Source organism: Lontra canadensis, unplaced genomic scaffold, assembly GCF_010015895.1.
Source record: "Lontra canadensis isolate GAN:19392208 unplaced genomic scaffold, GSC_riverotter_1.0 scaffold75, whole genome shotgun sequence".
NCBI classification, from domain to species: domain Eukaryota; kingdom Metazoa; phylum Chordata; class Mammalia; order Carnivora; family Mustelidae; genus Lontra; species Lontra canadensis.
Window position 1 is genome coordinate 9,748,375 of NW_022631069.1, and position 62,201 is coordinate 9,810,575.

The 62,201-nt window shown below is 47.0% G+C and overlaps 3 protein-coding genes across 9 annotated transcripts; all 3 read right to left on the minus strand.

Moving 5' to 3' along the window:
- Nucleotides 1-664: 664 nt before the first annotated feature.
- LOC116881627 (cytochrome b561 domain-containing protein 1) lies at nt 665-3,647 on the minus strand. 4 transcript variants are annotated; one of them, XM_032881538.1, is made up of 3 exons: nt 3,420-3,647; nt 2,813-2,850; nt 665-2,251 (listed from the first exon to the last, which is right to left on the minus strand). In XM_032881538.1, the coding sequence occupies exons 1-3, from the start codon at nt 3,565-3,567 to the stop codon at nt 1,700-1,702; spliced, it is 738 nt and encodes a 245-aa protein (XP_032737429.1). In that variant the 5' UTR covers nt 3,568-3,647; the 3' UTR covers nt 665-1,699. The 4 variants fall into 4 exon arrangements, with proteins under 4 accessions (XP_032737429.1, XP_032737430.1, XP_032737433.1 ...); XM_032881539.1 differs by having other exon boundaries at nt 665-2,203; nt 3,420-3,646; XM_032881542.1 differs by lacking the exon at nt 3,420-3,647 and adding an exon at nt 3,036-3,079 and having other exon boundaries at nt 665-2,203.
- A 1,085-nt stretch (nt 3,648-4,732) lies between these two features.
- Nucleotides 4,733-13,767, minus strand: ATXN7L2 (ataxin 7 like 2). 4 transcript variants are annotated; one of them, XM_032881537.1, is made up of 11 exons: nt 13,606-13,767; nt 11,654-11,719; nt 11,172-11,276; nt 10,548-10,758; nt 9,959-10,149; nt 9,298-9,380; nt 8,687-8,937; nt 7,708-7,906; nt 7,443-7,564; nt 5,995-6,957; nt 4,733-5,172 (listed from the first exon to the last, which is right to left on the minus strand). In XM_032881537.1, the coding sequence occupies exons 1-10, from the start codon at nt 13,730-13,732 to the stop codon at nt 6,066-6,068; spliced, it is 2,247 nt and encodes a 748-aa protein (XP_032737428.1). In that variant the 5' UTR covers nt 13,733-13,767; the 3' UTR covers nt 4,733-5,172; nt 5,995-6,065. The 4 variants fall into 4 exon arrangements, with proteins under 4 accessions (XP_032737428.1, XP_032737425.1, XP_032737426.1 ...); XM_032881534.1 differs by having other exon boundaries at nt 9,959-10,269; XM_032881535.1 differs by having other exon boundaries at nt 4,734-5,172; nt 9,959-10,245.
- A 3,859-nt stretch (nt 13,768-17,626) lies between these two features.
- On the minus strand, nt 17,627-30,512 carry SYPL2 (synaptophysin like 2). The gene is made up of 6 exons (XM_032881543.1): nt 30,177-30,512; nt 29,939-30,013; nt 22,838-22,962; nt 21,550-21,751; nt 19,732-19,923; nt 17,627-18,176 (listed from the first exon to the last, which is right to left on the minus strand). The coding sequence occupies exons 1-6, from the start codon at nt 30,228-30,230 to the stop codon at nt 18,030-18,032; spliced, it is 795 nt and encodes a 264-aa protein (XP_032737434.1). The 5' UTR covers nt 30,231-30,512; the 3' UTR covers nt 17,627-18,029.
- Between the last annotated feature and the right edge of the window lie 31,689 nt (nt 30,513-62,201).

Sequence of the window (62,201 nt, forward strand, 5' to 3'; positions counted from 1 at the left end):
GGGAGAGAAGGCAAGCTGACAGGAATAATCACCCTCTGAAGGTGCAGAGACCCTCAGTTTAGATGCTCCAAGTCTGGAGAGCTCCCAGGAGACGCCATCTGACCCAGTGAGATCCGCTCAGAGGACTTCTGCCCTTGAGGTCCCCATTCCTAGACTGTTAAAACATGCCAACCTCCTTGCTTCTGAACCACTCAGGGAGGGAGGTCTTCAATCTTAGGAAGAGCCAGGGCTTCTAAATTACTGCCATCTAGGAGCTCCTGCCCTGCTCCCGGAACTGGGGCTCCAGCCCCTTCATCCAGGCCTCCTGCAGCTCCCACTGAGCTGTCCATCCCCCTCAACACCAGCTTTCCTGGCGTGGCTGTCTTCAGTCCTTGCCATGATCTATGGAGGTCCACCCCCGAGCGAGCCAGACCACAGTGAAACCAGTCTGGCACCCAGCTCACCACTGAGGAAAGCCTGGGGAACTACCCTCAGTTTGGAACAAGGAGTGGGTTTCTGCAGGGAAGAGGGCCCAGCCCCTTTTTGCCAACTGGCACCACACTCAGCCCCGTCCTAGGCCAAAGAGCTGGCAAGAGACAGCAACTGAGAAGAGCTTAGTTGAGAAGGGGAACCAGGGAGACTTTGTTTTTCCTAGACCAGAATAGCCCTACCCCACTTCCTTATTTTGTTCTAAAACCTTTGGAATACCTCCACAAAGGTATGTGCTAGGTCATGAACCTGAGCCCTAGGAAGGGCTATGAGAGGTTCAGGACAACTGTGCCACTCAGAACACCTGGCAGGGAAAGGCACTCACCCATGCCCTGCAGCCCTCAAGCCCAGATTCTGAGGTGGGCTGGAGAATGTTCTTAACCGAGCTAAGAAGCCCAGCCAGGAGCCAGAGGCTTGCTGAAGCCAATGCCCTTCCGCTCCTACAAAAGCTTTAAAGTGACTTCAGTGCTTTTAACTGTCTTGGAGTTCAAGAGAGCCTTGTCCAGGACTCTTCTCTCCACAGTGCCTGACCCCCTGTGCCCTAGTCCAGGAGCCCAATCAGCAGATTCCTGGAAGGCCACGGGGGCAGACCTGTCCCTCCAAAGGATAACGGGATAATGAATTTAGGAATGACATCTGAGTCTGCTTAGCGGTCCAGACCACGGTCCAGAGAGGGGAGTGTGTTTTTGTGGCATCAACCTGACAGACACTGAATATTGGAGATTGTTTAGAAACACTCACCCATGACACAGATGCGGAAACTGGTCCCGAGATGTGTGACTTGCCTAAGGTTGCCCAACAGACTCTATAAGAACCGTAACCCATGGTCTCCCTCCACACTGCTTTCTCGAAGACCCCCCACTCCCGCCAAAACCACTGTTGTCATTCATAAGTTACTGGAACCCAATTCTCCATCAGACACACAGGCAAGAAATGACTGTGAACACCCTCACCACCACCACCCAAAACTTCTGTCTCCCATCAAGAGTGGAGGCTTCAGGATCAAGCCTCCCCCGGCCCTGCCCACCACCTTCCACTGGCACCCAGTATACTTCCCCACTTTGACTCACTGAGCCGTCATCAGAAATAGCACTTTGGGTTTCTGCAGTTGCTAGCCCAGTTAAGAAGTATAAAACCCCTACTACTTCTGAAATGGATCCCCTGAAGGTCATCAAAGGGAACATTTAGGTCCAAGGCAAGTGTCCCACCTACATTCAGAGTTCGGAGGAGCTCACATTTCCATTTTCTTCTTTGGCAAGTAGGAGCTGGAGATCTGGTGCATGATCACCAGGGCTGGATAGAGGGGCAGGGCCAGGCACAGGTACCAGGCTGTGCCTTTGATCTGGGCCTGGAACCACACTGAGTACATGCCCAGGAGCACCGTTACTGTAGCCAGCAGATAGACTACCAGTCCACAAGTCAGATGGTAGAGCTTGAGGCGAGCCACTCTTGAGACCCTGGCTGCTCGAGGACAGAGGAGGCAGAACCCACACAGTGCCTGACCACTAGTGGCCAGCAGTGTCAAAGCCCCTACCCAGCTGTGCCAGGACACCAGGTGGGGCAGCTCACTGCGGGTCCTGCTGAAGATGATGAAGCCCAGGCCCAGGGCTGCACAGAGGATGGCCAGGGTCTGCCCTGCCCAGTGGAGCCGGATCCGGGCCTTGCGGGAGCAGAAGAAGAACAGGGAGTGTTCAGGCGAGAAGAGTAGGATGGCCTCAGCCATGCAGAGGCAGAACTGTGAACACAGGAGAGGGCCAGTGAGCCTCAGGCCCAGCGTGAAGGCCTAAGGAAAAGGAGGTGCTCTCATACGTCCAAACAAGGACAACAAAGGGTAATGGCTAAAGAACTCCACTCCTGCCCCTGACCTCCTGCCTCACAGGTCAGCATTTCTGGGCACAAGTGGGAATCAACACTTGAGTGGAAGTCTTATCATTCAGGCTGACCGGCATGCCGACCTCCGCAGGCAATGACTCCCTATTTCTTAACCAATGTTAAGCAAATCTATAGCAAATGTTAAACTGCCTCCTGAATTTTGCGAGTGGGGGGTGGGAGGTAAGGGAGTTGGGAAGGAGGGGTGATTGCACAACACCACTACTACTTCCTCCTTTCAGACCCTAGGAGAGAAAGATACATCTTCCATACCCTCCCAACACCCCTCAACCACCTGACATTAACTACAGCCCAGCCTTCCATATCTCCCAACCAAGTTACAGGGGACGATGGAACCCTCGCTCTTTCCCCCACCTCTCTGAGCCTTAGAAAAAGGGTGAGCCTCTGAAAACCTGATGCTTCCCTACGGGGCATTTCCAAACAAATCAGCTGCAGAAAAGAAACTCAAACTCACCGCCAAGGCCATGAATACAGGGTGCCAGGAGAAAAGACCTAAGAATCAAAGAGAACAGACTGACGGCTGGGCACCATGTTTCTGCCCCTGTGGCTGGCTGGAACCCAAACAATCCGGCTACAGGGGGCAGGTCAGTGCACTATTCCCAGCCCGAATGAGGAACTCCGTGCAAAGCGGAGCAGCCAATCGGGCTTACGCTGAGCAACCAAAGGGGCAAACATACACCAGTCTGGCCTGGCTTCCCCATCCGGCAGTTCGGCAGCTCGGCAGCTCGGCAGCTCGGCAGCTCAGCTTGGCAGCTCGCAGCTGTCAACCCAGTCCTAGGATGGACCTTGGCCTCCTTTACTTCCATCCTCCACGAGGGGCTCCGCTTCTGTTGTACTGGTGAGTTCAACTGAGTGTCTGCCTTCCGACCCCCGCGCCCAAAGCCCCACCCTTCCAGGACCCACCTCCCGGGGCCTGCCCCACCACGCCCTTACTACCTCTCCACAGCTCGCCCCTCCACTGCTGGGGTCCCCACTCCGGGTCTCGGAGCGCTCCCAGCTACGCTCCTCTAGCATCCCGGCTCCGCCCCCTTCCCTAGCCCCGCCCCGCCTTGCACACTCACTGGTTCCTGGCCGGGACAACACAGTCAGGAAGATGGTGAAACCCAAAGCCACTAGGTGCGCCAAGATCCCACTGCCTGTCCGCAGCCAAAGGGTCAGTCTTGGCTCCCTCGCCGGAGCGGGAACCAGACCTGCCTCCAGGGGCTGCATGGCCGGGCCGGGCCGGTGCACACTCCCAGCGGCTGGAGCGCGTCTTCCGGGTTTGCGATCGCGGAGGCGGCCGCTGCTGCGGGAGAAGCCCCTCCCCCGGCCGCCGCCGACACTACGGCGGCCTCGCCCACAGCGCCCTCTGGGGGCTGGGGGGAAAGCGCGTCCGCCCTGGAGAGCCGTGGGGCGGGGGCAGAAGAGGACCAGACAGCAGGTGGGCAGCCGGGTTTCTTCTGTCAACCTCCTTTGTACCTTTCTGGCCACAAGGGCTTACGTCTCAAGTAGCCTGTGGAAATTACACTTATGGCAACTGATTCCACCCATACCCCAGTCACAAACTTTGCACGATGAACCAAGAGTGTGAAACCAGTGCTTTGAACTGTCTTCCAGAAACACTGGAATTCTCAGCTTGCCCACGCCCTCCTGCCATCCCTTCTTCTGGCTTGTTAAGGGAGTTAAGAGTCCTCTCTGCCTAAAAGCAAGGACACTGGAAGGTAAGGACCAAGCCAGAAAATATTGCCCATGCCTGGTGAGTTCAGGTTTGAGGACCAAAGGAGGGGGGTACAACTGTATCACCCCTGTTGGCACACTAGCCTCCAGTGACTTACATGGAAGAACTAGGGCACTCCCAGCCCTTCCCACCTCCATACCATCTGCTCAGCCCTGGGAAGCCAGGTGATCCTGAGGGACAAGGACCTCCCACATTCCTGCTGCCTCCCACACCATAAGTTTCGTAAGTGATCATACCTTTCCCCTTCCTGCCTCCAAAAAGGTGTAGTTCAGCTTAAGGAGGCCTACTTGGAAGAGACTCTACCCTTTCCTGAAGGGCAAACCCACAGGGACAGGGACCAGGGACCAAAACAGCCTGTCCCACAGAAATCACGGACATCGTTAGAGCAGTTACCAACTTAATTTGAGCTCCCCCAGTGGTTGAGAAAATGAGGCTGCTAGGGAGAGACGGCAAGGGCAGGAACAGCTGAGGAGACTGAGGCAATAGTTCACAGAGACGGGATGGAGGCCCAGCAGTGCTGGAAGACTGGAAAAGGGCCCAGGCCGACTCCCACAGGCCCTCAGGGCAAAGACCTGAAAGGAGAGCCCGAGGAGTGGCTCCCTTGCCGCTGTTGTTTCCCTTCCCAGCAGGACAGGAGTCATCTCTGGGATAAAGATTCCGGTGAGCCCTTCTTGCTCTGAGCCATATGCCTCATCATCCTCTCTGGAGAGAAGACTCCCCCATGACACAAACTCTGGCCATTCCCACACCGTTTAGACAAAAATATAGGAGCATAAGAGACTTCTGCAGGCAAGCGCCAGGAGCTGGAATCTGGCTGCCTATCATCTCCACCTCCTGGGGTGCGGATGGGGACAGCAAGGACACTCATTTTATTACATCTTTTTCCTTCCTTTTCTCTGTTTCTGTTTTTACATTTTCTTAGCAGCAACAGAACAGGGAGACAGTCTTGAGGTATTTTAAAGAGTTTTTTTTTTTCTTAAAAAAAATAATATAAAGTTATAAAAAGCGGCAGCAGCCTGGGGCCCGGATCTGGAGGGGAGGAGGTGCTGGCGGCTCCATCGTGGTGGGCAGGCACTTTCTTGTTAATGGGCTTTCGACTGCAGGAAGACAAGAGGCAAGAGACGCGGTCAGGCTGGGGGCCTACCAGTCCTGCTTCCCAGTGAACTGTGTGGACCATGAGAGCTAAAGCTTGTTTTCTTCCTGGCTGGGCTGCTACCCAACGATGGATGAGGGGAAAAATGAATGCCAGTGGATTGGGGACAGCCTGAGAATGTCCGTGCACACACACGCACACACATGGGAGCATGGTCCAACTCACTACTCTCATAAGGGTGCCAGAGGAGTGGGTATGCATCTGGCCTGTGTCTACACCAGGAGGGCACCCAATTTCTCGCCACGGGCAAGCCCCTCCTGCCCTCCTATGGACAGCCCAGAGTGTGCTACTCCAGGGCTCCCGTCAGAAGAGGCGCATAAACCGGCTGCTGGCTTTCCCAGAAACCCTGGAGGACTTGCCTGGTGCATGAAATCCTGGAAGCGGGCACATATGCTTACAAGGACCTCAGGTGACATCCCTGGCCTTCTAGGCCCTAAGGCCCAGGGGCAGAACCCATGAACAAGACCAGCCCACCCACTCTGCCACCCAGCATATCAGGCCACTGCTTAGGGACCCACACTCAACCCCACTTGCCCAAACCTTTCCCATCAGAGTTCATGAAGTCCAGCTTCCTTTCCTTTGGGGGACAGGGGTGGCTCCAGTTCCTGGTGTGAAGGCCACAGCCAGATCAGAAAGTGGCCCTTTTGTTAAAACAGAAGGAGGTGTGGGGGCAGGGGACAGGCAGCATCTCCTCAGCTCAGGGAGAGATAGATAGGGGAAGGCCCATCAAGCAAAAGCTGGGTCACCTTTCAAAGAGCTGACCTACCTCTCCCTAGAGGAGACGGCCCCGGAACTCTCTCAACTTCCCCTTTCAGAATCCCTTCCCTGCACAAACACTTAGCACCTTCTCTGTGCTGGGTTCCCACTGTGCGCTCTACCCTGGTCCATCCTGATCTCTCCCTGCCCATGCTCTCCAGAGAGCTGGGCTGGTACCTTCAGTGTAGAACACTTCTCCTCAAAGGCCATGGCAGGACCCGGCTTCTTGCGGCGCACGGAGCAGGCCGCATCGGCACGGGCGCCGGCCTGGCAGTGCTTGGCCTTCACCGGCCGGCAGTAAGTGGCCAGGTTTTTCCGCTTCTTGGCTACCTCCTCCTCAGAGAGGCAGTTAGTGGGCAGGGCCTTGGCTGGGTGCCCGGCTGCTCCCCGGCTGTCCAGCTGAGAAGCCTTGACGGGTGTCGGGGGTTGATGAAGGGAGCCCCGACAGTCCAGAGGCCCTGCCCGCTTCACTCTTGGCCCCACCGTCCCATTGAGCCCCATGCCCAGGGCTGTTTTAGTCTTGGCCGAGAGGCCCCGGCAGCCAGAGGGTTTGCCTTTTCCAGAGGGCTCCAGGATGCAGGTCCGTTTGAAGGTGGTAGGGCCAGGGGATAACTTTCGCTTTCGAGAAGGGGCCTCCACCTCGACCCCATCCTTGCCTTTGGACGACTTGCTGGCCTTCGAAGGTGGGAGTTTGCTGAAGGATGGGGATGGCGTGTTGGCAGGCAGTGGTGAGGTGATGGCCTGGGCCCCCCCCATGCATTCTGCCTGGCTGCAGGCCGCGGCCACACTGGGGGAGCCTGCAGGGTAGCTGGGGACCAGGCTGTCCTTGGCAGGGGGTGTGGAGGCTGGGCAGGCAGGTCTGGGGGGCAGGCCTGGAAGGCGGGGGCAGCTGCCTGTAGAGGACGGGCTCAAGGGAGCAGACAGTGGGGAGCTGACAAGGTGGGATGGAGGCTCAGCCGCGGGTGGGATCTTCCTGCAGCAAAAAGAGAGCTCTGCTGTGACGCCAAGCAAGCAAGAGGACCTCCCCACCAACCTCCACCCGGCTCTCTGCCCCACCTAGAAATGGCCCACAGAGCCCCAGCCTTGCTGCCATCTGCTGGGAGATGCTGGAACTGAGGCTTAGGAAGAAAGCACAGGGGTAGACAGCTGTGAACTAGTATAGTGACCCATTAAGAACCTTATTTCAAATTTTTTGGGCACCCCTATCCCTAGTTACCCAAAAGGTACTGGAAGTGACAGATAAGAGTCAGGCTTCACTCCCACACCCCTCATTCTTGCCCTGCCTCGGCCCAGCCACAGGCTGTCAAGTTCCCTCACCTCCTCTTCATTCTATCTGGGGTCTCGCCCGAACAGCAGAACCGCATCTACAGGTAGGTGAGAAGAATGAGGGCTTCTGAAGCCCATGGATGTCCGGGGCCCGGGGTCTAGGGAGGGCAATTCCAGGCCCAAAAGACTCACTTCCACATGTGTGAGCTGAGGTGCCGTTCCAGCATGGAGCTCAGTGCTGAGCAGAACCGGTCCAGCCGGCGGCTAAACACGTAGCATCCTGGACTCACCAGCCGGCTCCCAAAGGTGCAGAACTAGAGGCAGAAGGAAGGGCCATGATTAGCGGGGCCTGGGAGGCAGGGAGGGCGCTTGCGCAAAGGATCTGACCTCCTCCCCAGGCTGTGGGCTGGGAGGGCTGGGCCACCCCCCACCCCAGGTCCCTGCCCCAGGTCCTTACCGCCTGTGGCCGCGGGGGCCGGGTTGCATAATGGCAGTCAGGGGGGAGGTGGAGGTCGTCAGATGTCCCCTCCTCCTCACTCTCCTCGCTGGAGGCCTGGGCCCCACCCCGGGGCAGGGGAAAGGGGAACAGGCCTGGGTCCCCATCACCACCACAGGGGCCTTCATCATCCAACTCACTCTCAGAGGAGGCCCGGGACCTGGAAGGGCCAAAGGGGACGTGAGGGCGATGAGACGGGAGTGGGTCAGGGTGGGGGTGTCCCTGAACCCGCCAAGCTCAAAAAAAAAAAGCCAGGGCAGACACCCTGCTGGGCAATGAGACAAAGAGAAAGGAGGACGGGAAGGAAGAGAACAACAGAGCTCACAAGAGTGAGAGCCAGAAAGGTCGGGGCCACAGCTCCCAAGGGATCCTCTCCCCAGCCCCTTCGCTTCCCAGGCCCTGCCTCCTGGGGCGGTGGGGAATCTGCTCCAGATTCGCCTCCTCCAGAACATCTTCTGAGCTTAACTGCACCCAGCTCTGGTCAGTCCCGTCAATTCTCTCAACCCCCTCTCGCATCACATATTCCTGTCAGCCTTTCTGGGAGCTGAGCCTGTTTCGGGTCCGCCCCTTGTGTTATGGGCAGAGATGTGTGTGTGTCTCCTTTGGCAAGGTGGGTTCTCCCCGGGCTCTGGCGCAGCCTCTGCACATGAAGGGGCCAGTGAATGAACACACAGTAGGACTGCCTCACCCAGGACCCTGATCCTTTCAGTTCCCCAGGTACAGGTTTTTATCCCAGGCACTGGAACCAGGCCCCTACAGAGGCTGAAGTGCCTCGGTGTTCTGGGGTAGGAACGGGGAGTCCCCTGCTTCTGCACAGCTAACAGGGGCTCCAGCTAGCTCCCCAGCTTGGGGTGGAGTGCGACTCCCTGGGCCTGTCTCCCAAGGCCCCTGATGGCTTGGGACCAAGTGTCCCCAGGTGGGGGACTAGACCTGGACGTACCTGGGCAGTGCACAGAATGGGTAGGTCTGCTTGGCGCGAGCAGAGAAGGTGCTGCTGGGGGCGGCCGCTGCCACAACCTGGACTGAGGAGGGGGGCTCCTGGGAGGGGCGCTCAAGAGTGGGCTCCTTGCGCCCTGGGCTCTTCTCTTTGGGAGATTCCCCTTTGCGGGAATTGGCCTTCAGCTCTGCCACTAGCACGTCAAAGTCCTTGGCTCGGCCCTGGACCTCCCGGCGCTGGTGCACCGAGTGGATCTAGAACAGAGCAGGGTGAAGGATGGGAAGGGCGTGTGAGCTGAGCAGGAGTGAGGGGCAGCAGTGTGTGCAAGCCTAGGCAAGCAGAGAGAGGGGGTTTGAGTGAGTTTGTAGGGGTACTTGTGTTTCTTTGTTTCACTCCCAGCCGCCACAGGCCCAGAATCTTCCTTTGGAGTGGGGCAGTCTGCCTACTGCCTCCAGCCTGGCCCCACTGGGGGCAGCCTCCTCTCCCCCTTGCCTTACCTGGGCTTCACCTGCACCCCCCAAGCTGAATCTTGGATAACACTGCAGTTTCTCTCCTTGCCCAGGGCCCATGTCTGTGCTGTCCTCCCTCACTCTGTGCAGCGGGACGGAGATTACCTTGCAGGTCAGCAGGCGTGTACAGATCTTTTTGGTCTCTGGGTTTATTACCCCACACTGCCTGTTGAGGTCGCACTCCTTCCCTGTGGGGAAAATTCCCATGAACCTCAAGGCCATTTCCAGGAGGCCCACGGAAGACCTGGGAAGAGCTGGGCCTAAGGCAGAAGAACCTCTAGCCTTCAAGACCAGGCTATGGCCTTCCAGAGAAACTCCGCTGGGCATCAGAGAGAAACTCTCTTCTGGGCACAACAACCATCCCCGCCCCCATTCCCAGCCCAGGTGCTCCTTTTGGTGACTCCAAGGCCAAAACAGGGCAATGCAGATCAAGCAACAAAAGCAGCCACAGGCATCTGGGATGCCAGGGAAACCAGCTGTGGGAGTGGTCTGGTGCCCTGGATCTAGGTGAGAGGAGAGATAAAGGTCAATGGCCCAGGGTAAGGAAGAGTACCTTCCCCTGCTTGGGCATAAGCTCTCTTAGCCTTGGTCAGGAGACCTGAGCTGGAGAGAAGCTTCCTAGAAAGCAAGTGTATGCCCACGTCAAGTGGTAACCAGGGATGGCCAGGCCCACTCCTTCCTGACCTCTCCAATAGGCCCAAGGACAAAGCAGTCCAAAGGGGTCCCCCACTCTACCTTCCTGACTCCCAAGACCATGACTACTCACGGGCCATCTTCCGATGGGTTTTGGGGGGCAGCCTGGCTCCACCAGGCTCCTTTTCAGGGGGGCTGCCTTCAGCCCGGTGACTGGGGCCCTCGCTGGGGGTCATCTCGATGCTCTCTCTCCCCGGAGGTTCTTTAGAAGGGGGTGCCATGGGGTTTTTCCCAGGGGAGTCCTTGGTGAGGCCACCAGGCTGGCTGAGGAAAGCAGAGGGCGGGGCCACCCTGATTCCATGTCCATCGGGCTTCGGGAGACTGGACATCTTCTCCAGATTCACCACAGGCACGAAAAGGCTACACATGGAGAGAGGGTGTGGGCTGGGGGGCAGGGGGGCTGGGCTTGGGCCCTGGACTCTAGCCCAGAGCCATCTCCTTCCCAGCCCCGAAACTTGGGTGGGCTCCAGCAGGGGTGCAGAACATGGGGACAGGGGACCCCATATTCCTTGGAGCACATGGAAGGGAGCTGCAGAGAGAGTGGCTGGCTCCTGCTGTGAGCAGTGCCCACTGCCCCACAGCTGTCTCCGTTCGTGTTAACCCCTCCCTGGACTAAGGTCAGGGTCAAGGCTGGTCTCAGGGAGTCTCCAGCCTCTCCTTACCAGAGGTTGTCCTTCTGTGTCTTCTCAGGAGGCGGGTGGCCACGGCTCCGGGACCCCTGGCCCTTCTCCCTGGAGGAGGTTTTGGTGGAACCCGGGGCCCTACAAGCTGGGCCCTGCCCATTCACTACATGGCATTTCTGAGAGCTGGCAGGGGCTGGAGGTGGGGGTGGGGCCCGGGCGTAAAGCTTGCTGAGGGGCCCATGTCTTCTTTCTGTCACCAGGAGGTGGAGAGAGTAATCAAGGTGAGTGGTATCAAGTGCTTCCTCCCCCAACCTCCTAACCCTGCTCACAGACTCATGATACCAAAATCTGTAATTGCCTAAGCCTGAGATTTTAAATTTGCCATCTTCCCACTTGAATCTGACCCTTCCAAGACTCAAAATTCTAGGACTCGGCTTCCTGAACCTTTCCACTCTTCCCCTAATTCTTCCCCAAAATTCTCCTAGAATTTGCTCAAACAATCACTCTGACAGGCCACAATCATCTGAAGCCACCCCCAGGACCTTCTGATCCCCAAGGCCTCCCCCTCCATGACCCATATGACCTCCCAACTGACCCTGCCCTCAGAGTTCCACATTCTACCTTTCCCTATCCCCTCTATCTCCTCCCTAGGGCTCCCCTCACCGCAGTGCTTCTGGAAAGCTTGAGGCTTCACCACTTGGCTGCAATGGTTACACACAACCAAATAGAAGTCGTCATGGGCAGGGCAGTGCCCGAAGATGGACATGTCTGCAATGACAGAAGCCCTTATCACTGGGGCTGGGGATCCCAGGGTTTCCCTGTAAGATCAGACAGCACTCCCCCCAACTCCCAGAAGACACTTTCCCCTCCCCAGCTGACATGACAGGCTTTATGCTGCATGCCCTCAGCTTCTAGAGCTCAACCTAAGAACATAGGCTGTCAGGTGAGTGAGCCCAATCACCTATGATTGATTAAGATCTCCCACAACAGGTCACAGGAGGCAGGGGAATGGGCTGACTCAGACCTAGCAAAGCGAGGATCCCCAGACCTGCTGCTTAAAGCAGCCACCTCCTGGGATATGTTGGAAGAGAGGAAGGTGGTCCTGTCTACCCTAGGCCCCAGACCTAATGTGTGTCAACTCCCACCTTCTTTAATGAGGGTCATGGCATCCAACTTCTTCATGTTTTTGTTACTCTCCTCCAGCTCAGCCCCTGGAGGAGAAACACAGCTTAGAAGGACGATCCCCACTAGAAACCCCGTCTCGTACCCAACCAGCACCGGCAGCCAAGCAGTAGGAAGCCCACACTCTCTAATAAGCTCCTGGTGCTCAGGACCCCTTGGAGAGCCTTTCAGTGGGTCATTCTTAAGTGCCCATTCTTCTTTCAGCTGCTACCTCTGGAAAGGTAGCTGAGCTGAGCCCCTGCCACCTTTCTTATGGACCCTTCATTCCAAGGGTTCCACTGCTAGGTAGCTGGGTGATTGTGAATAAGTATGATCTCTTTTCTGGGCCACTTCCCCATTTAAATGGGAAACAATCCTTAACATATTTTGCTATAAATCTTGAGATTTCTCATACGGTCCTTCCTGCTACTCTGTGCCACACCAAACAGATATCTCCCAGGTCCCAATCCCCATGAACGTGACTTTCTTCCACCTGGGTTACTGTGGTACTGACAAAGTTACACCCAGCTTCTCAGGTCTTGCATTGACATGGTCACAGAGCAGAGAAACTGCCATCTCAGGGGGTCCTCTGGCATCTTCAAAGTCCATTTGGTCAGCTATGCAAGCCCCTCCCCTCTTTAGAGGGCTTTGAGCAAGGGTTGCCCTTATACCTCAGTTTCTGGGTTGATGACAAAAACATCTTAGCTGTGCAAAGCAGCTCTTTCCCCCATCCCCCTACTTTACTCCTCTCCCCTCCCTCCTTTATGCCCCCTCCCTGTCCCTTGGAAAAAAAATCAATTCTGAGTCACCAAACCCGTCTGATTCCATTTCCGGTTCTCAAAGCACCCAGACCCTGACAATGGCCCCATCCTTGCCCACCCAGCATGGGACAGCCCTAGGGTGGCCTGGGCATCTACTTAGATGTGCTTCTAACACCTACTGACAGATTTGCCCCTTTCTAGGATGAGAAGATCGCTGACAGTCTTATATAATCTCCAGATATGAGGGGTAGTGGGTCAGGCATGCAAGAGACAAGGGGCAGCTCCCACTCTTAAGTCCGTTAAAATGCACTGATGGGCAAAACTGAGCTGGGAGTCAGACGTCTCAGAGGAGAACAAGTGTCATCAGAGACCGCTCCATGCGGACTCCTCCTCCACCTCTTCTCACTTGCAAACTTCTTCAGGGCTGTGATGCCTGCTGTCACCCCAAAGGCCATGAGGCCAGGTGCCCCCTGGGGCCCAGGAGACAAAGATCAGCAGAAGGAGATGTCAGCCCGCTTACCAAAGGCACTCAGGGGCCTAGAGAAGGTGGGGGTCAGGGGAGAGAGCCAAGAGGCAGGCAAGAGGCCCGGGAATGGACTGAGGGTTGAGGCACAGAGGGATGGATGGACGGAAAGGAGGGAAGGAGGGAGGAAGGGAGGATGGATAAATGGATGGACCGACGAACTAATGCGGAGGAGGCGGGGGTCCAGTGGTACTGCAACCCGCTGGCAAACGCCGAAAAGGAGCAGGAGGTGTGGGGCAGAAGGCGAAGGAACAAGGGGGGTTGGGAGGGGGGCACAGAAGTGGGGTGCGTGGGAAACACGTGGAGAGGACTGTTGCGGACGGGGAAAGCCCTAGGCAGGTGTAGGAGGGGCGGAAGCTAGAGGACAGCAGGCGGAGAGAAAGGTAAAGGCAAACAGATGTCGGGGCAGGTACGGGGCACCGGCAGAGGCAGAGGTGGGCAGGGTGGGCTGCGGGCGGTGGGCCGGCGCTAGGACCCGGAGGCGCGAAGGTGACGGAGCAGGCGGGCACTAGGACCCGGCGGGTCCTTTGTTTGGGGGGCCGGGGAGCCGGACGGCGGCTCCCGTCGGCGGCTCCCCTCTGCTGGCGGGGGCCCGGAGAGGGGGAGGGGAGACAGTGCTGGGGTCCCCGGACTCTACGGGAGCTTCACTCACCGTCGGCCGCGGGCAGGTCGGCCCGTTCCACCCACGAGCTCCAGCTCTGTCCCGCGAAGTCATCGAGACTCGGCACCCGCCGCTCCAGAGCGGCCATTGCTGCCGCCGCGCGTTCACGCACCGCCATCACCGCCGCGGACGCGCGCCCGCCCCGGCGCCACCGCCGCGCGGCCCCCTCCCGCTAGCCCCGCCGCGGGCACGCCTCCCCTCTCCCTCCCACCTTTCCAGCTCACTCTTTGCGCAAGCGCAGCACAGGTTGGCTTCCCCTCGCTCTCCCTCTCGCATAGCCTTCTGGGAAGTGTAGTCTTGGCGGGGGTGCTGTTGCCTACGGAGCTTGCAGCAAGAGCCCCTCCAAAATGCACAACTGCGGAGGGCGAAGAGACCAAAGCCCCAGGACCTCGTCTCCTGACCTTTGTGCACACATTCTTTGTGCTACCAGCCCGCCCTCCCAAGCTCACTGCATACACACCCCGCCCCAAACCTCTCTCTGCCCAAGACGCCCCTCTAAGCCGTTCCTTCGCCAGCTGGCTGGCGCCCCTTCCCGGGCTGGCGGTCAAGAAGCGACTTCGCTCCCCTGTAGATCGAATAGGGTAGGTGCAGGGAGGTGGGCGCTGTGAATCAGAAGGGCAAGGGGAGGGAGTCTGTAGGATGTGCTGAAGGACACAAGGGTTGGAGTGGGGGAGGGTCCTCGGCTCCCGTGTTGTGCCTCTTCTGTGGGAAACCCACGGTGCCCTGATGCAGGGTAGAGGGTTGGAGTGGCGTTGTCTGGGTTTGGGAGGACGTAGATGAGCTGATCAAGATCACCTGTCAGGATGACAGAAGGCTATCTCCGAGCCAGAGCCAGCCCCGGAACTGGGGTGGCCCCCAGGCTGCTGGTGTTTGCAGCATCTCTGCTGATCCTTCTCTTCTCCTGAGAACTGCGATCAATACCCTGTACCGCCTCTTCCCAAACCCTGGCTGGACCCTGACTCCATCCATCACTTTGGCTTCTTTTTCTAATGAATATTTTCTCTGCTATAAGGGCTGCTACCAGAGCCTCAGCATAGGGAGATTTCTCATTAGATCTGTCATTTTCTTTGCTAAGGCCTGGAAAATACCTTAATCATCCTCTTTCTTCTTCTCAGCTGATAACAGTTCTTCCCACCCTCCCACAATCAAAAGACAAAAGCCTCCCCCCATCATATCAGAAAAGAGAGACTAGTTCTCTTTTCCCTCTTCAAACCTCACAGCTCAGCCCATATTTATTCCTTCAGGTAGAGGAAATCAAATTGGAGGGTGTGACTTCAAGACCTCAGACTTTCTTCTCATCTTCACCCAGGGAAGGTTTAAGCACTGCAAAAATAATCTCTGAGGGCAGTGATTCTTAAGCTGAGAACTACAGATGATCCCTGGGCAGGGATGGGGAGCGGCGAACAGGATCTTGTTGAAATTGTGACATCGTGTCCAAGTGCGTTTTTCTGGAAGTCACTTGTCCGAAGGGGGATAGAGGTGCAAGTTTGTTCAGGAAGAACCTTTATTGTTAAAAGGGCAAGACATATGGCTCTCACCTCCTGACAGGACGCTTAGGAGAGCAGATGAAAACAGCATAGTGGAAACTACTATCTCTTGCCTTTTGAGTTTGCTCAAATTTGGTAAAGAGTCTCAGTTACTTTGGACTAATTGGTGCTATCAAAAGAGAAAATGCAGACTCTATTGCTTGGGGTGCAAGTGGAATGATGTTTTGGCGGAAATGCTGATATTTGTCCAAGAATGTAAAGCAATGAGAGGAAGAGAATAAAAATCCCTGGAAGGGCTCTAGTCTTAGCTCTGTCATAGCAAATGTTTTGAAGCACTGTTTATTTAAATGTGTAATAACAAGCACCAGAAAACAACATGCAACATTCTCCCCCCACCCAGCCCCGATCTTCAATCCCAGAAGTAGGAGACCTATGATCATGATAGTGGAGGGAACTCAAAATTCTGAAAATGTCCTTCGTGTGCACCCTGGCAGTGTCAGAGTTTAGTAGGGCGGAGGGTGAGTTCCCTGCCTGTTGGCCTCCTACAATCTGGAGAAACCAGACACAGTCTCCTACCCCAGGCCCCACTAGGCAAAGCAGTGGTGCCAGCCCTGGTCGGAGGGGCATGAATCCTACAAGAACAGATCTGCCCTCAGCTCTTGCCTAGCCCAGCCCTCTGGAGGTAATGAGGTGAAGTAGGCTTTCCTCTTAGGTCATGGAAAGCAAGGCCATAGCCAAAATCAAGGCCCTTCTGGAAGAGAACAAGCCAGCTCTTGAGAAGGAGAAAGAGCTTCCTGAGAGTTCTGGGCTAGGAGTCCTTGGCAGAAGTTCATACCCACCCCAACCCCCTTCCCCTAGCTCGAGGGCCAGCTGCTAACTTCAGCCCCCAAATGAGAACATTTTATCCATCACATTTCAAATAAATTATAAATATATACACAGAATCCAAACAAAGTTCCAGTAGAAGCTGCTCACAGACCCTCACAGGGGCCAGCTTAAAGAAAAATCGTCACCTCTTTGTTCTCTGTTTCTCTGGAGCTGCAGGAAAACTGTTCCCCCTCTTCCTAGAGTAACCATGGGGACAGCTCAGGACAGAGAGAGGTTCAGACTTAGAGCACTCATCCCCAACTCCTCTCTTCCCTCCTCAAATCCCTTCCCCAAAATCTAAAAACAAACGAAACAGAAAATATAATTCTTTCACTGAAAGGTTCTGGAGCATTTGAGGATATAAGTTTCACACTCCCCCTGTCAAGTGCAGAAACTCTGACCCAAAGAAGAAGTGAGAGCCCAAAGTCAAATATCCTGTCTTCTGGGTACCCCAGTCATGCGCACATTACTATGGATGGTGTTTAGGGAGGTGAGAAGGTTGGAAGGGTTGTCTCAGTCCTGAGGAGAAATTTGCACAGGGCACATTCACCTTTGGGATGATAAGTGGGCTAACTGGCACCGGATTGGAAAATGGCTGGATTCTTCTTTCTTCATCCTTCTCTGAGGAGCCGTATGGCCAGGGCTGACAGAAATGCTTCGAGTTGGGTAGGAAATAATGTCCCTTTCCCAGTCAGCATTGACTCTTAGGCCCTGGGGTCCAGAGAAGGACTGAAGGAGGTGTCAGAAAGAGGAGACATATCAAAGACAAATATGGAACTGGGTCCCGAAGTGAAGAAGCACCAATAGCATTGGCCTGCCCTGGACAGGGTTCTGGTGGGAAGGGATAGAGCCTGGGAGAAATGAGGAAGCAGAGGAGGAAATGAGGGCAAACCAAGAGGGCATGTCCTTTTGTAAAGGTGAGATAGGGAAGTATGAAAAAGAGGCCAGAGAAGGAATTGTGGGTTGGGGGGGAAATGAGGAAGAAATGGGCTCATCCATCCATGTCCTGGGGCTCTGGGCAACTTAGCCTCAAGATGGTCCTTTGGACCCTTCCAAAGTCCCTATCTGGACCCACAGGAATGAAAGGAAGGCCTAGACAGACATGGAAAAGGATCTTGAATGCCTCAGACCCAAGAGGCTGGGGAAGGGAGATGGACAGAGAGGTTGGAGGCAGGGAGGACTGAAATGGAGATGTTCCTAGACCCCTCATCTTGTGTCCCATATGTGGGACTAAGCCCAAGAAGGAGGACAGGAAGGAAGGTCAGATTTCTAGGGCAAGTACAAGTGTAGTTTTGGTAGAAAATGCCCCAGCCTGGAGGGTTGGGAGGACAGAGGGAACAGAAGAAATGCTTCCCCAGCAAGTGTCCTGGCTTCAGTGTCTTGAAGTTGCAACCCAGTTGCAATATTTCTGCTCCCCACTAAGTCCAGGCCTCATCAGGACCCTCTACAGAGCTTTTTCCTAGGCTAGTTGGCCTCCTGGCTTCCCACGCCGTAGGCTGTGTGGGTGAGCAGAGGCCAGAGGGAAAAGTCAGAGAGTTGGGGCTGACTGGTGATTGGGGAGACACAACGCTTAGATGACAGCCACTGGGGGGGGAGGGAGTTCCTGAACCACTGGTGGGCCCTTCATGCAAGGGACCAGGAAAAAGGTTGCCAGCCAATTTCCCCTCCCCCCACTTTTATTGAAGCCAACAGGTTGATAGAAGTGGCTGCTAGGAACCAGTCTCAGGACTCTCTCTCCAGCCCCTTGCAGTAGATGCTCCTTCTCAGAGGCTGCAAGGGTACGAGTAAGACCCCAAGTAAGATGCTGGGTTTCAGGCAATAGACAAGAAGCATGGAGCTCCTGCCATCCGAGGCTCCAGCCAGAAGCCAGATAGGAAGCCACTGGGAGGGCTGCCCGGGTTTCTGACAGCTGATGCCTGCCCATCCATTAGCGTCGTCTCAAAGCTCAGAGCCCAGAATGATTGGGGAGGAGAGTTGGAGAAGGAAGAAGAGGGAGGTCCTGGAAGCCGGAGGTGGTTGAAGAGGTGCTGTCCTGTTCGGGAGTAGCCAGGTAGGGGCTGCTTACTGCTTCTCCACTGCTCCCTGCTCCGCTGCGCTCTCCTGGCTAGGGCCCTGGCCCTGGTCCTGGCCCTGCCCGTGCCATGGGGTCTCCTTGAACACAAACCAACAGTTCCCAGCCCACAGGAAAAAGTTGATGAAGCCGAAGAGCTGCAAAAACACCAGGGGAGTTTGTGAGAGTGGTAAGGAGGGCATTGTGGGAACAGGGAGAGGGAGTCCCTGGGGTGGGTGGGGGAGAAGGCAGAAGGCTGGGAAGACTAAAATACAGAGAACTGGATGTAGAGGCAGGTTCAGTGCTGATTCCCACTAGCGGTTGTCGGGCCAAAGTCTCTCACTGCACCTGAGTTGTAGCTTGATCGCTGGGAGACTCTGGCCCCTGGAGCAAAGCATCACGCAAAGCAGAGCAAGGCGCTTTCCACAGCAGGGTCCTGAGTGCCTTTTCCGAGGGTGGGTGTGACCAGAGCTGTCCAAGGTGCTCCTTTCCTGGGGCCAGGGACCCAGCCACGGCTGTATTCAAACATTTATTCAAAAATACTTAAAAACCTATCAGCAGGAAGTACTGGGGGAGGGGAGCGTACTGATGTCCACAATTAACTTTGAAATGCATTAAAAATACGGTGGTTTGGGGCGCCTGAGTGGTTCAGTGGGTTAATCCTCTGCCTTCAGCTCAGGTCATGATCTCAGGGTCCTGGGATGGAGCCCCACATCGGGCTCTCTGCTCAGGGGGGAGCCTGCTTCCCCCTCTCTCTCTGCCTGCCTCTCTGCCTACTTGTGATCTCCCCCTCTCTGTCAAATAAATTAAAAAATAAAATCTAAAAAACAAAAGAATACAGTGGTTTGATGGATAAAGAGGGGCAGATAGATACGTGATAAAGCATGTCTAGGAAAAAGTTAATCATACAGTTTAGGTGACGAGTGTGTAGGTGTTCATTGTAAAAGTCTTTCAACTTTACTGTATGTGTGAAATTTTTTACAATAAAATGTTGGGGGCTAAAACCTATCAGCAGGGTTCCAGTAAGGTCTAGAAGGCTCCCTGGTATGCCAGCGATGAAACCCCTTCAGTGTCTGGGCCTTGGGGAGTTCCAGGCCATTTTCAGGGCAGGGCTAAGGTAACAAGGGGCATCTGAAAAGCTCAAAGCCTCAGCTATGTGCCAACTGATATGGAAAGATTTCCGCATTCTAACAACCAGGATGGCCAAACCAGTGTGCACCAGCTGGACCCACCCCTGCCAAAAGCCCCTTTCCTGCCCGGAGACCTGAGTGACAGTGAACCCCTTTCTCTCACTCTGGGTGTGCTCCCAGTCTTGAGCCCCACCATAGCCTGTGCGTCCCTTCACATGCTTGCATGCACATGTGCACACATGCACACACACACACACACACACACATTGTCAAGAGGCAGGAGGGGTGGGAGCATGCCTGGATGTGGGGAGAAGGGAGATAGGAGGGCAGAATACAAAAGGAGGAAAGAACAGGAGGCTAAGTGGCTCTTGCGCTACCCCCCCGCAAAAAAGAAAATGGCCTCTCGGGGTCATCCAGAGGCCAGTAGCCATCCTTAGGTGCCGGAGTCACCCGCTCCAGTTTCAGGGGATACCAGCTGGAGAGACACCCCTCTGCTCCTCTCAGAACCTGCTAGCTGGGACAAGCCTGGGTATCTGGGATAACACTGCCTCCCCTAGACCCCTTCAGCGGCTGCAGGTCTCACCACAGAGATGTTGGCCAGTCCCATCGAGGGCGTGGCCCCAGCACTGCACACTGCTTCCTCTCCGTGGCACACAGACATGGCTGCGGTCAGGCTGGATGGCCGCGTGGCCCCCTTGATGTCCGTCAAGCCCTTGCCCCAGGCGGCCGCAGCTACCAGCCAGAAGAAGGTGAAGGAGACAGTCACACAGAAGTCCTGGGAGGAGTAGAGGGACGGGAAATGTACTCAGAAAGGCCCCCCTGATTGTCTGCTTCTCTTCCTCTGGCTATAAGGCACCGGGATCCTGCGGTGCTAGGACAGCTACCTCTTGCCGTCCTACCCAACATCTGGAGCCTCAGGGAGCCCAAGTCATCTTAAGGAATTTGTTCACTGCCACCCAAGGAATGCTGCCACCCAGGGCTACCCCTGCCCAGTCCCTCAGAACTGAGTTCAGGCAACAATGTATCAAGGCACCTGCTGGTCACTGCCACCCCCAAACCCAGGTGGCCTAAACCCCCACTCTCGACTTCAAGCCTTTTCTTCGATCACCACTGCTCAGCTACAGCTGGTGGTAGAGAGCAGACTGCAGGAGACAAAGGGGATCCTCTAAGTTACCCCTTCAACTTGCATGCCTGGGATAGGGAAATGGTAGAGGCGGGAGAATGTTAATGATGGCTAACACTCACTGAAGCTAACTAGATACCAGATATTTATACGCATGTTCCTTTTTTTTTAATTTTTTAATTTTTTTAGAGTTTTTTAAATTAACATATAATGTACTACCTGCTTCAGGGGTACAGGTCTGTGAATCATTAGTCTTACACAATTCACAGCACTCACAATAGCACATACCCTCCCCAATCTCCAAAACCCAGCCACCCTATCCCTCCCCTCCCACCCCCTAGCAACCCTCAGTTTGTTTCCTGGGATCAAAAGTCTCTTATGGTTGGGCGCCTGGGTGGCTCAGTGGGTTAAGGCCTCTGCTTTCAGCTCAGGTCATGGTCCCAGGGTCCTGGGATCAAGCCCCGAATCAGGCTCTCTGCTCAGCAGGGAGCCTGCTTCTTCCTCTCCCTCTGCCTGCCTCTCTGCCTACTTGTGATCTCTGTCTGTCAGATAAATAAATAAAATATTTAAAAATAAAATAAAATAAGAGTCTCTTATGGTTTCTCTCCCTCCCCGGTCCCATCTTGTTTCATTTTTTCCCTCCCTACCCCCCATGACCTCTCACCCTGCCTCTTAAATTCCTCATATCAGAGAAAGCATATGATAATTGTCTTTCTCCGATTGACTTATTTCACTTAGCATAATCCGCTCTAGTTCCATCCATGTCATTGCAAATGGCAGGATTTCAGGGTTTTGATGGCTGCATAGTATTCCATTGTGTATATATACCATATCTTCTTTATCCATTCATCTGTTGATGGACATCTAGGCTCTTTCCACAGTACATGCATTTTCACTTAACCCGCCCACACGCTATGAGATAGGTATTCTTTTATCCTTATTTTATATTGAGAAAACTCAGTAGAAGTGACTTGTCCAAGAGCACACATCTAGTAAAGGACTGTCCTGGAATCTGAACCCAGGTAGTCTGGCTCCGGGGTGCACTTCTTGATGCTATTATGCCATCTGTGAGCACAGCAAGTGATGGGGGCTTGGTAGACGCAGAGTCCTCAGAGCTGTGGGAGTCACAGAACCTGAAGGGGATGAACAGCGAAGAGCTGGCAGGGAGACCCTCAGGTTCCACACAGGGGTGTCCTCCCTCCTCAATGTGACATCAGTCCCAGAAGGCGTATCTACTCAGTTTCTCCACCCCATCCCTTCTGGCCGATGTGCACTCACCACCAGTGGGAAGCGCTTGTTCTCTGTGTAGAGGTTGTGGAAGCGCAGATAGAGGACTAGCGCAGCCATGGTGTAGAAGAAGGAGAAGATGCCCAGGGTCACAAAGAACTCGGCAGGAGCAGAGAAATCCCCCATCAGGTGCATGGTCTTGGAGGTGGAGTCATCATCACAGAGGGGCATCTCATACTGGACCCGGTTCAACCTGCAGGGGGCAGGGGGTGCCATCCTGAGCTCGGGGCAATCCTCTCCCTGAGGAGGCAGGGGACCAGCCCGAGCTGGGAGTCATCATGGGCTGCTTCTTGCCCTGGGACTCTTACAGAGCCAAGGAAGGGGGTCTGGGGGGAGGAATGTTTCTAGAGGCAACCTTGCAATCAAGACAGGAACATCCCCAGAAATCTGTCCAACTCTACCTCCCATTCAGCTGCTACCCACCCCTTTGCCCAGATACAGAGACCGTGTATTTCCAAGTGTCTTCAGGGCCCTTTAGGTCACAACCACAATATATATACAGTGCCATCTATTTCTGGTAGCCAAACCACCAGGGAGATCATCTTCATTTTGCCCCTGGGAGAGTACAGGTCCACAGTGGCCAGGTTAGGGTTGGACTTACCCATTCTCAGGCCTTATTTAGCACCCCTCCCCCATGAGACTATATGGGACCAAAAAGGACAGGGGAAAAAACAAACAAACAAACACCCTTTTATATATGAGAGACAGTTAACCTAACTTGACAATTGGTACTAAAAATTTCTGAGAAGGAAAGCCCTGTCCCCAGTTCTCTTCTGAGCAGTTGGGACTCCCCTCCATAGGCTCTTAAATAGCCAGGAAAGAGTCTTCTTTTCTACCTTCTGGGCAAGGTATATCTCCTTGGATTCTAGGGTACTAGGTGAGCACCCCACATCAACTTTTTGGATCTAGGTACTAACAAGCTCCCTAACCTTCAAGGCAAGGAGAAGGTTGCTGAAAGTTAGAGAGACCTGCGCAATTAGCCTCCATCCCAAACTGCATGAGTTCTTTCTGTAGGAACTCTTGTTCCCTGCTCTTGGTTATCTATGGACTAGAATGTTATTATAACAATGACCTATCTGAGTTTCCCTGATATTTTTCTATGGTTAGTGTGTCTGAAATTCCTAAAGGGTGGGAAGGACCCAAGTTTTGTAGTTCTATTTGAACCTGGCGTGGTTCAATAGAAGGTCGTTCGTTAGGCTTCTGGAGGAGAAAGAGACCAAGCAGGTCCTGTTAAACCAGCGAGGGAGGCTGTGTGGGGTCAGAATCAATTCCTGCTCACCTGAAGGGATAGCCGAACAAAACAATGATGGAGCTCACATCCTTGGCTTCGTTGTTGCAGCGAACTGTTGCTCCTGTCTCCCCGCTGTAGGAGCCGCAGGACCCGAAGGCGAAAATAGCAAAAAGCTGAGGGAGAGGGAAGGCCCTTTGAGAGTCAGAAGGCCTCAGCTGGCCAAGGAATATCTCCTCAGAACCACCTTCTGACTCTCAGCAGGTGTGGTTACAGGGAGGGAAGGATTTCCTTTAATCAAGTCCCTCCTAGGAAGGGACTCATGGCTTCCCTTGGCCTTCCCACCTCAGGTTGCTGTGCTCACTGCACCTGAGTGCCAGACCAAATAGCCCAATGAATGAGGTTAATTTGGAGTGGTGTCCAGAAGGGAGATGTAGAGAGAACAAATGGATAGTTTCCACATCTCCTCACTGGATGTGACAGGTAACCTCCTTAAGATGATGACAAACTCAGAGCTATTCAGGCTTTTGGAAACGTCTAGCATAAAGCAGGACCTGAATTTCCTCCCTAGGGGAGAGACACCCTAGAAATAGATTCCTCTGTGCCACCTGGGATCAGGCATGTGTTGGAATTCTTTCCGTTTCTCCTTTGGAGCTGTCATTGAATCTTGTCACTGTGTTACTACCTTCCAGTGGCTTCCTGCCTCACTGGAGGTATAGCTAGAAGGGACAACTTCTGCCAAGCCTTCAGAGGGGAACTAGGCAGGGAGCTGTCCCACGCTCTGCCAGCCTAACTCCTCCTCCCCCAGAGGTTCTTTTCCTCACAGCCAGAGTGCTGGCCACGTCTCTGCTGACCGTCCTGGCTCAAGCCCAGAGGAAAGTACCTTCCACTTGCCTTATCAGCCTCCACTCACTCCCCAGTGGTGTTTCCCTTTGTAATCTGTTGATGCTGCCATCACTCAGTGTTAAGAACCAGGGGCATTTCAGATCACTTGAATTGTTTTCCTCTCCACTTTTCATCACATTTTACTAAACCTTCTGTCTTGAGTGAGATGAAATTTCCTTACCCTATGGTTTTCAAATTTCTTTCTGGGAAAACACACTGGTTAGAAAAGGAAGCGAGAAGCTGGACTCTCTAAATGTCCCACATCGTTGGTCCAGGCCCCATCTCCTCTGCACTTACCTCGTACAGGCTTGTACATGATGGAATCATTCTGAGTAAGCACAAAGCTTATTTTGCTAATGATCGTTTTCTGTGTGTTTCTCCGTGTCTTGGTGTCTTGGACATTAAGCACTTAGAAGACAGCTCATCTATGTCCCAGGCTTGCACTCAGCATTTAGAATAGAGCTGTGTGCACGTGATTTTCCTAATGCTTCCGAGTGTTGTGGAGTGAGAAAAGGCCTGGGTTAGGAGTTAGGAAATCTGGGTTCTAGCCCGGGTCCAGTCACTCAGTAGCTGGGCGAACTGTAATAAAGCGCTCCGCTCTCTGAGTCTTTTTCTCATCTGTTCAAGGAGGGGTTTGGAGCGGGCAGTCGAGAGGCCCTGCTCTCACAGGATGAGGGTAATGCTGTCAGTGTGCTCTTGGCTGCGCTGGCCAGCAGCTGTGCTCTGCCCCTGGGTAGTGCCCGGCGCCACTGCCCCACCTCGCATCGCCCAGCCTGGCAGAGCTTCTCCGTGCTGGAGCCATTGACCCCTCTCTAAAGGTCACAGTGAAGACCTCTCTGTTTCCAGGAGGTTTAGTTCAGACAAATGAGAATTGTCTCCATTTTTAAAAAACATCAGGAAAGGAGAGAGCGTCACTCTCTCCAGGACCTGAATAACCTCATCTGGCTTAATTTACAGAGGCTGAAGTGGAGCCCTGTTGGCTCCTGTTGACAGAGCTGAAGAGAAGTTACCCAAAGCCTCGGCCTCATTGCCCCATATAGACCCCAGCCTCCACTGGCGCAACAATGGCGCCTCTCTAGCTCTTCCCCACAGGAATTCCCGAATTTTTGTCAGCTCTGTGAGCCTCTTACGGGTTTCTTTATTCCTCTTAGCTTCTGGCCCTCAGAAGTGGACACACAATTAGAGTGTCCCATTCTAGGAAGGGGAGCACAGTTGGATATATTTTTACCCATCGGCAGTTAGCTCTATCTAGGTCCCCTACGAAAATAGGTATTCCTAACTTTGGGCAATGAATGGTCAGTTGCGGAGCCTTCTCTTCACCAGCACTTCCTTGACAGGCACATCTACAAAAAGATGATACTTATTGAGCACCTACTGTGTACCAGGCACTGTTCTAGGCACTATCATTTAGTAGTGAACATAAGAGAAAAATCTCTGTCTTTGTGGAACTTGTGCTCTAGGGCTGCTTTATCCACCACGGTAGCCAGTAGTAGCTGAGTGTGGCTATTTACATTCAAACTCATTAAAATTAAACAAAGTTAAAAATTCAGATGCTCCATCACACTAGCCACATTCCAAGAGCAACATTTTAATAGCCACATGGGGCTAGCAGGTACCATACTGGACAACACAGACCATAGAACTTCACCGTCATTGTCCAAAGTTCTGCTATAGCTAGATGATAACCTTGAAGTTCTGAAAATCCTGACCCTGTTTTGTGATTCCTCCAAGAGTGAAATATACCACAAGAGTTTTAGTACTAGCTGTATTCTCTTCTCTTCTGATTCTCTGAAAGTTGGGAATCCCTAGCCACCTTACACAGCTCTTTATCAATCAGAATATATAATTAAATCTGAACATCACACAGCCATATGATGCCAGAAAATGTAGTTTGCTAGGTAAGTGGACAAAGGGAAAAATTTGAGGGGAACCTCACAGGTTCACAGGACAGCAGAGCAAAAAAGATCTCAGATGGGGGTGCCTGGGTGGCTCAGTTGGGTAAGCAGCTGCCTTCAGCTCAGGTCATAATCCCAGGGTCCTGGGATTGAGCCCCATGTCAGGATCCTTGCCCAGTGGGGAGCTTGCTTTTCCCTCTACTCCTTTTTCCCCTGCTTGTGCTCTCTTGCACATGCTTGCTCTCTCTCTGGCCAATAAATAAATAAAATCTTTATTTAAAAAAAATCTCAGAGATTATTAAGCCCAATGGTCTCATTTCACAGAGTTGGAAATTAAAGTCCCAAAAGATCAAGTGACTCTTCCAAGGTCCTATTTAGCCATTGTGAGAGCCAACCCTGGAATTCAAATCTCCTGATTCCCTGTCCAGTGCTCTTTCTACTTCATTCATTCATTAATCAACAGTTACTGACCATCCCCTATGTGCCAAGTGCTGGTGACACAAAGATGAATAAGACCTGGTACCTTCTCTTTCAAGTTCATGACAAGGAAAAAAGTGTCATGTTCAAACAAAATAAAATTCTGCATCACAAAGTTATTAAGGCTAAAAAAGAGAGAGAGAGAGAGACGTCTCTTATGTTCAGCAAAGATTATAAGGAGGCAGGGAGTAGCTCTGTACTTGGGATGCAGGAGCAGAGAAAGACACCCTGACCTGGCCCCCTCGACCTTTTGTCACCAGATCTGCCTTCTTCCCTAAATGTGCCAGGAGACTGAGGCACAGGGAAGAGCAGAAAAGAACTGAAACCATCCATGTCACCAAACAGGAGGATTTGAGTTAAGCAAACTGCTCAAAAAGAACAGGAACCAAGGAGAAATGGAGTACCTGAGCTGGGGATGGGTTGCGGGGGAGGGAGGAATCTCTTAAGTTCTGATGCCAACCAGCCTTCCATCTCCTGGTCCTGTATTGCTGGGGACACTATGGTCATACGCTGCTCTCCACACCCTCCTCCTCCTGTCTCTGCTTCTCTTTGGGAAAGGTGTCAGAATAACCTCGCCAGTTTGGTGCCAACTTGCTTGATGGTGATGATCCTTTGAGAACACTCCCATCCCCAGTTAGTGCAGGGCACAAGGAAGACAAGTTCTTCCCCTACTCCTACCTCTACAGTCATCTCATTGGTTTTATGGAATCTGACGGGATTCTTTAGCATTCCCCACACCAACTGAAATAGTTTATTTTCATTACAGAGTCACCCAGAGCCAAGCAAGTGGTTTTGGCACCTCAAACGTGAATTACTGATTAGGGGTACACCCAGTTGATAATAATATGACTTACTATAGGAACAGTGACTGAGTAATTCAGTAGATTCTTTTGTGCCTTACCCTCAAAGTCAGGATTTGGCAGTGACATTTGAGTAATCTAACCAAAGGACAAGTCTAGCTGACAGACTGCATAAAGAAGAAATTTAGGGGCGAGGGGAGGTTTAGGAGCGGGAGGAAGGGGAACCAACACTCACTGAATAACTCCTGGGCTGCTTGGACTGAATGCTTGGATGCTTTACAGAAATCACCTCCTATAATCCTCCAGTGAACCCATAAGATAGATCGTACCCTCACTTACAAATATGAAACGAGGGGCACCTGGGTGGCTCAGTGGGTTAAGCCTCTGCCTTCGGCTCAGGTCATGATCTCAGGGTTCTGGGATCGAGCCCCACATCAGGCTCTCTCCTCAGCAGGGAACCTGCTTCCCCCTCTCTGTCTCTGCCTGCCTCTCTGCCAACTTGTGGTCTCTCTCTCTGTTAAATAAATAAAATCTTTAAAAGAAAAAATACGAAACGAAGGCCCAGTAAGATTTCGTTACTTACCCTAGGTACCCTAGATTCTATGGCTAGAAAGCAGAGGAGACTCAATTTAAACCAAAGCCCATCAATCTCAAAATCTGCCCTTTTTTTAGGAAAACAGTTCTTTAATAATTGGTCTAGACCCATGTTATTTTGCTAGCTTTGTAAAGACTTAGTGAGACTCCAGAATTGGAATTGAGGTGAGATGAATTTCTGAATTAAAAAAAAAAAAGACACTCTAAGCCAAGCTCCTGACTAATAAAGCCTAACATTGTTTTCTTCTTACCAGGATTCCAGCAAAATTACTTTTGGATAACAATGACAACAAAAGTTTTCAAGCATCATTAGTATAAATTCAAGAGCTGTGTGTTCTTTTTTTCCTTTTCCAGCTCGGGAGCATCTGAGCCCCCCAAGCAGGAAATGAGTAAGAATCCCAAAGGACATCTTCACTGTCATTTCTGGTACTGGTTCCTGTGCTCGTTTACAGGAGCTCATCCTACAGAGATTCAGGGCCAGTGAAACTCACGCTCTGAATTCAGGCTGCCGGGATGGAAGTAAAAGCAAATCATGTCTCCCTTTGATGCTGTCCTTCCCACGAAGGCTGAGTTCAGAGTCTAGCCCTGGGGCCCCAGATTTAGCACTATGAGAGATAGGCATCACCCTCTCTAAGAAGCTGAAGATCATAAAAGTCAAATGGGTCTTAACTCTTAGGGATCAGTGCTTATCCTGGGAGGAGACTGGATATTTTCCTAGGCATTGCTTTGTGCAGCCTTTATAGATACGTGGTATTGGTGGGTGGGGAGGGGGGTGGCACTGAGAAAATGATAGAAGGATTGAAGATGGAAGGATTTCAGAATCCCCCCCCCAAAGGATGATTCCATGGTCTAATAACCTCATTGTTTCCCTTGTCCCTTGACAGTCTTTCTCAAATTTCCCCTAGATCTATTTGTCTAGTTTAATGATAAAATTGTACTCTTACATTTCAGGTTCTGCTCCTCATAATGGCTCCCTAGTTCTGGATGGCAGAGCCTTAATAACATTCTTATATGGCCACCACTGGTATTCAAGTGGTGGATCTGAACAGGGAAGTTGGGGGGGGGGGTGTGAAATTGCTCAGTCAGCAGTCTATCCAACAGCTCTTGAGGCAGTAGGGAGGGTGGAAAGTCCCCACCAGGTCTCAGAGTTTGCACTCAGGAGCTCCTTGCTTGGCCTATAGCCCCAGTCAAGGTCTCGGATATCTGGAGATAACCCCAAATGCACTATTGCCCCTGAATTCCAGGTCTGATAATTCCCATCCAAACGATGATTCAGGAATCGGTGACACGGTGCTCACTCTTGTCTCCCGTGAGTTAAAAAGCCCTCTAGAACTCAATCCTCCTCAGTCTTAATGGTAACTTATTCGTTAGCTGAATTCTGTGCTGGAAGCACATTAATTAAGCTATTCACACACCATTTGGTGTGTAGATTGTCTAACTTAAATCTCCTCTGTTATAGTGCACTAAATGCTGCCAACAAGTTTTCATGATTTGAAAGAGTGACTACACCTGCCCCCATGCCTAACTTACACCCAGGAAACCTTGGGCACTGCTAAGGACAGAGAATATACTAATATCTCAAAGTATCAGTGAGGTAAGGAAATATATTTCCCGTCAACCATTACAGAGGAAACTGAGGCTATGGGCAAGTGATTTCTTCAAGGTCACGGGGTGAGCCTAATGAAGGGCAATATTCTGGCATACCGACCCATTTAGAACAGAAGAAGACCCTGTGGATGGTGTGATCAACAGTTAACTAATGTTGGAAACTGAGGTCCAAAGTGACTTGCCCAAGGTCACAAAGCTGGAAAAGGCAGGTCCACGTCTAAAACCCAGAGCCCCAGCTTCCCTACTCAATGTTTTATCTTCTTCTACAAGCCACATTTTGGCCACAGTGTGATTTTTATTGTCTTAATATTTTTTCTTTTATTTAATCTTAGAGCCCCAGGCTTCATTCATTCATTCACACTTTCACACAGTCACAAGAACCCAGATCACTCTAGTGACCTCAGCAGGACAATTGCCAGCCAGGACCCTGTCCCTGGAGCCCACCTTCAAGATCAGCCAGGTCCCGGTGGGTTTGGGGGCTGGATGGTTTCCATCGCACCCCTCCTCTCCTCTGCCCTCCGGAGCTTTCCTCGTCCTCCTTGTCCTCCTCCCCCCTCCCGCCACCGAGGAGTGGTATGTGCAGGATCAGAGTTCTGGAAAGGTTACACCCGGGTTCTCTCGCCCGGGTGAAATGTGAGCGCCCTGGGCAAGGGCTCCTTGCACATAGAAGGACCGAATCCCGGACTCCGCATGCCTCGCTCCTCGCTCTCCAGCCACCAAGTGCTGGAGAAGCAGCCCCAGCCCGCCCCTCCCCCGCCCACCTGTCGCCACCACCCACCCTTCCGTCAAGGCGGGCCGCAACACCTCCCCGCCCCCCACTCCGGCCACATTGCTTCGGGTCAGCGTCACAGTCCAGGCTCCCGAAATAGCCCGCAGCTAGAGCGTCGACTCACCCACTGGAGAACTTTGATGAAGCCCAGCGGCTCCTCCAGCCGCCGCCAGCGCAACCCCACCAGCAGGCGGTCCACCTGCGGAGACAGGGCCGGCGGAGTGTCAGGGCGGTGGGGGAACCCAGGAAAGCGCTGGTCCTCTTCCCACTCACATTCGGGGGAGGGGGCGGAATAAGGGTCCGGCCTGACCCCCAGGTGGAGAAGGGGTGGTAAGACAGCCCCAGGGGCGCGCGGGTAGTACCTGCTGGCGCGGCGACTTGTCCGCCGCCGGACTCGAGCCCTCCGTCGAAGACATGCTGGCAGAGCGGGGCCGGGGCGCAGCGCCGGGGCTCGGTTCCCTGGCCGGGAGGCTGCGGGTACCGCGGTGGGACGAGGGGCTGCTGATCGGCCGCGGGGACAGCGAGCTGTGCGGGAGAGCGGGCGGCCGTCGGCGGCCGGGGCTCCAGACTGGCGGGGCGGATGGCGGGGGCGCTGCAGCTGGCGCTCGCCGAGGTCGGGACCGCCGCTCTGCCCCTCCGGCTGCAGAAAGCCCCCGAGTCCGATTCAAACTTCTGTCAAACTCCCGAGCGCACTTGGCAGTCGAGTCACGTGGCGTGCGCTCGCTAACCCTCCTCCCGCCCCCTCTGCCCAGGGTTGGCCCGCAGGGCGCCTTAAAGGGACCTGTGGCCTCCGCGGACAGTTCGGCCGCGAGGGGGCACAAGTTCCTGGTCAGAAGCCTCCGGGGCCAGTCTCAAGCCCTATACCGCCGCCGCTCCAAGTCGCGGCCCAAGTAGGAACCAGCCTGGACGCACCGCGGTTCCTAGTTCATCTTTCCCCTTTGGCCTGGATTTGGGGCCGCTCTGCTCCGTTTTTTTCTTCTTCCGCACCACAGTACCCAGAATCTACACCATTTTCATAAAGCATGATCAGCGTTGATACAAGGTTCTGAACCTTACGGTTAACAAACTGCTTGCTTTCAAAAAGCTCCGAGAGCCCCTGCAGAGGGGAAGGGCAATAGAACAAAAATCGCTCACTTTTTATTCCGTTTAGTTAGGTGTCGGTTTAATTTCTTTTTAACAAAAGATATTCATAAGTTGGTGACAACAATTATTAATCTTTAGAAAGTATAAATTCATTTTCCTTTATAATAGACGTCACCATTTAAATGGGAATGAGAACAGTCTTTGAGGAATAGGGGGTTTGGAGAATATTTGCAATGAAAAGTTGACATTGTTGTGTTATGATTGACCTTAAATCGATCCCTAATTTTCAAAAAAGTGTTTGGCAGGAGCCCTGAGTGGCCAGCCATGAATATTACACGTTCGGTTTACTTTATTGTAAACAGTGAAAGGTTAAGTGATTTGTCCAAGGTCACTGAGTGAGCCAGGGAGCGGCGGCCAGGACAAAACCTGCCTGTGCCTCCGAAGAATTTACTTCTAAGTATGTATCCTTCCCCTCACGAAGTCATTATTGGAGGTCCCCTTTGATGCTTTAGAATGACTACTTTTGGAACAAACATTTAGCTATTATTAAGACAATTCAATCCCCCATTGAGTAAGTGCCTTACCACGGTTCGGGTAGGAAGGCGTGGCTGGACTTGAAGGAAACTTCTCCAGCGTATTTCCATGCAAATCTGGACGAAATAAGAAACAACAGAGTTCCCAATCCAATTTTTAACAAATTGTTCTGCAGTTTTAGCTCCTTAACTGTAGAATTGGAATAATAATAATATTAACTGCCCTACTTACTGCATAAGGATTAAGTGGTGTGATGTGTAAATGCCCACACTATACAAATATGAACTGTTATTAATGTTTACAACAATATGCATACAGAATAGAACACCATCAGAAAATTCAGAATAATACAGCAAAAATCCCACACATCTACGAAGTAGCCTTACTAAATTTTAACACTTTTCCTTCTTTGCCTCAAACCCATTCTTTAACAACAACAAAAAAAGCATATAAAAACAAAGCTCTGTGTTCTGATATCATTCCCTCCCTCTCTCCTTCCACTCCAGAAGTAACCACTATCCTATCCTCTATTTTTTTTATCAGCTTCATACATATTTTAATACTTGTACTGTAGAATGACTGTATCTGCAAACAATAAATTAAAATTCACCAGACTTACTATTGTTTTTCACATGATTTTAAATTTTATCTAAATATTGGGCTTTAGGTGACCTTCTTTAACTTGTGGGTTTGTTTGTTGTTTTTTTATTTTTTTTTTATACTCAGTGGTGGATTTACAAGAGTCATCTGGCCAGGTGTATGTACCTTTAGTCCCTTCATTTTAACTATAGAGAATTCCACAACATACATATACCACTATATTATTCTCATATTGATGGGCATTAAGGTGATTTCCAAAGATATACTTTTACAAGCAGAGTTGCATTGAATTTATACATATGTCCATAGTCGCCACACAGTCCTGAATTTCCAAATTTCTTTCTTTTTTTCCTCCTTAAACACAAACCCTGGTAAAAAACAAGTTTTTAAGTCATGACCCACTGTATAAAATGAAACAAATGTTTCATAAACCATTCTCATTATTTTCTATTACATTTCATTAAAAAAAAAAATCTGGCCATCTGGAGGCCAATCTAGGTTTTGTCTAAATTTACCTAAAATTTATATAATTTGGGGGTCCCCTGTAGAAAAAGAATATACAATTATGAATACAAAATTAGTAACCAGGACTTGAAAGACTTTGCAAGTGAGGGAGCCTGAAGCTTCACCACCATTAGTTTCAGAGTAAACGCGCCTCTAGAAGTCACACTAGATTGCTTTAATGGTTCACTAACAATGGGTCTTTACCAGCAGTTTGATAAACATTCCTCTATATCTAAAAGCTAGCGGGCTAGGACAGAAGACTCGAACATTTCACCTTTAAATTTTGATAAATGTCTGTACCCATGTAACCACCACCAAGAGCCAGATATAGAATATTTCTATCATTCCAAATAACTCATTCTTGCCCTTTTGTAATCAATCCCCCAGCAATTACTGATCTGCTCTCTGTCATTATAATTTAATTTTGCTTTATTCTAGAATTGCAAATGAGGGGAAGTACGCACTATGTACTCTTTTGTGTCTGGCTTTTTTCACCCAGCCTAGTTTTTGAGATTCATCTATATTGTTGTACTTATCAGTGGTTTGCTCCTTTTTGTTGCTGAGTAGTAGTCCATCATATTATGAAATATGATCCATAACTGTGTATCTATTCAACTGCCAAAATACATTTGGGTAGTTCCTTTTCTTTTCTTTTTCTTTTTTTGCTATTATGACTAGACCTGACACAAACTTCATGTACAGATTTTTTAGTGAATGTAAGTATTTATCTCTATGGTAAATACCCGGAAGTGAGATTTCTGGGTTATATGTAAATACATGTGTTTAACTTTATATAAAAGTACCAAACTATTTTCAAGAGTGGCTGTTTCTTTTATTTATTTATTTATTTATTTATTTATTTATTTAATTTGACAGGCAGCAATCTCAAGTAGGCAGAGATGCAGGAGGAAGCAGGCTTCCTGCCAAGCAGAAAGCCCCATGCAGGGCTCAATCCCAGGACGCTGGGATCATGACCTGAGCTGAAGGCAGAGGCTTTAACCCACTGAGCCACCCAGGTGCCCCAAGAGTGGCTGTTTCATTTTGCTTTCCCATCAACAATGTATTCCAGTTGCATTACATCTTCTCCAGCACTTGGTATTATTAGTTGCTTTGGGTTTTTTTGTTTTTTGTTTTGTTTGGGTTGGGTTGAGTTTTTTTTGGTGGGGGGGTGTTCGCTTATTTGTTTTTTTAACCATTCTGAAAGGTATGTAGTGGTATCTCTTTGTGGTTTTAATTTAACCCTGATGGCTAATGATGTAAAGCATCTTTTAACGTGCTTATTTGCCATCTGTGCATCTTCAGTGAAGTGTCTGTTCAAGTCTTTCGCCCATTTTTAAATTGGGCTGAGTTTTGAGAATTCTTTATATACTCTGAATGTAAGTCCTTTGTTGAATATGTGATTTACAAATACTTTCTCCCAGTCTGTAGTTTGTCTTTTTCATTCTTTTAATTGTCTTTTGCAGAACAACATTTTACATTTTGGTGACATCTATTTCACTATTTTTTAAAAATGGCTCATGCTTTTGGCATTATGTTTAATCACTCTCTGCTTAACCTTAGATCACAAATATTTTCTCCTTCATTTTATTCTAAATGTTTTATAATTTTATTTTTAAGTTATTTTTTGTATAAGGTATGGGATTTAAGTGAGGGTTATTATTATATTTTTTGACATGTAGATATCCGGGTGTTCTAACACCAGTTTTTGAACACACTATTCTTTCTCCTTGCTTTTGCACTTTTGTTTAAAAAAAAAAAAAAATCAAGGAGCGCCTGGGTGGCTCAGTGGGTTAAGCCTCTGCAGTCAGCTTAGGTCATGATCTCAGGGTCCTGGGATCAAGCCCCGAATCAGGCTCTCTACTCAGCAAGGAGACTGCTTCCCCCTCTCTCTGCCTGCCTCTCTGCCTACTTGTGATCTTTCTCTCTGTCAAATAAATAAATAAAAATCTTTTTTAAAAAATCAGTTGGCCATATTTGTGTGAGTCTATTTTGGACTTTCTATTTAATCTATGTGTCTGTACTTTTGCCAATACCACATTGGCTCAGATACTGTAGTTTTCTAGTAAATCTTAAAATAGGCTAAAATGATTCCTCCAACTTTGGTCTTCTTCAAAATTGTTTTAGTTATCTAGTTCCTTTGCCTTTCAAAATAAATTTTAGAATCAGTTTGTCTATATCTACAAAAAAATTCTGCTGGGATATTGATTAGAATTGCATTAAATCTATAGATCAATTTAGAAAAAATTGACATCATTACTATGTTGCATTTTCTAGTCCATGAACACAGAATGCCTCTCCATTTATTTAGGTCTTATTTGATTTCTGTATTAGCACTGGCAGTTTTAAGCACACAGCATTCATGTACAATTTTGGTAGATTTATACCTGAATATTTAATTTTTGGGACCCACTATGAATGGTATTATTTTATTTTTTTAAAAGATTTTATTTATTTATTTGACAGACAGAGATCACAAGTAGGCAGAGAGACAGGCATAGAGAGAGGGGGACGAAGGCTCCCCGCTGAGCAGAGAGACAGATGCAGGGCTCGATCCCAGGACCCTGGGATCACGACCTGAGCCGAAGGCAGAGGCTTTAACCCATTGAGCCACCCAGGTGCCCCAAATGGTATTATTTTATTTTATTTTATTTTTTTTTTTTTTTTAAGATTTTATTTATTTTTTTGTCAGAGAGAGAGAGAGAGAGCGTGAGAGTGAGCACAGGCCGATAGAGTGGCAGGCAGAGGCAGAGCGAGAAGCAGGCTCCCTGCTGAGCAAGGAGCCCGATGTGGGACTCAATCCCAGGACTTTGGGATCATGACCTGAGCCGAAGGCAGCCGCTTAACCAACTGAGCCACCCAGGCGTCCCGCAAATGGTATTATTTTAAATTCAGGTTTCCATTTGGCAATTTCTAGAAACTTGTATTTTTCTATTCACCTAGTATCCTATGAAATTTCTAAACTTGTGTTTTAGTTTTATGAGTTTTTGTAGATTCCTTTGGGTTTGCTATATAGACAGTTATGTTGTCTGCAAATTGGGGCAGTTTTCTTTCTCACTTTACAACATGAATGCCTTTTACTTATTTTCCTTGCCTTAGTGCACTGGCTAAGACTTCTAGTACTGTTGAACATGTGTGGTAAGAGTGCCTCATTCCTCTTAGGAGAAACTGTTCAGTCTTTCACCATTTAGTATGATGTTACCTCTAGGTAATATACAGATTCTTCTTATCAAGTTACAGATGTTCCTCTCTATTCCTGGTTTGCTGAAAGTTTTTATCATGAATGGATGTTGAATTTTGTCAAATATTTTTTCTGTACCAATTATAACAATCCTGAACTTTTTCTTCTTTGGATTATTAGCATGGCAGATCAAATTGATGTATTTTTTTAGAATATTTAAAGATCTATAATTAAATAATATACTATAATTATAATATAAAGTACATAATTTTTATTTATTTTTATTATTTTTTGAAGATTTTATTTTTTATTTGACAGAAAGAGACACAGCGAGAGAGGCAACAAAAGCAAGGGGAGTGGGAGAGGGAGAAGCAGGCTTCCCGCTGAGCAGGGAGCCCAATATCGCACTCTTTCCCAGCATCCTGGGATCATGACCTGAGCTGAAGGCAGATGCTTAATGACTGAGCCACCCAGGCACCACAAGTACATAATTTTTAAAGATACATATATCTCCCAGTCCTTGGCTTGTCTCTCTCTATATATAACTACACTATACTTTTAGGACAGTTTTAGGTTCAGAGCAAAACTGGACAGAAAGTGCAGAAAGTTCCCATCTCCCCTTCCCTTCTCCACATATAACCTCTCCCACCATCAACATCCTGAATCAGTACAGTAACTTTTTCACAATCAACGAGTCAACATTGACACATCATTATCAACCAAAGACCATAGTTTACATTGGAGTTTACTCTTTGTGTTATATATTCTGTGGGTTTTGACAAATGTATAATGACATATATCCACCCATATAGTATCACACAGAATTATTTCACTGCCCTAAAAATCCCTTATGTTCTATCCATTCATCTCTCCCTTCCCCAACCCTTTGACAACCATTAATCTTCTTATTGCCTATATAGTCTTGCCTTATCCAGAACACAATATGGTTGGAATCACTCGTATGTAACCTCTTCGGTGATAGACCTTAGTAATAAGTTTCCTGTCTTTTCATGGCTTAATAGCTCATTTCTTTTTAATAACAAATGATATCCCATTGTCTGGATGTACCACAGTTTATGTATCCATTCACCTATGGAAGGACATTGTGGTTGCTTCCAAGTTTTAGTGATTATGAATAAAGCTACTATAAATGCCCACGTGATAAGATCCCCAATTACCAATTTTGTCAAATAGATCAGTGGATATTTTGATCTTATTTAATTGGTCACAAATGTCTCTTATTGACACACCTTGCAGGAGTTAACTGTAATGTTAAAGCAACACGTGTGAGGAAATTTTTCACACCCCAAATGGTGTAGCAATAGTAGACAGTCAGCCGTGGCGTGGTTCTCGAGAAGTCCTTCTCTGACTTCATTTGGTTCTTGGATGAGTGCATTCAGTGCCTGGGAAGTATCATTTAGAGTCCTGATGAGCAAGCATACTGTTTGGCTTATTCTATATTGCAGTCTTAACGTAAGTCCTGGAAGTCCCATAGTGAGCTTTGAGGCTCTTTTTACCAGGAGGGCTGTTAATATGCTTGGTTAGTATGTCAGTAGAGGTGGCTTCCAGGATAAATGACTAGGAGGGATGAAATCATCAAGAAGCGCTTTTTGTTTGAAGTCCAGCCTTAACACTATCCTAATTATGTGGAATCACTGGCAAATGGGAAAAGACTTGTCTCAGGAAATAAGGGCAACCCCAAGTGCATCATCCAATCTAATCATAAAGAAAGTGGGGGCCATCCATTATCTCTATGGGTATACTCTGGCTTTTAAAGAGTAATTTTGTCATCCCAGCCACACAGAATTGGTCAAGGTGATAGCTGAGTTATACTACTGTTGGGTGTCTATTCCATTTCCCAGTTGTTCGAGTAATCATATGCCCATGGGGTCCTGTTATCCCCACAGAATAACAAGCAAGGAGATTGTCTATACATGAGCTATTGTGACAATTTCTCTAAGGTTTACCTCAAGTTGTCTAGCTTAGGCAAACACCATTCAAAGACAATCAGAACTAAAATATCTCATCCACAAAGGTGTGTCATTAAAACAAAATTTTTCTGGGGCGCCTGGGTGGCTCAGTGGGTTAAAGCCTCTGCCTTCGGCTCGGGTCGTGATCCCAGGATCCTGGGATCGAGCCCCGCATCGGGCTCTCTGCTCAGCGGGGAGCCTGCTTCCTCCTCTCTCTCTGCCTGCCTCTCTGCCTATCTGTGATCTCTGTCTGTTAAATAAATAAATAAAAATATTAAAAAAAAAAAAAATTTTTCTCTCAATAATAACCCGTATTTCCAGAAATAGCCACGTAAGACTAATTTGTTTGAAAAACAAGTCTAGTTTTAACAAATGGCATAATTATTTACATAAGTTCAGCAAGAATGATTTATCATATAGATCTTTTAGAATCTGCTTTGCTGGAACTTTCATAAGGAATCTCTAGGTTAACTTTTAATAGCTTCTTCAGGCCAGAAGCCCAGCCAACACTTGCCATCAGACATGCTTGCAATGCCTGTAGATTTGGGTGGATCCCTCTTCACGGTCCCCAATATATCCTGAGGTGTCCTGCTCCTGCCAGGAAGTGACATTGTTTACTCACCTGGTGAGGCTGCTGGGAGTTCTGTAAGCAAGGTACCAGGCCAACAGTTCCAAGGGGCTTTAAGAGTCCAGGTTTCATAAAGTCAACCTCAATTCCTCAAAGCTGTGTGGTCATATCCGAGTCTATGCATTTCTCTCTCAAACATGGCATTCCAGTCAAGGCCTTGAGAAAATAACCAATATTTCCAACCGTGTCCTGTTGCAAGGACAACAGATTCTTATTGAACTTATGCAAATGACCATGATGGCCAGGGAAGAAAGAATACTTACTAAGACGTTTTGAATTTCAAAGTGTTCAGGCAAAGAGAAAAGCTAAATGCTTCAATATGTTTACAAGTGAATACTTTATCACGTTTCTGTAAGTCATATCTTAAGAGAAGTTTCCTCAATCTGGAAACAAACATTAAAGGACTTTAAAGCAAAAGAACCAGCAGTGTTTCAAACAAAAATCACAAAACTATTATCATCTTTTCAGTTCACGTAGTTCCACGTTACCAATTCTTATTTAGTTTGAATGCAGTTTTAGTTCCAGAAACTTTTACCTATTTCAGTTTTAATCTTTAAAGATATTGAATACCTGTATTTGCCCTAAAGTCCTTTTAACGAATCTCCTTGAAGATGAAACTCACTTTGCAAGAGAATAAGAACAATTATAAAGACAAAAACTCAGAAATGGGCATTGTTAATGATCGGAGAGTTCATTATGATGCAATTGACAAAGAGACTCAGTTACTTTTGTGTCGCATAACACTTTGAATAATCAAAATATTAAGTGATGAGTTTATCTTAAAATACTAAAGCTTTATAAATTGTAGATCATCTCTAGAATAGTTAGAACATTTACCCAAATGTAACTGAAGTCTTATCATTGTTTAACAGTGCTGTCAGAGTAATTTAACATACAAATAAAAGGCCTAATGATTCAAAGAGACTTTGTTCATGATTTAAATCTTGGGGAAGTTTGTTAAAACTTTAGAAAGTTTTAAAGCACGTGCATAAATAGGATTAGGGATCATCAAAGACTTAATAAAGGAAAAACATAGAAACTGGTTTTCTGGGCAGGAAAAGAAAAAAAAATAGCTATTTACATTTTCTTATCAGGAGCATGATGAAGTTCTAGAATATACATGAGGTTTGGTGGGGTGAGGTCCGGAGCCGATGACCAAGAAAGAATTCTTGCAACATCTTTGTTGTAAAATGGTGGTTTATTAAAGCACGGCGACAGGACCCGTGGGCAGGAAGAGCAGCTACCCCGGGTTGTGAGGGATGGCAGGATTTGTACCCTGCAGTTGGGGGAAGGTGAGGGAAAGGGTGGTTTCACAGGAGCTTTCATATGCTAAAGAGGGCCTATAAGGTGTGGGGATACCAGAGGTCTTGCGGCTTGATCAATGTTGTCTTTTCCCTTTTGGCAAGCCATTAACATCAAGCTAGTTGGGAGATTCCTAAAGAATGTCACATTTGTCCCACCCAGGAGTGGTGTGGGTGAGGAGGAGATTGCGAGGTGTCACACTTTTGCTTTGTCCTCAGCCAGCCTTCTGCTCCCTCATCAAGCAGACCAATAGTTCCAGAAAACTCTCTCTCTTTTTTAAGATTTTATTTATTTATTTGACAGAGGGAGATCACAAGTAGGCAGAGAGGCAGGCAGAGAGAGAGAGGGGGAAGCAGGCTCCCTGTTGAGCAGAGAGCCTGATGCAGGGCTGGATCCCAGGACCCTGGCATCATGACCTGAGCCGAAGGCAGAAGGCTTAACCCACTGAGCCACCCAAGCACCCCAGAAAACTCTCTTTTGAATAGAGAGAGAATTCCAATCTTATATACCACTGTACTTTTTTTTTTAAAGATTTTATTTATTTATTTGACAGAGAGCAAGAGAGGGACACAAGCAGGGGAGAGTGGGAGAGGGAGAAGCAGGCTTCCTACTGAGCAGGGAGCCCCATATGAGGCTCCATCCCAGGACCCTGGGATCATGACCTGAGCCAAAGGAAGACAATGAGTGAGCCACCCAGATACCCCTACCACTGTACTTCTAAAATTCCTAAATTCTAATTCTAAATCCTAATTCTAAAATTAAAATAAATTTTAGTTCATCCTGACCACACCTAAAATTCCTTTCCAAAGATTTTCCTTCACAAACCTTGTACAACTTTCTTTTGCATTCAGATTTAGTCCCAAGCCATTTTTCTCCAAACAAACATCTTATTTAGGACAAAATTACCTTCTTTTAGGTAGACAAAATTACCTCTGCTTCACAGACTAGCTTTTAAGGGCAAAGGCCGTGCGGTTGGGCCTGGCCACGCACAGGTGGCCAATGAAATTGTAACACACAGAGAAAGCTACACAGTCATGTTAGGTCACACATAAGTGACCAATTGAATTACAGTTTACCCTAGTAGATATTTGAATTAGCCTATCACCTTGGTCAGAATTGGCGCCCAAAAGGTTCCCAGAGGGTGGCGCCCATACTCCTTGGTAACTAGGGAGACAGTATGCACCCCCCTCCCCACTGATTGGATGTCTCCACCTGGCCTGACCCACCCTTGTATTTGGGCTTTGTTACCTGGGGCTGGTTTCCCGACTTGTTTTTAAGTAAGTCCCCTGGGGGTAGGGGAGCAGGGGCAGTTTAAGGGTTAAACAACAAGGCTATTGTTTAACCTGGATGGAAGTGCTCTGGCTAAAATAGGTCCTTACAATTTGACCTTCAGCAAACCTTGGCAGAATAAAAGTTTTACATTTAGTGATCTTAACTTTAACAACACAGTCTATCTTAATTAAACCAACAAAGTTAATTTAGCTTGAAGACCAAGTTATGTTCCACCTGGGTCCACTTTTAATAGTCAATTAGTTTGTTCCCCAGAGTCAATTTTTACCTGAGACACTAGTAAGGAAATCTGAAGTCAGCAATGTAGGCAGGCCCCCACCGTACCCAAGGTGCAGAAACAGGAGAGTGTGGGGCAGACAGAAGGGCAAAGTGCTGCCAGAAGACAGAGAAAAAGGATTCCCGGTTCCAAAGCTCATCCATTTGGACAGCTGAGCAAATGCCATGTTTTCCTAACAACAAGTGGGATTAGGCGGTCCATGTCAGGCCAGAGAAGACAGGGAATTTCCTGGAAACAAAGGGAGTTTTGCCGGCTGCTTGAGAATATTCCTTAAAGTTCCCATCCTGAGGTAGGCCAACCCCAGTTGACTCCACTTATAGCCATTAACCTGGGAAATGAGTGAAGGAGAAGCCCCCACAACTCTTACGAGGAACGGTGAGAGAGACTGAGAGTAAGTGTCCCCTTTGCTAGGGATGACTAGTGTTTCTTCCAGCAACCTAAGTTTATTTGGAGGAGGTCTTTTAGTCAATTATCCAATTTGTTAGGAGAGAGTTTACCGTTCTGGTTAACACCAAACACATTCTGCAAGAGGGCCTTAGGTCTGGGTCCTGATTTAGAGCCCTGAAAGCCTGGATGGTTCTAGGGTACTTCTGTCTATTTGCCCTGTTTCTTGCAGAAGAGACCTGATAGACCCAACTGTGGCCATGCAGTGAGTGTCACAGGAGCTCAGTCCTTTCCTAAATTTACAATCCAAATTGTTTCCAGTGGGTTAAAAGTTATCCCAAAGGAGAGTCCTTGGAAACTGAAGAAGAGACTATGCTTTGCTGTAAAGGTCATGCCTTATTTTACCTTGAAGAACCGGCCGTGTCCATTTACAATTGCACCCAAAACCGTAAGATACCTAGGAATAAATCTAACCAAAGAGGCAAAGAATCTGTATTCAGAAAACTATAGAATATTCATGAAAGAAATTGAGGAAGACACACACAAAAAAAATAGAAAAATGTTCCATGCTCATGGATTGGAAGAACAAATACTGTGAAAATGTCTATGTTACCTAAAGCAATGTACACATTTAAAACAATCCCTATCAAAATACTACCAATTTTTTTTTCAAGGAAATGGAACAAATAATCCTAAAATTTATATGGAAACAGAAAAGACCTTGAAAAGCCAGAGGAATGTTGAAAAAGAAAGCCAAAGTTGGTGGCATCACAATTCCAGACTTCAAGCTCTATTACAAAGCTGTCATCATCAAGACAATATGGTTCTGGCACAAAAACAGACATAGATCAATGGAATAGAACAGAGAACTCAGGAATGGATCCTCAACCCTATGGTCAACTAATCTTTGACAAAGCAGGAAAGAATATTCATCCAATGGGAAAAAGAAAGAGTCTTCAACAAATGCTGTTGGGAAAATTGGACAGCCACATGCAGAAGAATGAAACTGGACCACTTCCTTACACCACACACAAAAATAGACTCAAAATGGATGAAGGACCTCCATATGAGAAAGGACTCCATCAAAATCCTTGAGGAGGACACAGGCAGCAACCTCTTCAACCTCAGCCGCAGCAACTTCTTCCCAGAAACATCATCAAAGGCAAGGGAAGCAAGGGCAAAAATGAACTATTGGGACTTCATCAGGACCAAAAGCTTCTGCACAGCAAATGAAACAGTTGACAAGACCAAAAGACAACCGACAGAATGGGAGAAGATATTCGCAAATGACATATCAGATAAAGGGCTTAGTATCCAAAATCTATAAAGAACTTATCAAATTCAATACACAAAGAGCAAATAGTCCAATCAAGAAATGGGCAGAGGACATGAACAGACATTTCTGCAAAGAAGACATCCAGATGGCCAACAGACACATGAAAAAGTGCTCCACATCACTCGGCACCAGGGAAATCCAAGTCAAAACCACAAAGAGTTACCACCTCACATCAGTCAGAATGGCTAAAATTAACAAGTCAGCAAACAACAAATGTTGGTGAGGATGTGGAGAAAGCAGAACTCTATTACTCTGTTGGTGGGAATGCAAGCTGATGCAGCCACTCTGGAAAACAGTGTGGAGGTTCCTCTAAAAGTTGAAAACAGAGCTACCCTACGACCCAGCAATGGCACTACTGGGTATTTACCCCAAAGATACAAATGGAGTGATCCGAAGGGGCACATGCACCCCAATGTCTATAGCAGCAATATCCATAAGAGCCAAACTATGGAAAGCACCCAGACATCATAAAGACAATGTTCTGTGTGTACACACACACACACACACACACAGGAATATGACACAGCCATCAAAAAATGAAATCTTGCCATTTGCAATAACATGGATGGAACTAGAGGGTATTATACTAAGTGAAATAAGTCAATCAGAGAAAGACAATTATCATATGATCTCACTGATATGTGGAATTGAGAAACAAGGCAGAGGATCATAGGGGAAGAGAGGAAAAAAATGAAACAAGATGAAACCAGAGAGGGAGACAAACCATAAGAGACTCTGAATCTCAAGAAACAAACCGAGGGCTGCTATAGCAGAGGGGGTGTCTGGGTGATGGACACTGGGGAGGCTATGTGTTGTGGTGAGTGCTGTGTATTGTGTAAGACTGCTGAATCATAGACCCATATCCATGAAACAAATAATACATTATACATTAATTGAAGAAAAAAAAAAAACAACCTTATGTGTTTAACCCATGGAAAACACTAGAAAAGTTTTACAAGGGGAAATTACCCAATTTTGCAGTACTCAGTCTAGAGGAGTCCCCACAGAGAATTGTTTGTTTTCCACCTTATGATCCAGTAGGAGTTACCCTGTACCTGTTAAAGAGAGGTCATATGAAGGCATCCCTGCATATCAGCTCTCCCCTGGGAACCAAGGCTTCCCATGGTTTCCTACTCAAGGTGAAAGAGTGGCCTAACATCTTGGGCTGAGGAGGGATCAGGCCAACGGGAGTAGCCACCCTTACTCGTCCATCAGCTGATGCTCCTTTTCTCCTCTGGGTTTCCTCCCCCCAAATCTGGCCCAATCATAAAGACTTAGCAATGTTAACAGTTTAATCTTTGATTCCATTGTGTTCCCTCCCCTTACCCCTGGGTGCTTTTTTTCTGTCCATATACCTGAGGTCCCATTTGCAAGCATTGCCTTGTTGAGGGGTACAGACCCCGAGATTTAACATCATCATCATTTCATATTTCAGTTGTTGGAACAAGAAAGACTCAATTATATGACCTATTAAAGTCCCAGTCACTAGTGCAACCATTTGAGGAATTGGCTGAGGGTCTGTAATTCCCTCCTTAATGCCCAAAGTATTCCAAGGGAAGTAAATGCCCAGGAAATACTGGGTTCCCTCCAACTTATCATATAAAGAGATAACTCTAATCCTGCTTGCCAAAAACTTGGATTTTGATTCCTGGCCATGATTAAAACTAAACTGTACCTAACAGAAAAACCTATTTCTTAGCAGGCAGCAAAAATGAGGAAAAGCTTCTCTTCCTGATCTACATTCTCATGAAAGTCATCTTTAAATGTAAAAACATTGTATCTCCATAGGCAACTGCTTTTCCTGAAATGAATCCCTGATTAAAAGAGCATAGTGGTGGGGCACCTGAGTGGCTCAGTGGGTTAAAGCCTCTGCCTTTGGCTCAGGTCGTGATCCCAGAGTCCTGGGATCGAGCCCCGAACTGGGCTCTCTGCTCAGTGGGGAGCCTGTTTCCCTTCCTCTCTCTCTGCCTGCCTCTCTGCCTACTTGTGATCTCTGTCTGTCAAATAAATAAATAAAAATCTTTATTAAAAAAAAAAGGCATGGTGACCATCAAAGACTAGAAGGGCCCTACTATAGGCAAAGTCCCTGAGGTGGGAGAAAGCCATTTCAGAAAAGCTAGTGAACAGAAAGCAGAACTGGGTAGGGATAGGACAGCACACCCTTCTTTTGAGGAAGGGGGGTTGACCAAACCTTTGTGCAGTAGCTTGTCACCTGAGACTTAAGACCCATGGCAGCGCTTTTCACCTTTAACTGGCTGACAGGTGTCCAGTTTTGTCGTTTGTCAGAAGAGGTCACCTATGAAAGAAAAGAAAAGAAAACAGTCTGCTTTTACTTACCCTTTGGTGGAAGTGATCCTGGGTTTCCACACCAAAATGAATCCGGAGAGCTAGGTTCTTGTCTCGCAGAGGCAAAGAATAAATCTTGTGGACAACGGAAAGTGAGTAAGGCGATAGATGTTTATTAAATAAAGATACAGAAAAAGCTCTCAAGAGTGAGCAGTGTTGCCTTCTTTCGGCATTTTTTAATACATGAAATTACACTGTGGCAGATAATTCATTTTTTGAAAATTCTGCCTGTTAGGAGTAGAGCCACCCTACAAAAGGAGATTGACAGCTTGGCGAATTTCTGACCTAATAGTTTTTTGTTTGTGTGTTCATTTCTTTTAGATAACCTTAAGAGACACTAAAAAATTCTTGGATTTTGGGAGTTGCTCTGGTGGCTCAGTTGGTTAAGCATCTGACTTCGCCTCAGCTCATGCTCTCGGGGTACTGGGATTGAGCCCTGTGTCAGGCTCCCTGCTCAGGGGGGAGTCTGCTTGTCCCTCTCCCTCTCTCAAATGAATAAATAAAATCTATTTTTGTAATTTTTTAAATTTAATTTTTAAATTTTTTATTAACATATAAGGTATTATTAGCCCCAGGGGTACAGGTCTGTGAATCGCCAGGTTTACACACTTCACAGCATTCACCATAGCACATGCCCTCCCCAATGTCCATAACCCAACCACCCTCTCCCTACCCCTCTTCCCCTGGCAACCTCAGTTTGTTTTGTGAGATGAAGTGTCTCTTACGGTTTGTTTCCCTCCCGATCCCATCTTGTTTCATTTTTTCCTTCCCTACCCCCTAAACCATCCATGTTGCCTCTCAAATTCTTCATATCAGGGAGATCATATGATAATTGTCTTTCTCTGATTGACTTATTTCGCTCAGCATAATACCCTCTAGTTCCGTTCACATCATTGCAAATGGCAAGCTTTCATTTCTTTTGATGGCTGCATAGTATTCTTTTGTATATATATACACACCACATCTTCTTTATCCATTCATCTGTTGATGGACATCTAGGTTCTTTCCATAGTTTGGATATTGTGGACATGCTGCTATAAACAATCGGGTACACCGGCCCTTTCAGATCACTCCATTTGTATCTTTGGGGTAAATACCCAGTAGTGCCATTGCTGGGTCGTAGGGTAGCTCTGTTTTCAACTTTTAGAGGAACCTCCACACTGTTTTCCAGAGTGGCTGCATCAGCTTGCATTCCCACCAACAGAGTAATAGAGTTCTGCTTTCTCCACATCCTCACCAACATTTGTTGTTTGCTGACTTGTTAATTTTAGCCATTCTGACTGATGTGAGGTGGTAACTCTTTGTGGTTTTGACTTGGATTTCCCTGGTGCCGAGTGATGTGGAGCACTTTTTCATGTGTCTGTTGGCCATCTGGATGTCTTCTTTGCAGAAATGTCTGTTCATGTCCTCTGCCCATTTCTTGATTGGACTATTTGCTCTTTGTGTATTGAATTTGATAAGTTCTTTATAGATTTTGGATACTAAGCCCTTTATCTGATATGTCATTTGCGAATATCTTCTCCCATTCTGTCGGTTGTCTTTTGGTCTTGTCAACTGTTTCATTTGCTGTGCAGAAGCTTTTGGTCCTGATGAAGTCCCAATAGTTCATTTTTGCCCTTGCTTCCCTTGCCTTTGATGATGTTTCTGGGAAGAAGTTGCTGCGGCTGAGGTTGAAGAGGTTGCTGCCTGTGTCCTCCTCAAGGATTTTGATGGAGTCCTTTCTCATATGGAGGTCCTTCATCCATTTTGAGTCTATTTTTGTGTGTGGTGTAAGGAAGTGGTCCAGTTTCATTCTTCTGCATGTGGCTGTCCAATTTTCCCAACAGCATTTGTTGAAGACTCTTTCTTTTTCCCATTGGATGAATATTCTTTCCTGCTTTGTCAAAGATTAGTTGACCATAGGGTTGAGGATCCATTCCTGAGTTCTCTGTTCTATTCCATTGATCTATGTCTGTTTTTGTGCCAGAACCATATTGTCTTGATGATGACAGCTTTGTAATAGAGCTTGAAGTCTGGAATTGTGATGCCACCAACTTTGGCTTTCTTTTTCAACATTCCTCTGGCTTTTCAAGGTCTTTTCTGTTTCCATATAAATTTTAGGATTATTTGTTCCATTTCCTTGAAAAAAAAATTGGTAGTATTTTGATAGGGATTGTTTTAAATGTGTACATTGCTTTAGGTAACATAGACATTTTCATAGTATTTGTTCTTCCAATCCATGAGCATGGAACATTTTTCCATTTTTTTGTGTGTGTGTGTGTGTGTCTTCCTCAATTTCTTTCATGAATATTCTATAGTTTTCTGAATACAGATCCTTTGCCTCTTTGGTTGGGTATCTTATGGTTTTGGGTGCAATTGTAAATGGGATTGACTCCTTAATTTCTCTTTCTTCTGTCTTCTTGGTGTATAGAAATGAAACTGATTTCTGTGCATTGATTTTTTTTTAAAGATTTTATTTATTTATTTGTCAGAGAGAGAGAGGGAGAGCGAGCACAGGCAGACAGAATGGCAGGCAGAGGCAGAGGGAGAAGCAGGCTTCCTGACGAGCAAGGAGCCCGATGTGGGACTCGATCCCAGGACGCTGGGATCATGACCTGAGCCGAAGGCAGCTGCTTAACCAACTGAGCCACCCAGGCTTCCCTGTGCATTGATTTTATATCCTGACACTTTACTGAATTCCTGTATGAGTTCTAGCAGATTTGGAGTGGAATCTTTTGGGTTTTCCACATAAAGTATCATATCATCTGCAAAGAGTGATAGTTTGACTTCTTCTTTGCTGATTTGGATGCCTTTAATTTCTTTTTGTTGTCTGATTGCTGAGGCTAGGACTTCTAGTACTATGTTGAATAGCAGTGGTGATGATGGACATCCCTACCATGTTCCTGACCTTAGCAGAAAAGCTCTCAGTTTTTCTCGATTGAGAATGATATTTGCTGTGGGTTTTTCCTAGATGGCTTTGATGATATTGAGGTATGTACTCCCTATCCCTACACTTTGAAGAGTTTTGATCAAAAAAGGATGCTGTACTTTGTCAAATGCTTTTTCAGCATCTATTTAGAGTATCATATGATTCTTATTCTTTCTTTTATTAATGTATTGTATCACATTGATTGATTTGCGGTTGTTGAACCAAACTTGCAGCCCAGGGATAAATCCCACTTGGTTGTGGTGAATAATCCTTTTAATGTACTGTTGGATCCTATTGGCTAGTATTTTGGTGAGAATTTTCCCATCTGTGTTCATCAAGGATATTGGTCTGTAATTCTCTTTTTTGATAGGATCTTTGTCTGGTTTGGGGATCAAGGTAATGCTGGCCTCATAAAATGAGTTTGGAAGTCTTCCTTCAATGAATTAATAAAATCTTTAACAATGAAAAAATTCTTGGGACTTTGGTAAAATGACTTCTACTGTCCGGAATCCTAATTCTGTTGGATTAAGATTTAAAAACAACTTGTAAAGGCCTAATATCAAAAATCACTTAATCTTCCTGCTTCAGAAGAAAATAGTTTAAGGGAAAATACATATTTGAGAATAAAAGTCAATAGCTGCTGTTGTATTGAAAAATAAAAGTCATGACAATTACTGTGTAAAACAACGACCTAAAGAAATTTTTTTTCTCTGGAGCTAGTGACACAGAGAGAGCAATTTTACACAAATAAAAGCATAGAAGTGTGAATATTGAGGGATGTTGGCAATCAGCAAATCTTGCCCTGAAAATAGGATGTATGAGTGGGAGTAGTTGAAAATAAAATTGGAAAGGCAGTTGGAAATAAGGGCCTTGCATGATAAACCCTTAGATGTCATTGACCACTTACTTTCAGGTTTTGAGTAGAAGAGGTAATATAGAAGTGGTAAAGGACCAAGTTCTCCACCTAGTTCTGCTATTTAGTAGTTATGTTTTTTCAAGAGATTCAGTTTCAAGAGATGTAGTTTCTTTAAGCTTTTGTTTTCTTATCTCCAGAATAGGGTTAGTGATAGTACCTACTACAAAGGGTAATTGTGAAGATTAAATAAGATGATATATGATGAGCCTGATGCCCAGCACATAACAACTATTCAATAAATATTAGTGACTACTTGGCTAGAACTGTGCTTCAGGAATATTGATCTGGCAGCTGTGTGCATAGATGGTATAAGCATATGTTTTTCCTTTTTAAAATAGAACCAGGGTCTTCCCAGGTCTGTGCCAAGAACATTTCAGAAGCTGGAATCTTGAGGTGGAATTTCATGTCTCTAAAGTTGAATTAACAAGAGTTAGAGGGTGCTCTGACCAAAGATCAGAGAAGAAGGAGTCTTCTTCTTTTTTTTTTTTTTTTAAGATTTTATTTATTTTTCAGCGACAGAGGGAGAGCAAGCGAGCACAGGCAGACAGAGGCAGAGGGAGAAGCAGGCTCCCCGCTGAGCAAGGAGCCCGATGTGGGACTCGATCCCAGGATGCTGGGATCATGACCTGAGCCAAAGGCAGCCGCCCAACCAACTGAGCCACCCAGGCGTCCCAAGAAGGAGTCTTCTTGATTGCATTACTGTTTTCCCTATTTCTGTGTTCTGGTGTCCTGTACTATTTTTGAGCACCAAAAGGCAGATGTCCTTGTTGGTGCAATACCATTATTTTGAACACTGGTCAGCAGCTTCATTTACTCTTTTTAGCTCTCTTCAAACTCTCCTTCCTTCTCCTGCCCCCCCCCAGTCACTGTCACCACAAGCCCCCCATTCCCTCTTTACCACCCAGTTCCAGCAATTCCTCACTTCTTCCAAACTCCTTCTTCCTCCACCACACTCTCACAGCAAAAGTGCTGAGCAAGGACTAGGGAGGAGGAGGCTGTGAAGTAGGAAGTCTCCCCACAGGGGATGGGAAAGTCAGACCCAGTTTGGGTCATCTCTCTTGGGCTAATGGAGGAGAAATCATTTTCAATCAGAGACTGTAGTCCTGAAAATCCCTTGAGGAGCTAAACTGGGCAAGAAAGCCTTGAAGCTCTTTCAGACCAGCTACATCAGAGATGATGGATGTGTGTGGCAGGGAGTAGGGGAGCAGTAAAGTTGCAAGAAAGCCACATTGCCAGGAGTGACCAAAAGGACATTTTTCAATGTGTACAATTTTTGTTTTAAAATGTGTTAAATAGGGGCGCCTGGGTGGCTCAGTGGGTTAAAGCCTCCGCCTTCGGCTCAGGTCATGATCCCAGGGTCCTGGGATTGAGCCCTGCATCAGGCTCTCTGCCCAGCAGGGAGCCTGCTTCCTCCTCTCTCTCTGCCTGCCTCTCTGCCTTCTTGTGACCTCTGTCTCTATCAAATAAATAAATAAAATCTTAAAAAATAAAATAAAATGTGTTAAATAATGCTTAGTTTTATTAGTTTTTTTAAACTTTATGAATTGTTTATAAAAAATTAAAAATTAAAAAAAAATAAACTTTATGAATTGTGAACATGTAAAAAGTAAAATCCAGTATTTTGGTTTTGCAGGAAATTAAAAGAGAAACATTAGTAATACAATTTTGCCCTAGTATCATAATTACTCACTGAGAGTAGAACCAAAGAAGTATGAGAGACCACTGAGGACAGTTATAAAGATAAGGAATGCCATAAGTACTATCGAACATTGTCCTGTACTGTAAGATATTCTACTGTAAGCTATGATATCATAACTAGGGTCCCAAATCGTTTCCTTTCCTCCCCTCTCCTTCCCTTCCCTTCCTTTCCTTTCTCCCCACCACCCCCCCGCCCCTCCCGCTTCTTCCTTTCTCAGAGAGAGAGAGGGAGGGAGATTCTGTAGTTTTCCTTTGCCTTCCTTTGCTATCAGTACCAAGTACCAAAAACTGGTACTTGGTATTTATTTCATTAAGTGTTCAGAATTAATTTTTTAAAGATTTTATTTGTTTATTTAACAGAGAGATCACAACTAGGCAGAGAGGCAGGCAGAGAAAGAGGGGGATGCAGGCTCCCCGCCAAGCAGAGAGCCCGATGTGGGGTTCGATTCCAGGACCCTGAGATCATGACTGAGCTGAAGGCATAGGCTTAACCCACTGAGCCACCCAGGAGCCCCCAAGTGTTCAGAATTTATAATGTGCAAAAAAAATTGGAGAAGCTGGTGCTAACTCACATTCCTCCAAGCCGAAAGCCCTCTTCTATTGTTGCTTCTAATTTGTTTGACCAGAAAACCAGATGAGTTTGTTAGACCTCTTTCAGTGCAGAAACCCAGCTCAACCAGGCTTAAGGAAAAAATAATTTATTGCCTCCTGTAACTGAAAAGTCTGAGTTTTAGTCATGACTGGTCCCAGAGGCCCAAATTATACCATCAGAGCTGGGTTCTTCCTCTGTCTCTGCCTCTCCAACTCCTTGCTCTGATTTCCTTTATGTTGGTTTCATTCCCAGCTGGATTCTCACTATGGTATCCTACATCAGTCTGACTTTTCTTTCTTTCTTTTTTTTTTTTTTAAGTAACATTATCCTATAGGATACAGTTCATGTAAAAATTGACAATTTAATGAAATAAAAGATAAGCATTAATACTAATATTCAACCTTCCTAAAAATCTAAATTTTTTTTTTGGCCTATGTATGAACAAAGCTATTATTAAAGGTAATTGTCAGTGTGTAAGGATTTGGGGGGTACTGGACACTCATTCACAGCTCATAAGGAACACATTTAGACAATCTTTCAGGAAAGCAGTAGCAGGAATTTGTTGTAACAGAAACTAAGCTTAAACTAGTTTAAGCAGAAAAAGGGAATTTTTTGGCTTATGCATTGAGAATTTCAAGGAATGGAAGTGGCTTTATGCAGATGGATCCAGGAGTTCAAATGATTCATTCTGTCTCTACCTCTGTCTCTGTCCCTTTCATTGCTTGTCTCTGTGTGGCTATATTCTCAGGCAGGCTCTCTCTACATGGTGAAGAGATGGGTGCTGCAGACCCAAGTTCACATTGTCCTTCTTGCTTACTGTCTGGGTCAAGGGGATGGAGTTCTCTTGATGGCCAGGCCAGGTCACCATGACCGCTCTGGAGCCTGGGAGCTGGATCAGCTCCATCTGAGCCACATGTTTGGGGTAGGATTACTATAGAATGGGAAAGGATTCTCCAAAGGCAGGAGTGCTGGGAGGCCAAACGTTGTGTCCATACAGAGGACGACTTGACAGTGTGTACCCAAAGTCTTTAGAATATACACATTTCTGAGCTTAGCAACACCACTTTTAGGACTTAATCCTAAAGAAAGGACCAGAAACAAACTTTTACTCCTGCTGTTCCTGTGGTGGTGGGTAGGAAGCAGAGAAGGAGGCTGATCCGGCCTTATTACATCTTAAAAATCTAGCAATCCCCTAAGTGCTGTAAGCAACATTCTGGGTAGGGCTCTCAATGTGCTAATTTGGGCCACATTCCCATTTCAGAATAAGTCACTGTGGCCAAGGACTGGCCAGATCTTGGCCACATGCTCATTCTTGGACCTTGTGGGTAATAGCAGTCCTACCAAAACCACAAAACTCAAAGTTAGAAAGACCTAGTTACCCTCAAAGCAAATCAGGGTGTTTTTGCCTAAAGAAGATAGAATAGACAGTTAACAAGCAAAAACAATAGACATTCACTACATCAGATAACTAAACCTTTAGAACTGCATCTAGAACCATGGCAAATTTGCTTTAAGTGAGGATCTAGGAATGTGTCCCAAAAATAAAGTCCATCAATTCCGGTATATAAACTTTGTGACATATATTTTGGTAGTTCCAAGTTGTTTTACAGACCTGAGGGCATAGAGCTGTTCTTGCAGAGTCATCTTCTTCTATCAACTCTTTAAGTGCAAGCATTTTTTAGGGTTTTATTCTCTGAATAATTAAGTTGTCACATAAATGATCTCTGGAGAAAATGAGTTGTACCATAATCTGACAAGCTGTATTTCTCCCTTTCAGAATTGCACCAGCAAATCATTAGGTTTCTAAGCCACCTGGAGTACAGATAGAACACTTCCTAAGTGTAGAATTTAAGAACTAAAAGAATCTGGGATTGGGGTGCCTGGGTGTCTCAGTGGGTTAAGGCCTCTGCCTTCGGCTCAGGTCATGATTCCAGGGTCCTGGGATTGAGCCCTGTGTTGGGCTCTCTGCTCAGCGGGGCGCCTGCTTCCTCCTCTCTCTCTGCCTGCCTCTCTGCCTACTTGTGGTCTCTGTCTGTCAAATAAATAAATAAAATCTTTTTTTTAAATAATCAGATTTTTAAAAAATTTTATTTATTTGACAGACAGAGATCACAAGTAGGCAGAGAGGCAGGCAGAGAGAGAGGGGGAAGCAGGCTCCCTGCTGAGCAGAGAGCCTGATGCGGGGCTCCATCCCAGGACCCTGAGACCATGACCTGAGCCGAAGGCAGAGGCTTGACCAACTGAGCCACCCAGGCGCCCCAATAAATAAAATCTTAAAAAAAAAAAAAAGAATCTGGGATTGCTTTCCAGGATGCAGCTAATTTTCAAAAGGAAGAGTCACTTCAATAACTACCAACAGAACACTTTCACTACCTATTGCATTCACAGTACCCATATCCCATATCTAATGATAGCACCCACATTTTGCTTAAGAAAGTCATTCATAGCCAAATGGTTTGGGTATGATAAATCCCACCTCTGGCTTTTCAGGTAGGGTCTAATTGATTTATGACAATGCTCCTGTTTATGACAATTCATTCAAGAATGGAAATGCCCCAATTCAAGCCAGTTATCTCAATTTTTGGACAACTATTTGAATGCATAAGAATTTCTCTTTTCCTCTCCCACCACCCTTTTTTTCTGGACATAAATTCAAAAGCACATAATCTCAGAAACTTTTGGCAGCTATCCTGCATCAGGAAGGGAGAGTTTGCCTGAGAATGAAGCCAGTCTCAAGAAAAACCAAAACAGAAAACTTGGTCACACTGTTTGAGTTGCTGGATTTGAGTTGTGCTGGTCACACTGAGTTGCTGGATCATGCCATGCCTGAAATGCTATTACTTGTTCACTTTTTGGTAATGTGCACCAATAAATTCCTTTTACTTTTTAAAGTGAGTTTGAGTAGAATTCTGTTACCAGTTATTTTGACACCAACTCCAACTGCAAAGCAATTCTGATGCTAACCACCCAGACTTAGTGTCAGACTTTGCAGGTTTAAGGGCACAGTCCTCAGTAAGACTGCCCTTACTTCAGACTTAGGCCGCGCTTGGGGCCCCCAGGCCAGCCATACTTTTGACCATATGGTGAAAATTCGCGACTCCTTCACACTCAGAAATCTGCAAGAATAACTCACAGAACTCAGGGAAGTGCTATACTTACAATTAGTTTTATTTAAAAAATACAAATCAGGATCAGCCCAATGAAGAGACACACAGGGTGAGGTCTGGGTGGGTCTTTTTTTAAAATTTATTTTTAGGAAGGTGGGGAAGGGGCAGAGGGAAAAGGAGAGAGTCTTAGGCAGACTTCACACTCTGCTCAGAGCCCACCGTGCGTCTCAATCTCACAACCCCGAGATCAGGACCTGAGCAGAAACCAAGAGTCAACTGCTTAACCAACAGCGCCACCCAGGCGTCCCATGGGAGGGTCTTAAACACAGAACTTCCATGCCTTCTCCCTGTGGAATCCAGATGCACCACCTTCCTAGCACCGCTATGCTCACTAACCAGGAACTTCTCTGAGCCACAGAGTCCAGAGATTTTTTTTTTTTTTTAATGGTACAGCCTTTTTTTTTTTTTTTTAAGATTTTTATTTATTTGACAGAGAGACAGAGGTCACAAGTAGGCAGAGAGGCAGGCAGAGAGAGAGGAGGAAGCAGGCTCCCCACCGAGCAGAGAGCCCGATGCGGGGCTCGATCCCAGGACCCTGAGATCATGACCCGAGCCGAAGGCAGAGGCTTAACCCACTGAGCTACCCAGGTGCCCCAGAGTCCAGAGATTTTACTGGGATTTCGTTACGTAAGCATGTTTGGCTAAACTCAATCTCCAGCTATGTTAGAAATGTTTCCTCAAGCTGTTCCTCCTTTGCGTCCCTTCTGCCTCGGTGTTAGTTCATTCTCCTATGACCCACTTTGTTCCCACTCTCATTCCATGCCACCTTGCCACAGCTTCACCTTCCCACACCCTCACCTCCCCTGCTTTGATTAAGCCCCCGTGGACTGGCTTATTCTGGAACAGCAGGAGTAGAATTTCTTTGAGTCTATTTAACCTGAACATTCTGAAGACATTCCTGAAGATCCTCGTATCTAAAACAGTAGATAGTTGAGATACTTAGGCTGTTTCTCATTACTCCTTCTCCTTCTTGTAAAATGTCTTTCTGAGGTTTATATCATTCATCCACTCATCTTTTCTCCCCTCCCAATGCAATTTTCCTTCAAACTCTTGGTCGTTTTCCTCATTCTTTAACAAGCTCAAGTTCACAGCCTTCCTCCCCTCCTCTACTTCTGCCATTCTCCTGGGTAACATTAAGGTCCATATGGCTTCTCAGTTTCATATTCTTATTATCTCCAATTCAACGAATTTTTTCTCAGCTCCACGTCATCTGTACTCCTCTTTTCTTCTCATGCTACAATCTCTCCGTAGGCTCTCTTATCAATTCTTACGGCTTTACATACAATCGGTGTGTTCATGACTCTTATTTTTCTAGCCCAGACCTCTCTTCTAAAATCCATACCTCTGTCTATATTCAACTGCCTTTTTGGCATATCCCTTTACATGTCTCATATTCAGACATCTCATACTTACCCTCTGAAAACTTACCTATTGCTCCTTTGATTCTCCTCTGGCAAATGTTGCATTTCAGTGAATGACCCCACCAGCCACTCAGTTGTGTAATCTACCTTCTCCATCCCCTCATTTATTCTATCACTAAGTCCCATTTTACCTCTAACATATATTTGAATTTACTTATTTCTCACCATCTCCATTATCAACCCAGCCCAATCTATCCTCACTTTTGCCTGGACTACCACAATAATGTCCATCTGGTCTCTCTGCATTCATTCTTGCATCCTTTCAATCCATTCTTTACATAGTAAGCATCATGACTGTTTTTTTTTTTTTTAAGATTTATTTATTTATTTGGGGGGGGAGGGGCAGAGGGAGAGAGAGTCTTGAGCACATGCCATGCTCAGCACAGAGCTGGATGTGGGGCTCAATCTCAGGACTCTGAAGTGACAATCTGAGCTGAAACCAAGAGTCAGCCACTTAACTCATGGCATCACCCAGGCGCCCTGCATCATGACGTTTTTATTTTTTTATTTATGTTTAAGAATCTATTTATTTATTTGACAGAGAGAGAGAGATCACTAGTAGGCAGAGGCAGGCGGGGGGGCGGGGAAGCAGGCTCCCCACTGAACAGAGAGCCCGATGTGGGACTCGATCCCAGGACCCTGAGATCATGACCTGAGCCGAAAACAGAGGCTTAACCCAGGTGCCCATGACTTTTTTAAATACCAAGTTTATCTTGCTCCCCTACTTAAAACCTTTTAGAAGCTTCCTGTTTCTCTTAGGATAATGTCTGAGATCCTTAGCATGTCCAACAGGGCCTTTGCATGATGTGGTTCCCACAATCTTTCTAGCTTGTTCTTCTGCCCTCATTCACTGGGCCAGTTACACTAGCCTTCTCTCTTCTCTGAAGATGCCAAGCTCTCTTATGTCTCAGAGTATTCATACACATAGTTCCTTCTATAACATTCTCCATGACCTAATCCCACCTCCATACATTTCTTACTATGTGACGGGAGCTATACCCTGGGAACACTTCTCTTCCCTTAAGAAGTTCAGTTATAAGAGACATGTATATATGCAAATTCACCACTTTACAATAAATGCAATAGAAGTATGGCCACAGGGAAGAAATATTTATCTATCTCTGAAAGTTAAAAGAGAGCACTTAAATAGAAGAACCAAGATGTCTTAAAGACAGAGGAAAGGGGGGCACCAGGGTGGCTCAGTGGGTTAAAGCCTCTATCTTCAGCTCAGGTCATGATCCCATGGTCCTGAGATCCAGCCCCACATTGGGCTCTCTGCTCAGCAGGGAGCTTGCTTCCCCCCCACCCCCACCTGCCTCTCTGCCTACCTGTGATCTCTGTCAAATAAATAAATAAATCTTTAAAAAAAAAAAGGAGGCAAGGACATGAGGAGATACAAGAAATTTGGTACTATTAGAGAGTTATAGCAAGAAGGTGGCAGGAGGTACCTTGGATGCTATGTTAAGGAGCTCGAAGTTTGTCCAAAATGCAAAGAGTGTGTCCCTTATGAAGAGTTTTATGGACAGGCATGAATAGTGCTATCAAATTGATAGCAATTTGAGAAAAAGGCCTGGATAAATGAAGGTGAAGGCAAAATGTCAAGTAGGAGAATACTATAATAGTCCCAGCAAATGATGATGGCAACTGAATAAAGGCAAAGGTAGGGGAATAGGGAAGGTGGGTTGAAGATGTATTTAAGAGGTAGAATTGATAGGACTTGGTGACTGAACAAAACAGGTAAATTCCTTGTCCTTACAAAGTTTGCATTCTAGAATGGAAGATAGATAATGTCCAATAAACAAATGCATACATGATATGATCCCTTGTAGTATTACAGGCTGTGAAAGGAAACAGAGCAGAGTGAAGTCATAACAAATGAAGGTGACAATATGTTATAGAGCGGTCCCTATGAGGAGGTCACATTTGAACAGAAATGAGCCATGTGAATATTTGAAGAAAGACTATTCAAGGAGAGAAAATTATAGGTGCAAATGTCCAGAGATGGGATATGTTTGAAGAACAATAATAAGACTACTATGGCTAAAGCAGAGAAAAAGGGGAGTGGAAGGAGATAAAGTTGGAATATAGCAAGAGGTCAGATAATGAATGCCTCTTACATAATGGAAAGAACTTTGGGTTTGTTTTTTTTTTTTAAAGATTTTATTTATTTCTTTGACAGAGAGACTGGGATCACAAGTAGGCAGAGAGGCCAGCAGAGGGAGAGGAAAGGAAGCAGGCTCCCTGCTGAGCAGAGCCCGATGTGGGGCTCGATCCCAGCCCCTGGGATCATGACCCGAGCCGAAGGCAGAGGCCCCAACCCACTGAGCCACCCAGGCGCCCCTGGGTTTTTTTTTTTTTTTTTTTAAGATTTGTTTTATTTATTAATGAGAGAGAGCAAGCACAAGCAGGTGGAGGGGCAGAGGGACAAGCAGACTCCCCACTGAGCAGGGAGTCTGATTCGGGGCTTGATCCCAGGACCTTGAGATCATACTTGAGCTGAAGTTAGATGCTTACCTGACTGAGCCACCCAGGCGCCCTGGATTTTTAGTGTAATGAAAATCACTGGGAGGTTTTGAACAGGAGAGTGGCATATTCTAACTTCCACTGTAAAAGGATCACTCCCAATACACTATTGTGAGGGAAGTGTGGAAACTGGGTAGCCAGTTAGGAAGGGACCTAGGTGAAAGATGATGGTTTGTGCTAGAGTAGAAGTGATCAAGGTGGTGAGAACTGGTCAGAACTGGGATATGTTTTGAAGGCAGAACTGATGTAGTATGTTGATGAATTGAATGATGGTAGAGAAGAATCAACAATGATCCCAACATTTCTGGCTTGAGCATCAGGATGAATCATAGATCCAATTACTGAGATGGAGAAGAGTGAAGGGACTTAGGTTTGATAAATGCAAGAATTGTTTTAGACATGTTTAATTTGGAATACTGTTAGATGTTCAAGTAGCTAGTAGAGACAGGAGTCTGGAATTGAGGGGAGAGGTTGAGCCTGCAGATATAATTTTCAGAGTCATTAGCATATAGATGACATTTAAGATGATAGAATTAGTTAAGATTTTCTATGATGAATGTAAGCAAAAACTGAGTGGAAGTCCAAGGATGGAACTAGAATACTCCAATACTTAAAGGCTGAGAAGAGAAAGACGAGCCAAGAAACTAAGGAGTGGCTAATGAGAGGAGAAGTAAATCAATAGAGGATGGAAGCCAGGTAATGATAGTTTTTCAAGAAAGAGGAAATGATCTACTGGCCAAGCTACTCTTGGGTCAAGTAAGTTGAGAACTGGATTTGGCAATACAAAGGTTATTGGTGACCTTGATAAGAGAAGTCTCAGAAGAGTGATAGGGATAAAAGGCTCATAAAACATTTTCTGTATCTGGGGCACCTGGGTGGCTCAGCGGGTTAAAGCCTCTGCCTTTGGCTCATGTCATGATCCCAGGGTCCTGGGATCGAGCCCCACATCGGGCTCTCTGCTCGGCGGGGAGCCTGCTTCCCCCTCTCTCTCTCTGCTTGTCTCTCTGCCTACTTGTGATCTCTGTCAAATAAATAAATAAAATCTTTAAAAAAATTTTTTTTTCTGTATCATAAAGATTAAGATACAGTAGACAGAAAGGAAGGAAAGAAGGAAGGAAGGAAGGAAGAGAGAGAAAGAAATAAAAGAAAGAAACGAAAGAAAGAGAGAGAGAGAAGTACCACCATATAAACACAATGGAGAAGTAGTGTGGTAGCGGAACAGACATGCTATCAAGGGAGAAGTTTTGTTTAAGAAGGGAGGGAAAATTGGTGATGTAGGAGAGAGGGGAAAGTAAGTGCAGAGTCAAAGTTCTTGAGCAGGTGAGTTCTCTAGACACTTGGATATTTACGCATAGAGATCAAGAAAGAGGTGGAGACTGGAGATATAATTTTGAAATGATTAACATATATGAAAGGGACAAATGTCAGAGTGAATAAGTTGTTTGGGGAGAGTGAAAAACAGAAGCCAAAGACAGAACCCTGAGGTATCAACAAATTTAAGGGAAGAAGGGGAGAAGATCCATTAAGGAATACTGAGAAGGAATGTCCTCTTATATACCAGCTATTTTTTTTTTCTTAAGATTTTATTTGACAGAGTAAGACACAGCGAGAGCAGGAACATGAGCATGAGCAGGAGGAGTGGGAGAGGGAGAAACGGGCTCTGCACTGAGCAGGGAGCCCGAAGCGTGACTCGATCCCAGGACCCGGGGATCATGACCTGGGCCTACGGCAGACGCTCAACAACTGAGACACCCAGGTGCACCTTGCCAGCTATTTTTATGCTCATAGTACATGGCACATTGTTCCATCTCTCAAGCCTGGATTCATACCCATCTCTCATAGCACTTTATGCAAATCTTTATTAGCATTTATTTCACTGCATTTAGATTATATGTAGTCTTCCATCAGCCTGAAGTTTCCCTCTGCCAAAAACTTTATTCATCTTTTTATGTACAACTCTTAAAATAATGCATAGTAGGTGCTAAATAAATGATGCATGAAGCAGGGGGAAGTTAATCCATGAATAGAATGTGTAATATGTAAGCATTAGAAAGTGTCAATATGCATTTTATGACTTTCTAAAAGAAATATACATGTTGGAAAGAATTCACCAGTGAAGCCATCTGGAGTTTTCTTTGTAGAAAATTTTAAATTATGAATTCAATTTCTTTAAAATATAAAATACAGAATTTCCTATTTATTATTGTTTAGTAAGTTTTATTTCTCAAGAAAATTTTCCATTTAATCTACATCGTCAAATTTATTGGTAAAAATTTGCTTATGGGGCATCTGGGTGGCTCAATGGGTTAAGCCTCTGTCTTCGGATCAGGTCATGGTCCCAGGATCCTGGGATCCAGCCCTGCATTGGGCTCTCTGCTCTGCGAGGGGCCTGCTTCCCCCTCTCTCTCTGCCTGCCTCTCTGCCTACTTGTGATCTCTCTGTCAAATAAATAAGTAAAATCTTAAAAAAAAAAGTTGCTTATAATATCCTCATTTTTATTGTCTATGGGGCCTGTACTAATAATCCCCTTTTTATTGCTGATATTAGTATGTGCTTTTTGCACTCTTCCTTGATTGGTCTTGCTAGGAGTTGATTATCTTTTTAGTCCTTTTGAAGATTAATACGTTTTGGCTTTGTTGATTGTTGATTAATGAGCATTGGCTCTTCTATATCTGCTTTCTAGTTTATTGATTTCTGATTTTATCTTTATTTCCTTTTTAAGCTTCCTTTGCATAAATTTGCTGTTTCTTTCTCTAAATTTCCCTGTGAGCTCTAAATCCTGTGGGTAGTTCTATAGCCAAAGCAGCACATTAGTGGAATCCCAAGTCTCAAAGGAATGAGCCTGATTTACCAGCCCATGATGCTCAGTCTTTAGCTAAGAATGAGTTGTGAGAATGGCCTCGGTTGTGAACATATTGGTGGATCCAGGTCAGTAGTTGGGGCCACAATTAACTGTTTTGCATAAAAGGGAATCCAGTGGCCCATTTTCAGAATCACCACAATTCAACTCCTTTGCTCCAAAGATCTATTTCTTCATTCAAGGGGCACTGTAGTGACTCAGTCGGTCAAGTGGTTGACTCTTGATTTCAGCTTAGGTCATGATCTCAGGGTCGTAGGATCAAGCGTAGGGCCCTGTGTTTCGCATCCAGTGGGAAGTCTGCTTGAAAATTTCTCTCCCTCTTTCTCTCCCCTATCCCTCCCCCTGCTTGCACTCTCTCAAATAAATAAATAAATCTTTAAAAAAAATCATTTCTTGGGGTGCATGGGTGGCTCAGTTGCTTAAGCGTCTGCCTTTGGCTCAGATCATGATCCCAGGGTCCTGGGATCCAGTTCCGCATCAAGCTCCTTGCTCAGCAGAGAGCCTGCTTCTCTCTCTCCCTCCGCCTGCTGCTCTCCCTGCTTGTGCTCTCTCTCTCTGTCAAATGGATAAATAAAATCTTAAAAAAAAAATCATTATTTCTCCATTCAGGTTTGGGGAGAAGCTCTTCCATGGTTCCCACGTGGCCTCTCTTCCTGAAGGGAAAGATAGAATAGGAAGGTTAGTGTGATGGACTACAGCAATTGAGGCCATTTGATTTAATGTGTATGACACATCCTGAATAATACACAATTTTTCCAGAATATTTCCCTTGAGTGGCACTTTACCTGTGCCTTTAGAAAGTCGTTCTAGCTCTCTATAAGGTCAGCTTTTTCTGGATGGTAATGGTATGACCAGTGGAACCGAAACCAT

Bases quoted from the DNA above. Each gene is read 5' to 3' on its own strand.
- LOC116881627 (XM_032881538.1), bottom strand. From the start codon at position 3,567: ATGCAGCCCCTGGAGGCAGGTCTGGTTCCCGCTCCGGCGAGGGAGCCA. The intron at 2,851-3,419 runs GTGAGTGTGCAA...TTTGATTCTTAG, and splicing joins GTTGTCCCGGCCAGGAACCA to GTCTTTTCTCCTGGCACCCT. The intron at 2,252-2,812 runs GTGAGTTTGAGT...CCTTTTCCTTAG, and splicing joins CTGTATTCATGGCCTTGGCG to GCCTTCACGCTGGGCCTGAG.
- ATXN7L2 (XM_032881534.1), bottom strand. From the start codon at position 13,732: ATGGCGGTGCGTGAACGCGCGGCGGCAGCAATGGCCGCTCTGGAGCGG. The intron at 11,720-13,605 runs GTGAGTGAAGCT...TTTCTCCTCCAG, and splicing joins CGACCTGCCCGCGGCCGACG to GGGCTGAGCTGGAGGAGAGT. The intron at 8,938-9,297 runs GTAATCTCCGTC...GCTCTGTTCTAG, and splicing joins CACGCCTGCTGACCTGCAAG to ATCCACTCGGTGCACCAGCG.
- SYPL2 (XM_032881543.1), bottom strand. From the start codon at position 30,230: ATGTCTTCGACGGAGGGCTCGAGTCCGGCGGCGGACAAGTCGCCGCGC. The intron at 19,924-21,549 runs GTGAGTGCACAT...TACTCCTCCCAG, and splicing joins ACAAGCGCTTCCCACTGGTG to GACTTCTGTGTGACTGTCTC. The intron at 18,177-19,731 runs GTGAGACCTGCA...GTGTTTTTGCAG, and splicing joins GACTGGCCAACATCTCTGTG to CTCTTCGGCTTCATCAACTT.